Genomic DNA, 70,005 nt, shown 5'->3' with positions numbered 1-70,005 from the left:
CAAAACGGGAGGCGTGCAGCAGCTCCATGAGGCCTTCATCGCTGTTCTGCTTTAGTTTCACGGTAGTAAGCTTTCCAAGACTCCTAGGGACTTTGCTTAAGCAACCGTTTCGGTACCAGAACACTGCGGAGAGACAGTAAGCTCTGGTCCTGCGTGTATGCTGCGTGTCAACCTAGAAATTGGAGACTGATGGCATAAGGCTTCTTTTCCCATTATGAAAGCTCTGTTCATGCGGCCTCGAAGCTACCTGAAAAGCATTGTTGTTGCCGGGGTTTTCCTCTCTGCCGGCATGGTTCTGAGAAGAAAATGAGTTTTCTCCTAAGAAACCTTGGGTTTCCAGTTCCTTGTTGGAAGCTCACCCTGCTCTGCGCTATACCTAAAGTGAAAGTCAACGTGAGCCCAAGCTTCGAAGTAAGGCCCTGATTATCCTTGCAAAAGGAGAGGCGTGCAGCAGCTCTTGAGGCGTTCATCTTTGTTCTGCTTTAGTTTCAAGGTAGTAAGCTTTTCAACACTCCTAAGGGCCTTGCTTCAGCACCCGTTTCAGTACCAGAAGACTGCGTAGAACCAGGAAGCTCTGCTCCTGGGTGTATGCTGCGTGTCAACCTAGAAATTAGAGACTGATGGCACAACGCTTGTGTTCCCGTTTTGAAAGCTCCATTCATGCGGCCTCGAAGCTACCTGAAAAGCACTGTTGTTACCGTGCTTTTACTTACAGCTGGCATGGCACATAGAAGAAAATGAGTTTTCTCGAAAGAAACCTTGTGCTTCCAGTTCCTAGTTGGAGGCTCACCCTGCTCTACTCTATACCAAACGTGAAAGTCAATGTGAGCACTAGCCTCGAATTAAGGCCCTGATTATGCTGGCAAAACGGGAGGCGTGCAGCAGCTCCATGAGGCCTTCATCGCTGTTCTGCTTTAGTTTCACGGTAGTAAGCTTTCCAAGACTCCTAGGGACTTTGCTTAAGCAACCGTTTCGGTACCAGAACACTGCGTAGAGACAGTAAGCTCTGGTCCTGCGTGTATGCTGCGTGTCAACCTAGAAATTGGAGACTGATGGCATAAAGCTTCTTTTCCCATTATGAAAGCTCCGTTCATGCGGCCTCAAAGCTACCTGAAAAGCATTGTTGTTGCTGGGGTTTTCCTCACTGCCGGCATGGTTCTGAGAAGAAAATGAGTTTTCTCCTAAGAAACCTTGGGTTTCCAGTTCCTTGTTGGAAGCTCACCCTGCTCTGCTCTATACCTAAAGTGAAAGTCAACGTGAGCCCAAGCTTCGAAGTAAGGCCCTGATTATCCTTGCAAAACGAGAGGCGTGCAGCAGCTCCATGAGGCCTTCATCGTTGTTCTGCTTTAGTGTCAAGGTAGTAAGCTTTTCAACACTCCTAGGGGCCTTGCTTCAGCACCCGTTTCAGTACCAGAACACTGCGTAGAACCAGGAAGCTCTGCTCCTGCGTGTATGCTGCGTGTCAACCTAGAAATTAGAGACTGATGGCACAAGGCTAGTTTTCCCATTATGAAAGCTCCGTTGATGCGGCCCCGAAGCTACCTGCAAAGCACTGTTGTTACCGTGCTTTTACTTACAGCCGGCATGGCTCATAGAAGAAAATGAGTTTTCTCAAAAGAAACCTTGTGCTTCCAGTTCCTAGTTGGACGCTCACCCTGCTCTGCTCTATACCAAACGTGAAAGTCAATGTGAGCACTAGCCTCGAAGTAAGGCCCTGATTATCCTGGCAAAACGGGAGGCGTGCAGCAGCTCCATGAGGCCTTCATCGCTGTTCTGCTTTAGTTTCACGGTAGTAAGCTTTCCAAGACTCCTAGGGACTTTGCTTAAGCAACCGTTTCGGTACCAGAACACTGCGTAGAGACAGTAAGCTCTGGTCCTGCGTGTATGCTGCGTGTCAACCTAGAAATTGGAGACTGATGGCATAAGGCTTCTTTTCCCATTATGAAAGCTCCGTTCATGCGGCCTCGAAGCTACCTGAAAAGCATTGTTGTTGCCGGGGTTTTCCTCACTGCCGGCATGGTTCTGAGAAGAAAATGAGTTTTCTCCTAAGAAACCTTGGGTTTCCAGTTCCTTGTTGGAAGCTCACCCTGCTCTGCTCTATACCTAAAGTGAAAGTCAACGTGAGCCCAAGCTTCGAAGTAAGGCCCTGATTATCCTTGCAAAACGAGAGGCGTGCAGCAGCTCCATGAGGCCTTCATCGTTGTTCTGCTTTAGTGTCAAGGTAGTAAGCTTTTCAACACTCCTAGGGGCCTTGCTTCAGCACCCGTTTCAGTACCAGAACACTGCGTAGAACCAGGAAGCTCTGCTCCTGCGTGTATGCTGCGTGTCAACCTAGAAATTAGAGACTGATGGCACAAGGCTAGTTTTCCCATTATGAAAGCTCCGTTGATGCGGCCCCGAAGCTACCTGAAAAGCACTGTTGTTACCGTGCTTTTACTTACAGCCGGCATGGCTCTTAGAAGAAAATGAGTTTTCTCGAAAGAAACCTTGTGCTTCTAGTTCCTAGTTGGAAGCTCACCCTGCTCTACTCTATACCAAACGTGAAAGTCAATGTGAGCACTAGCCTCGAAGTAAGGCCCTGATTATCCTGGCAAAACGGGAGGCGTGCAGCAGCTCCATGAGGCCTTCATGGCTGTTCTGCTTTAGTTTCACGGTAGTAAGCTTTCCAAGACTCCTAGGGACTTTGCTTAAGCAACCGTTTCGGTACCAGAACACTGCGTAGAGACAGTAAGCTCTGGTCCTGCGTGTATGCTGCGTGTCAACCTAGAAATTGGAGACTGATGGCATAAGGCTTCTTTTCCCATTATGAAAGCTCCGTTCATGCGGCCTCGAAGCTACCTGAAAAGCATTGTTGTTGCCGGGGTTTTCCTCACTGCCGGCATGGTTCTGAGAAGAAAATGAGTTTTCTCCTAAGAAACCTTGGGTTTCCAGTTCCTTGTTGGAAGCTCACCCTGCTCTGCTCTATACCTAAAGTGAAAGTCAATGTGAGCCCAAGCTTCGAAGTAAGGCCCTGATTATCCTTGCAAAACGAGAGGCGTGCAGCAGCTCCATGAGGCCTTCATCGTTGTTCTGCTTTAGTGTCAAGGTAGTAAGCTTTTCAACACTCCTAGGGGCCTTGCTTCAGCACCCGTTTCAGTACCAGAACACTGCGTAGAACCAGGAAGCTCTGCTCCTGCGTGTATGCTGCGTGTCAACCTAGAAATTAGAGACTGATGGCACAAGGCTAGTTTTCCCATTATGAAAGCTCCGTTGATGCGGCCCCGAAGCTACCTGAAAAGCACTGTTGTTACCGTGCTTTTACTTACAGCCGGCATGGCTCATAGAAGAAAATGAGTTTTCTCGAAAGAAACCTTGTGCTTCCAGTTCCTAGTTGGACGCTCACCCTGCTCTGCTCTATACCAAACGTGAAAGTCAATGTGAGCACTAGCCTCGAAGTAAGGCCCTGATTATGCTGGCAAAACGGGAGGCGTGCAGCAGCTCCATGAGGCCTTCATCGCTGTTCTGCTTTAGTTTCACGGTAGTAAGCTTTCCAAGACTCCTAGGGACTTTGCTTAAGCAACCGTTTCGGTACCAGAACACTGCGTAGAGACAGTAAGCTCTGGTCCTGCGTGTATGCTGCGTGTCAACCTAGAAATTGGAGACTGATGGCATAAGGCTTCTTTTCCCATTATGAAAGCTCCGTTCATGCGGCCTCGAAGCTACCTGAAAAGCATTGTTGTTGCCGGGGTTTTCCTCACTGCCGGCATGGTTCTGAGAAGAAAATGAGTTTTCTCCTAAGAAACCTTGGGTTTCCAGTTCCTTGTTGGAAGCTCACCCTGCTCTGCTCTATACCTAAAGTGAAAGTCAACGTGAGCCCAAACTTCGAAGTAAGGCCCTGATTATCCTTGCAAAACGAGAGGCGTGCAGCAGCTCCATGAGGCCTTCATCGTTGTTCTGCTTTAGTGTCAAGGTAGTAAGCTTTTCAACACTCCTAGGGGCCTTGCTTCAGCACCCGTTTCAGTACCAGAACACTGCGTAGAACCAGGAAGCTCTGCTCCTGCGTGTATGCTGCGTGTCAACCTAGAAATTAGAGACTGATGGCACAAGGCTAGTTTTCCCATTATGAAAGCTCCGTTGATGCGGCCCCGAAGCTACCTGAAAAGCACTGTTGTTACCGTGCTTTTACTTACAGCCGGCATGGCTCATAGAAGAAAATGAGTTTTCTCGAAAGAAACCTTGTGCTTCCAGTTCCTAGTTGGACGCTCACCCTGCTCTGCTCTATACCAAACGTGAAAGTCAATGTGAGCACTAGCCTCGAAGTAAGGCCCTGATTATGCTGGCAAAACGGGAGGCGTGCAGCAGCTCCATGAGGCCTTCATCGCTGTTCTGCTTTAGTTTCACGGTAGTAAGCTTTCCAAGACTCCTAGGGACTTTGCTTAAGCAACCGTTTCGGTACCAGAACACTGCGTAGAGACAGTAAGCTCTGGTCCTGCGTGTATGCTGCGTGTCAACCTAGAAATTGGAGACTGATGGCATAAGACTTCTTTTCCCATTATGAAAGCTCCGTTCATGCGGCCTCGAAGCTACCTGAAAAGCATTGTTGTTGCCGGGGTTTTCCTCACTGCCGGCATGGTTCTGAGAAGAAAATGAGTTTTCTCCTAAGAAACCTTGGGTTTCCAGTTCCTTGTTGGAAGCTCACCCTGCTCTGCGCTATACCTAAAGTGAAAGTCAACGTGAGCCCAAGCTTCGAAGTAAGGCCCTGATTATCCTTGCAAAAGGAGAGGCGTGCAGCAGCTCTTGAGGCGTTCATCGTTGTTCTGCCCTAGTTTCAAGGTAGTAAGCTTTTCAACACTCCTAAGGGCCTTGCTTCAGCACCCGTTTCAGTACCAGAAGACTGCGTAGAACCAGGAAGCTCTGCTCCTGGGTGTATGCTGCGTGTCAACCTAGAAATTAGAGACTGATGGCACAACGCTTGTTTTCCCGTTTTGAAAGCTCCATTCATGCGGCCTCGAAGCTACTTGAAAAGCACTGTTGTTACCGTGCTTTTACTTACAGCTGGCATGGCTCATAGAAGAAAATGAGTTTTCTCGAAAGAAACCTTGTGCTTCCAGTTCCTAGTTGGACGCTCACCCTGCTCTGCTCTATACCAAACGTGAAAGTCAATGTGAGCACTAGCCTCGAAGTAAGGCCCTGATTATCCTGGCAAAACGGGAGGCGTGCAGCAGCTCCATGAGGCCTTCATCGCTGTTCTGCTTTAGTTTCACGGTAGTAAGCTTTCCAAGACTCCTAGGGACTTTGCTTAAGCAACCGTTTCGGTACCAGAACACTGCGTAGAGACAGTAAGCTCTGGTCCTGCGTGTATGCTGCGTGTCAACCTAGAAATTGGAGACTGATGGCATAAGGCTTCTTTTCCCATTATGAAAGCTCCGTTCATGCGGCCTCGAAGCTACCTGAAAAGCATTGTTGTTGCCGGGGTTTTCCTCACTGCCGGCATGGTTCTGAGAAGAAAATGAGTTTTCTCCTAAGAAACCTTGGGTTTCCAGTTCCTTGTTGGAAGCTCACCCTGCTCTGCTCTATACCTAAAGTGAAAGTCAACGTGAGCCCAAGCTTCGAAGTAAGGCCCTGATTATCCTTGCAAAACGAGAGGCGTGCAGCAGCTCCATGAGGCCTTCATCGTTGTTCTGCTTTAGTGTCAAGGTAGTAAGCTTTTCAACACTCCTAGGGGCCTTGCTTCAGCACCCGTTTCAGTACCAGAACACTGCGTAGAACCAGGAAGCTCTGCTCCTGCCTGTATGCTGCGTGTCAACCTAGAAATTAGAGACTGATGGCACAAGGCTAGTTTTCCCATTATGAAAGCTCCGTTGATGCGGCCCCGAAGCTACCTGAAAAGCACTGTTGTTACCGTGCTTTTACTTACAGCCGGCATGGCTCATAGAAGAAAATGAGTTTTCTCGAAAGAAACCTTGTGCTTCCAGTTCCTAGTTGGACGCTCACCCTGCTCTGCTCTATACCAAACGTGAAAGTCAATGTGAGCACTAGCCTCGAAGTAAGGCCCTGATTATGCTGGCAAAACGGGAGGCGTGCAGCAGCTCCATGAGGCCTTCATCGCTGTTCTGCTTTAGTTTCACGGTAGTAAGCTTTCCAAGACTCCTAGGGACTTTGCTTAAGCAACCGTTTCGGTACCAGAACACTGCGTAGAGACAGTAAGCTCTGGTCCTGCGTGTATGCTGCGTGTCAACCTAGAAATTGGAGACTGATGGCATAAGGCTTCTTTTCCCATTATGAAAGCTCCGTTCATGCGGCCTCGAAGCTACCTGAAAAGCATTGTTGTTGCCGGGGTTTTCCTCACTGCCGGCATGGTTCTGAGAAGAAAATGAGTTTTCTCCTAAGAAACCTTGGGTTTCCAGTTCCTTGTTGGAAGCTCACCCTGCTCTGCTCTATACCTAAAGTGAAAGTCAATGTGAGCCCAAGCTTCGAAGTAAGGCCCTGATTATCCTTGCAAAACGAGAGGCGTGCAGCAGCTCCATGAGGCCTTCATCGTTATTCTGCTTTAGTGTCAAGGTAGTAAGCTTTTCAACACTCCTAGGGGCCTTGCTTCAGCACCCGTTTCAGTACCAGAACACTGCGTAGAACCAGGAAGCTCTGCTCCTGCGTGTATGCTGCGTGTCAACCTAGAAATTAGAGACTGATGGCACAAGGCTAGTTTTCCCATTATGAAAGCTCCGTTGATGCGGCCCCGAAGCTACCTGCAAAGCACTGTTGTTACCGTGCTTTTACTTACAGCCGGCATGGCTCATAGAAGAAAATGAGTTTTCTCAAAAGAAACCTTGTGCTTCCAGTTCCTAGTTGGACGCTCACCCTGCTCTGCTCTATACCAAACGTGAAAGTCAATGTGAGCACTAGCCTCGAAGTAAGGCCCTGATTATCCTGGCAAAACGGGAGGCGTGCAGCAGCTCCATGAGGCCTTCATCGCTGTTCTGCTTTAGTTTCACGGTAGTAAGCTTTCCAAGACTCCTAGGGACTTTGCTTAAGCAACCGTTTCGGTACCAGAACACTGCGTAGAGACAGTAAGCTCTGGTCCTGCGTGTATGCTGCGTGTCAACCTAGAAATTGGAGACTGATGGCATAAGGCTTCTTTTCCCATTATGAAAGCTCCGTTCATGCGGCCTCGAAGCTACCTGAAAAGCATTGTTGTTGCCGGGGTTTTCCTCACTGCCGGCATGGTTCTGAGAAGAAAATGAGTTTTCTCCTAAGAAACCTTGGGTTTCCAGTTCCTTGTTGGAAGCTCACCCTGCTCTGCTCTATACCTAAAGTGAAAGTCAATGTGAGCCCAAGCTTCGAAGTAAGGCCCGGATTATCCTTGCAAAACGAGAGGCGTGCAGCAGCTCCATGAGGCCTTCATCGTTGTTCTGCTTTAGTGTCAAGGTAGTAAGCTTTTCAACACTCCTAGGGGCCTTGCTTCAGCACCCGTTTCAGTACCAGAACACTGCGTAGAACCAGGAAGCTCTGCTCCTGCGTGTATGCTGCGTGTCAACCTAGAAATTAGAGACTGATGGCACAAGGCTAGTTTTCCCATTATGAAAGCTCCGTTGATGCGGCCCCGAAGCTACCTGAAAAGCACTGTTGTTACCGTGCTTTTACTTACAGCTGGCATGGCTCATAGAAGAAAATGAGTTTTCTCGAAAGAAACCTTGTGCTTCCAGTTCCTAGTTGGACGCTCACCCTGCTCTGCTCTATACCAAACGTGAAAGTCAATGTGAGCACTAGCCTCGAAGTAAGGCCCTGATTATCCTGGCAAAACGGGAGGCGTGCAGCAGCTCCATGAGGCCTTCATCGCTGTTCTGCTTTAGTTTCACGGTAGTAAGCTTTCCAAGACTCCTAGGGACTTTGCTTAAGCAACCGTTTCGGTACCAGAACACTGCGTAGAGACAGTAAGCTCTGGTCCTGCGTGTATGCTGCGTGTCAACCTAGAAATTGGAGACTGATGGCATAAGGCTTCTTTTCCCATTATGAAAGCTCCGTTCATGCGGCCTCGAAGCTACCTGAAAAGCATTGTTGTTGCCGGGGTTTTCCTCACTGCCGGCATGGTTCTGAGAAGAAAATGAGTTTTCTCCTAAGAAACCTTGGGTTTCCAGTTCCTTGTTGGAAGCTCACCCTGCTCTGCTCTATACCTAAAGTGAAAGTCAACGTGAGCCCAAGCTTCGAAGTAAGGCCCTGATTATCCTTGCAAAACGAGAGGCGTGCAGCAGCTCCATGAGGCCTTCATCGTTGTTCTGCTTTAGTGTCAAGGTAGTAAGCTTTTCAACACTCCTAGGGGCCTTGCTTCAGCACCCGTTTCAGTACCAGAACACTGCGTAGAACCAGGAAGCTCTGCTCCTGTGTGTATGCTGCGTGTCAACCTAGAAATTAGAGACTGATGGCACAAGGCTAGTTTTCCCATTATGAAAGCTCCGTTGATGCGGCCCCGAAGCTACCTGAAAAGCACTGTTGTTACCGTGCTTTTACTTACAGCTGGCATGGCTCTTAGAAGAAAATGAGTTTTCTCGAAAGAAACCTTGTGCTTCCAGTTCCTAGTTGGAAGCTCACCCTGCTCTGCTCTATACCAAACGTGAAAGTCAATGTGAGCACTAGCCTCAAAGTAAGGCCCTGATTATGCTGGCAAAACGGGAGGCGTGCAGCAGCTCCATGAGGCCTTCATCGCTGTTCTGCTTTAGTTTCACGGTAGTAAGCTTTCCAAGACTCCTAGGGACTTTGCTTAAGCAACCGTTTCGGTACCAGAACACTGCGTAGAGACAGTAAGCTCTGGTCCTGCGTGTATGCTGCGTGTCAACCTAGAAATTGGAGACTGATGGCATAAGGCTTCTTTTCCCATTATGAAAGCTCCGTTCATGCGGCCTCGAAGCTACCTGAAAAGCATTGTTGTTGCCGGGGTTTTCCTCACTGCCGGCATGGTTCTGAGAAGAAAATGAGTTTTCTCCTAAGAAACCTTGGGTTTCCAGTTCCTTGTTGGAAGCTCACCCTGCTCTGCTCTATACCTAAAGTGAAAGTCAACGTGAGCCCAAGCTTCGAAGTAAGGCCCTGATTATCCTTGCAAAACGAGAGGCGTGCAGCAGCTCCATGAGGCCTTCATCGTTGTTCTGCTTTAGTGTCAAGGTAGTAAGCTTTTCAACACTCCTAGGGGCCTTGCTTCAGCACCCGTTTCAGTACCAGAACACTGCGTAGAACCAGGAAGCTCTGCTCCTGCGTGTATGCTGCGTGTCAACCTAGAAATTAGAGACTGATGGCACAAGGCTAGTTTTCCCATTATGAAAGCTCCGTTGATGCGGCCCCGAAGCTACCTGAAAAGCACTGTTGTTACCGTGCTTTTACTTACAGCCGGCATGGCTCATAGAAGAAAATGAGTTTTCTCGAAAGAAACCTTGTGCTTCCAGTTCCTAGTTGGAAGCTCACCCTGCTCTGCTCTATACCAAACGTGAAAGTCAATGTGAGCACTAGCCTCGAAGTAAGGCCCTGATTATGCTGGCAAAACGGGAGGCGTGCAGCAGCTCCATGAGGCCTTCATCGCTGTTCTGCTTTAGTTTCACGGTAGTAAGCTTTCCAAGACTCCTAGGGACTTTGCTTAAGCAACCGTTTCGGTACCAGAACACTGCGTAGAGACAGTAAGCTCTGGTCCTGCGTGTATGCTGCGTGTCAACCTAGAAATTGGAGACTGATGGAATAAGGGTTCTTTTCCCATTATGAAAGCTCCGTTCATGCGGCCTCGAAGCTACCTGAAAAGCATTGTTGTTGCCGGGGTTTTCCTCACTGCCGGCATGGTTCTGAGAAGAAAATGAGTTTTCTCCTAAGAAACCTTGGGTTTCCAGTTCCTTGTTGGAAGCTCACCCTGCTCTGCGCTATACCTAAAGTGAAAGTCAACGTGAGCCCAAGCTTCGAAGTAAGGCCCTGATTATCCTTGCAAAACGAGAGGCGTGCAGCAGCTCCATGAGGCCTTCATCGTTGTTCTGCTTTTGTGTCAAGGTAGTAAGCTTTTCAACACTCCTAGGGGCCTTGCTTCAGCACCCGTTTCAGTACCAGAAGACTGCGTAGAACCAGGAAGCTCTGCTCCTGCGTGTATGCTGCGTGTCAACCTAGAAATTAGAGACTGATGGCACAAGGCTAGTTTTCCCATTATGAAAGCTCCGTTGATGCGGCCCCGAAGCTACCTGAAAAGCACTGTTGTTACCGTGCTTTTACTTACAGCCGGCATGGCTCATAGAAGAAAATGAGTTTTCTCGAAAGAAACCTTGTGCTTCCAGTTCCTAGTTGGACGCTCACCCTGCTCTGCTCTATACCAAACGTGAAAGTCAATGTGAGCACTAGCCTCGAAGTAAGGCCCTGATTATGCTGGCAAAACGGGAGGCGTGCAGCAGCTCCATGAGGCCTTCATCGCTGTTCTGCTTTAGTTTCACGGTAGTAAGCTTTCCAAGACTCCTAGGGACTTTGCTTAAGCAACCGTTTCGGTACCAGAACACTGCGTAGAGACAGTAAGCTCTGGTCCTGCGTGTATGCTGCGTGTCAACCTAGAAATTGGAGACTGATGGCATAAGACTTCTTTTCCCATTATGAAAGCTCCGTTCATGCGGCCTCGAAGCTACCTGAAAAGCATTGTTGTTGCCGGGGTTTTCCTCACTGCCGGCATGGTTCTGAGAAGAAAATGAGTTTTCTCCTAAGAAACCTTGGGTTTCCAGTTCCTTGTTGGAAGCTCACCCTGCTCTGCGCTATACCTAAAGTGAAAGTCAACGTGAGCCCAAGCTTCGAAGTAAGGCCCTGATTATCCTTGCAAAACGAGAGGCGTGCAGCAGCTCCATGAGGCCTTCATCGTTGTTCTGCTTTAGTGTCAAGGTAGTAAGCTTTTCAACACTCCTAGGGGCCTTGCTTCAGCACCCGTTTCAGTACCAGAAGACTGCGTAGAACCAGGAAGCTCTGCTCCTGCGTGTATGCTGCGTGTCAACCTAGAAATTAGAGACTGATGGCACAAGGCTAGTTTTCCCATTATGAAAGCTCCGTTGATGCGGCCCCGAAGCTACCTGAAAAGCACTGTTGTTACCGTGCTTTTACTTACAGCCGGCATGGCTCATAGAAGAAAATGAGTTTTCTCGAAAGAAACCTTGTGCTTCCAGTTCCTAGTTGGACGCTCACCCTGCTCTGCTCTATACCAAACGTGAAAGTCAATGTGAGCACTAGCCTCGAAGTAAGGCCCTGATTATGCTGGCAAAACGGGAGGCGTGCAGCAGCTCCATGAGGCCTTCATCGCTGTTCTGCTTTAGTTTCACGGTAGTAAGCTTTCCAAGACTCCTAGGGACTTTGCTTAAGCAACCGTTTCGGTACCAGAACACTGCGTAGAGACAGTAAGCTCTGGTCCTGCGTGTATGCTGCGTGTCAACCTAGAAATTGGAGACTGATGGCATAAGACTTCTTTTCCCATTATGAAAGCTCCGTTCATGCGGCCTCGAAGCTACCTGAAAAGCATTGTTGTTGCCGGGGTTTTCCTCACTGCCGGCATGGTTCTGAGAAGAAAATGAGTTTTCTCCTAAGAAACCTTGGGTTTCCAGTTCCTTGTTGGAAGCTCACCCTGCTCTGCGCTATACCTAAAGTGAAAGTCAACGTGAGCCCAAGCTTCGAAGTAAGGCCCTGATTATCCTTGCAAAACGAGAGGCGTGCAGCAGCTCTTGAGGCGTTCATCGTTGTTCTGCCCTAGTTTCAAGGTAGTAAGCTTTTCAACACTCCTAAGGGCCTTGCTTCAGCACCCGTTTCAGTACCAGAAGACTGCGTAGAACCAGGAAGCTCTGCTCCTGCGTGTATGCTGCGTGTCAACCTAGAAATTAGAGACTGATGGCACAACGCTTGTTTTCCCGTTTTGAAAGCTCCATTCATGCGGCCTCGAAGCTACCTGAAAAGCACTGTTGTTACCGTGCTTTTACTTACAGCTGGCATGGCACATAGAAGAAAATGAGTTTTCTCGAAAGAAACCTTGTGCTTCCAGTTCCTAGTTGGAGGCTCACCCTGCTCTACTCTATACCAAACGTGAAAGTCAATGTGAGCACTAGCCTCGAAGTAAGGCCCTGATTATGCTGGCAAAACGGGAGGCGTGCAGCAGCTCCATGAGGCCTTCATCGCTGTTCTGCTTTAGTTTCACGGTAGTAAGCTTTCCAAGACTCCTAGGGACTTTGCTTAAGCAACCGTTTCGGTACCAGAACACTGCGTAGAGACAATAAGCTCTGGTCCTGCGTGTATGCTGCGTGCCAACCTAGAAATTGGAGACTGATGGCATAAAGCTTCTTTTCCCATTATGAAAGCTCCGTTCATGCGGCCTCGAAGCTACCTGAAAAGCATTGTTGTTGCCGGCGTTTTCCTCACTGCCGGCATGGTTCTGAGAAGAAAATGAGTTTTCTCCTAAGAAACCTTTGGTTTCCAGTTCCTTGTTGGAAGCTCACCCTGCTCTGCTCTATACCTAAAGTGAAAGTCAACGTGAGCCCAAGCTTCGAAGTAAGGCCCTGATTATCCTTGCAAAACGAGAGGCGTGCAGCAGCTCCATGAGGCCTTCATCGTTGTTCTGCTTTAGTGTCAAGGTAGTAAGCTTTTCAACACTCCTAGGGGCCTTGCTTCAGCACCCGTTTCAGTACCAGAACACTGCGTAGAACCAGGAAGCTCTGCTCCTGCGTGTATGCTGCGTGTCAACCTAGAAATTAGAGACTGATGGCACAAGGCTAGTTTTCCCATTATGAAAGCTCCGTTGATGCGGCCCCGAAGCTACCTGAAAAGCACTGTTGTTACCGTGCTTTTACTTACAGCCGGCATGGCTCATAGAAGAAAATGAGTTTTCTCGAAAGAAACCTTGTGCTTCCAGTTCCTAGTTGGACGCTCACCCTGCTCTGCTCTATACCAAACGTGAAAGTCAATGTGAGCACTAGCCTCGAAGTAAGGCCCTGATTATCCTGGCAAAACGGGAGGCGTGCAGCAGCTCCATGAGGCCTTCATCGCTGTTCTGCTTTAGTTTCACGGTAGTAAGCTTTCCAAGACTCCTAGGGACTTTGCTTAAGCAACCGTTTCGGTACCAGAACACTGCGTAGAGACAGTAAGCTCTGGTCCTGCGTGTATGCTGCGTGTCAACCTAGAAATTGGAGACTGATGGCATAAGGCTTCTTTTCCCATTATGAAAGCTCCGTTCATGCGGCCTCGAAGCTACCTGAAAAGCATTGTTGTTGTCGGGGTTTTCCTCACTGCCGGCATGGTTCTGAGAAGAAAATGAGTTTTCTCCTAAGAAACCTTGGGTTTCCAGTTCCTTGTTGGAAGCTCACCCTGCTCTGCTCTATACCTAAAGTGAAAGTCAACGTGAGCCCAAGCTTCGAAGTAAGGCCCTGATTATCCTTGCAAAACGAGAGGCGTGCAGCAGCTCCATGAGGCCTTCATCGTTGTTCTGCTTTTGTGTCAAGGTAGTAAGCTTTTCAACACTCCTAGGGGCCTTGCTTCAGCACCCGTTTCAGTACCAGAACACTGCGTAGAACCAGGAAGCTCTGCTCCTGCGTGTATGCTGCGTGTCAACCTAGAAATTAGAGACTGATGGCACAAGGCTAGTTTTCCCATTATGAAAGCTCCGTTGATGCGGCCCCGAAGCTACCTGAAAAGCACTGTTGTTACCGTGCTTTTACTTACAGCCGGCATGGCTCATAGAAGAAAATGAGTTTTCTCGAAAGAAACCTTGTGCTTCCAGTTCCTAGTTGGACGCTCACCCTGCTCTGCTCTATACCAAACGTGAAAGTCAATGTGAGCACTAGCCTCGAAGTAAGGCCCTGATTATGCTGGCAAAACGGGAGGCGTGCAGCAGCTCCATGAGGCCTTCATCGCTGTTCTGCTTTAGTTTCACGGTAGTAAGCTTTCCAAGACTCCTAGGGACTTTGCTTAAGCAACCGTTTCGGTACCAGAACACTGCGTAGAGACAGTAAGCTCTGGTCCTGCGTGTATGCTGCGTGTCAACCTAGAAATTGGAGACTGATGGCATAAGGCTTCTTTTCCCATTATGAAAGCTCCGTTCATGCGGCCTCGAAGCTACCTGAAAAGCATTGTTGTTGCCGGGGTTTTCCTCACTGCCGGCATGGTTCTGAGAAGAAAATGAGTTTTCTCCTAAGAAACCTTGGGTTTCCAGTTCCTTGTTGGAAGCTCACCCTGCTCTGCTCTATACCTAAAGTGAAAGTCAACGTGAGCCCAAGCTTCGAAGTAAGGCCCTGATTATCCTTGCAAAACGAGAGGCGTGCAGCAGCTCCATGAGGCCTTCATCGTTGTTCTGCTTTAGTGTCAAGGTAGTAAGCTTTTCAACACTCCTAGGGGCCTTGCTTCAGCACCCGTTTCAGTACCAGAACACTGCGTAGAACCAGGAAGCTCTGCTCCTGCGTGTATGCTGCGTGTCAACCTAGAAATTAGAGACTGATGGCACAAGGCTAGTTTTCCCATTATGAAAGCTCCGTTGATGCGGCCCCGAAGCTACCTGAAAAGCACTGTTGTTACCGTGCTTTTACTTACAGCCGGCATGGCTCATAGAAGAAAATGAGTTTTCTCGAAAGAAACCTTGTGCTTCTAGTTCCTAGTTGGAAGCTCACCCTGCTCTACTCTATACCAAACGTGAAAGTCAATGTGAGCACTAGCCTCGAAGTAAGGCCCTGATTATGCTGGCAAAACGGGAGGCGTGCAGCAGCTCCATGAGGCCTTCATCGCTGTTCTGCTTTAGTTTCACGGTAGTAAGCTTTCCAAGACTCCTAGGGACTTTGCCTAAGCAACCGTTTCGGTACCAGAACACTGCGTAGAGACAGTAAGCTCTGGTCCTGCGTGTATGCTGCGTGTCAACCTAGAAATTGGAGACTGATGGCATAAGACTTCTTTTCCCATTATGAAAGCTCCGTTCATGCGGCCTCGAAGCTACCTGAAAAGCATTGTTGTTGCCGGGGTTTTCCTCACTGCCGGCATGGTTCTGAGAAGAAAATGAGTTTTCTCCTAAGAAACCTTGGGTTTCCAGTTCCTTGTTGGAAGCTCACCCTGCTCTGCGCTATACCTAAAGTTAAAGTCAACGTGAGCCCAAGCTTCGAAGTAAGGCCCTGATTATCCTTGCAAAACGAGAGGCGTGCAGCAGCTCCATGAGGCCTTCATCGTTGTTCTGCTTTAGTGTCAAGGTAGTAAGCTTTTCAACACTCCTAGGGGCCTTGCTTCAGCACCCGTTTCAGTACCAGAAGACTGCGTAGAACCAGGAAGCTCTGCTCCTGCGTGTATGCTGCGTGTCAACCTAGAAATTAGAGACTGATGGCACAAGGCTAGTTTTCCCATTATGAAAGCTCCGTTGATGCGGCCCCGAAGCTACCTGAAAAGCACTGTTGTTACCGTGCTTTTACTTACAGCCGGCATGGCTCATAGAAGAAAATGAGTTTTCTCGAAAGAAACCTTGTGCTTCCAGTTCCTAGTTGGACGCTCACCCTGCTCTGCTCTATACCAAACGTGAAAGTCAATGTGAGCACTAGCCTCGAAGTAAGGCCCTGATTATGCTGGCAAAACGGGAGGCGTGCAGCAGCTCCATGAGGCCTTCATCGCTGTTCTGCTTTAGTTTCACGGTAGTAAGCTTTCCAAGACTCCTAGGGACTTTGCTTAAGCAACCGTTTCGGTACCAGAACACTGCGTAGAGACAGTAAGCTCTGGTCCTGCGTGTATGCTGCGTGTCAACCTAGAAATTGGAGACTGATGGCATAAGACTTCTTTTCCCATTATGAAAGCTCCGTTCATGCGGCCTCGAAGCTACCTGAAAAGCATTGTTGTTGCCGGGGTTTTCCTCACTGCCGGCATGGTTCTGAGAAGAAAATGAGTTTTCTCCTAAGAAACCTTGGGTTTCCAGTTCCTTGTTGGAAGCTCACCCTGCTCTGCGCTATACCTAAAGTGAAAGTCAACGTGAGCCCAAGCTTCGAAGTAAGGCCCTGATTATCCTTGCAAAACGAGAGGCGTGCAGCAGCTCTTGAGGCGTTCATCGTTGTTCTGCCCTAGTTTCAAGGTAGTAAGCTTTTCAACACTCCTAAGGGCCTTGCTTCAGCACCCGTTTCAGTACCAGAAGACTGCGTAGAACCAGGAAGCTCTGCTCCTGCGTGTATGCTGCGTGTCAACCTAGAAATTAGAGACTGATGGCACAACGCTTGTTTTCCCGTTTTGAAAGCTCCATTCATGCGGCCTCGAAGCTACCTGAAAAGCACTGTTGTTACCGTGCTTTTACTTACAGCTGGCATGGCACATAGAAGAAAATGAGTTTTCTCGAAAGAAACCTTGTGCTTCCAGTTCCTAGTTGGAGGCTCACCCTGCTCTACTCTATACCAAACGTGAAAGTCAATGTGAGCACTAGCCTCGAAGTAAGGCCCTGATTATGCTGGCAAAACGGGAGGCGTGCAGCAGCTCCATGAGGCCTTCATCGCTGTTCTGCTTTAGTTTCACGGTAGTAAGCTTTCCAAGACTCCTAGGGACTTTGCTTAAGCAACCGTTTCGGTACCAGAACACTGCGTAGAGACAATAAGCTCTGGTCCTGCGTGTATGCTGCGTGCCAACCTAGAAATTGGAGACTGATGGCATAAAGCTTCTTTTCCCATTATGAAAGCTCCGTTCATGCGGCCTCGAAGCTACCTGAAAAGCATTGTTGTTGCCGGCGTTTTCCTCACTGCCGGCATGGTTCTGAGAAGAAAATGAGTTTTCTCCTAAGAAACCTTTGGTTTCCAGTTCCTTGTTGGAAGCTCACCCTGCTCTGCTCTATACCTAAAGTGAAAGTCAACGTGAGCCCAAGCTTCGAAGTAAGGCCCTGATTATCCTTGCAAAACGAGAGGCGTGCAGCAGCTCCATGAGGCCTTCATCGTTGTTCTGCTTTAGTGTCAAGGTAGTAAGCTTTTCAACACTCCTAGGGGCCTTGCTTCAGCACCCGTTTCAGTACCAGAACACTGCGTAGAACCAGGAAGCTCTGCTCCTGCGTGTATGCTGCGTGTCAACCTAGAAATTAGAGACTGATGGCACAAGGCTAGTTTTCCCATTATGAAAGCTCCGTTGATGCGGCCCCGAAGCTACCTGAAAAGCACTGTTGTTACCGTGCTTTTACTTACAGCCGGCATGGCTCATAGAAGAAAATGAGTTTTCTCGAAAGAAACCTTGTGCTTCCAGTTCCTAGTTGGACGCTCACCCTGCTCTGCTCTATACCAAACGTGAAAGTCAATGTGAGCACTAGCCTCGAAGTAAGGCCCTGATTATCCTGGCAAAACGGGAGGCGTGCAGCAGCTCCATGAGGCCTTCATCGCTGTTCTGCTTTAGTTTCACGGTAGTAAGCTTTCCAAGACTCCTAGGGACTTTGCTTAAGCAACCGTTTCGGTACCAGAACACTGCGTAGAGACAGTAAGCTCTGGTCCTGCGTGTATGCTGCGTGTCAACCTAGAAATTGGAGACTGATGGCATAAGGCTTCTTTTCCCATTATGAAAGCTCCGTTCATGCGGCCTCGAAGCTACCTGAAAAGCATTGTTGTTGTCGGGGTTTTCCTCACTGCCGGCATGGTTCTGAGAAGAAAATGAGTTTTCTCCTAAGAAACCTTGGGTTTCCAGTTCCTTCTTGGAAGCTCACCCTGCTCTGCTCTATACCTAAAGTGAAAGTCAACGTGAGCCCAAGCTTCGAAGTAAGGCCCTGATTATCCTTGCAAAACGAGAGGCGTGCAGCAGCTCCATGAGGCCTTCATCGTTGTTCTGCTTTTGTGTCAAGGTAGTAAGCTTTTCAACACTCCTAGGGGCCTTGCTTCAGCACCCGTTTCAGTACCAGAACACTGCGTAGAATCAGGAAGCTCTGCTCCTGCGTGTATGCTGCGTGTCAACCTAGAAATTAGAGACTGATGGCACAAGGCTAGTTTTCCCATTATGAAAGCTCCGTTGATGCGGCCCCGAAGCTACCTGAAAAGCACTGTTGTTACCGTGCTTTTACTTACAGCCGGCATGGCTCATAGAAGAAAATGAGTTTTCTCGAAAGAAACCTTGTGCTTCCAGTTCCTAGTTGGACGCTCACCCTGCTCTGCTCTATACCAAACGTGAAAGTCAATGTGAGCACTAGCCTCGAAGTAAGGCCCTGATTATGCTGGCAAAACGGGAGGCGTGCAGCAGCTCCATGAGGCCTTCATCGCTGTTCTGCTTTAGTTTCACGGTAGTAAGCTTTCCAAGACTCCTAGGGACTTTGCTTAAGCAACCGTTTCGGTACCAGAACACTGCGTAGAGACAGTAAGCTCTGGTCCTGCGTGTATGCTGCGTGTCAACCTAGAAATTGGAGACTGATGGCATAAGGCTTCTTTTCCCATTATGAAAGCTCCGTTCATGCGGCCTCGAAGCTACCTGAAAAGCATTGTTGTTGCCGGGGTTTTCCTCACTGCCGGCATGGTTCTGAGAAGAAAATGAGTTTTCTCCTAAGAAACCTTGGGTTTCCAGTTCCTTGTTGGAAGCTCACCCTGCTCTGCTCTATACCTAAAGTGAAAGTCAACGTGAGCCCAAGCTTCGAAGTAAGGCCCTGATTATCCTTGCAAAACGAGAGGCGTGCAGCAGCTCCATGAGGCCTTCATCGTTGTTCTGCTTTAGTGTCAAGGTAGTAAGCTTTTCAACACTCCTAGGGGCCTTGCTTCAGCACCCGTTTCAGTACCAGAACACTGCGTAGAACCAGGAAGCTCTGCTCCTGCGTGTATGCTGCGTGTCAACCTAGAAATTAGAGACTGATGGCACAAGGCTAGTTTTCCCATTATGAAAGCTCCGTTGATGCGGCCCCGAAGCTACCTGAAAAGCACTGTTGTTACCGTGCTTTTACTTACAGCCGGCATGGCTCATAGAAGAAAATGAGTTTTCTCGAAAGAAACCTTGTGCTTCTAGTTCCTAGTTGGAAGCTCACCCTGCTCTACTCTATACCAAACGTGAAAGTCAATGTGAGCACTAGCCTCGAAGTAAGGCCCTGATTATCCTGGCAAAACGGGAGGCGTGCAGCAGCTCCATGAGGCCTTCATCGCTGTTCTGCTTTAGTTTCACGGTAGTAAGCTTTCCAAGACTCCTAGGGACTTTGCTTAAGCAACCGTTTCGGTACCAGAACACTGCGTAGAGACAGTAAGCTCTGGTCCTGCGTGTATGCTGCGTGTCAACCTAGAAATTGGAGACTGATGGCATAAGGCTTCTTTTCCCATTATGAAAGCTCCGTTCATGCGGCCTCGAAGCTACCTGAAAAGCATTGTTGTTGCCGGGGTTTTCCTCACTGCCGGCATGGTTCTGAGAAGAAAATGAGTTTTCTCCTAAGAAACCTTGGGTTTCCAGTTCCTTGTTGGAAGCTCACACTGCTCTGCTCTATACCTAAAGTGAAAGTCAACGTGAGCCCAAGCTTCAAAGTAAGGCCCTGATTATCCTTGCAAAACGAGAGGCGTGCAGCAGCTCCATGAGGCCTTCATCGTTGTTCTGCTTTAGTGTCAAGGTAGTAAGCTTTTCAACACTCCTAGGGGCCTTGCTTCAGCACCCGTTTCAGTACCAGAACACTGCGTAGAACCAGGAAGCTCTGCTCCTGCGTGTATGCTGCGTGTCAACCTAGAAATTAGAGACTGATGGCACAAGGCTAGTTTTCCCATTATGAAAGCTCCGTTGATGCGGCCCCGAAGCTACCTGAAAAGCACTGTTGTTACCGTGCTTTTACTTACAGCCGGCATGGCTCATAGAAGAAAATGAGTTTTCTCGAAAGAAACCTTGTGCTTCCAGTTCCTAGTTGGACGCTCACCCTGCTCTGCTCTATACCAAACGTGAAAGTCAATGTGAGCACTAGCCTCGAAGTAAGGCCCTGATTATCCTGGCCAAACGGGAGGCGTGCAGCAGCTCCATGAGGCCTTCATCGCTGTTCTGCTTTAGTTTCACGGTAGTAAGCTTTCCAAGACTCCTAGGGACTTTGCTTAAGCAACCGTTTCGGTACCAGAACACTGCGTAGAGACAGTAAGCTCTGGTCCTGCGTGTATGCTGCGTGTCAACCTAGAAATTGGAGACTGATGGCATAAGGCTTCTTTTCCCATTATGAAAGCTCCGTTCATGCGGCCTCGAAGCTACCTGAAAAGCATTGTTGTTGCCGGGGTTTTCCTCACTGCCGGCATGGTTCTGAGAAGAAAATGAGTTTTCTCCTAAGAAACCTTGGGTTTCCAGTTCCTTGTTGGAAGCTCACCCTGCTCTGCTCTATACCTAAAGTGAAAGTCAACGTGAGCCCAAGCTTCGAAGTAAGGCCCTGATTATCCTTGCAAAACGAGAGGCGTGCAGCAGCTCCATGAGGCCTTCATCGTTGTTCTGCTTTAGTGTCAAGGTAGTAAGCTTTTCAACACTCCTAGGGGCCTTGCTTCAGCACCCGTTTCAGTACCAGAACACTGCGTAGAACCAGGAAGCTCTGCTCCTGCGTGTATGCTGCGTGTCAACCTAGAAATTAGAGACTGATGGCACAAGGCTAGTTTTCCCATTATGAAAGCTCCGTTGATGCGGCCCCGAAGCTACCTGAAAAGCACTGTTGTTACCGTGCTTTTACTTACAGCCGGCATGGTTCACAGAAGAAAATGAGTTTTCTCGAAAGAAACCTTGTGCTTCCAGTTCCTAGTTGGAAGCTCACCCTGCTCTGCTCTATACCAAACGTGAAAGTCAATGTGAGCACTAGCCTCGAAGTAAGGCCCAGATTATCCTGGCAAAACGGGAGGCGTGCAGCAGCTCCATGAGGCCTTCATCGCTGTTCTGCTTTAGTTTCACGGTAGTAAGCTTTCCAAGACTCCTAGGGACTTTGCCTAAGCAACCGTTTCGGTACCAGAACACTGCGTAGAGACAGTAAGCTCTGGTCCTGCGTGTATGCTGCGTGTCAACCTAGAAATTGGAGACTGATGGCATAAGGCTTCTTTTCCCATTATGAAAGCTCCGTTCATGCGGCCTCGAAGCTACCTGAAAAGCATTGTTGTTGCCGGGGTTTTCCTCACTGCTGGCATGGTTCTGAGAAGAAAATGAGTTTTCTCCTAAGAAACCTTGGGTTTCCAGTTCCTTGTTGGAAGCTCACCCTGCTCTGCTCTATACCTAAAGTGAAAGTCAACGTGAGCCCAAGCTTCGAAGTAAGGCCCTGATTATCCTTGCAAAACGAGAGGCGTGCAGCAGCTCCATGAGGCCTTCATCGTTGTTCTGCTTTAGTGTCAAGGTAGTAAGCTTTTCAACACTCCTAGGGGCCTTGCTTCAGCACCCGTTTCAGTACCAGAACACTGCGTAGAACCAGGAAGCTCTGCTCCTGCGTGTATGCTGCGTGTCAACCTAGAAATTAGAGACTGATGGCACAAGGCTAGTTTTCCCATTATGAAAGCTCTGTTGATGCGGCCCCGAAGCTACCTGAAAAGCACTGTTGTTACCGTGCTTTTACTTACAGCTGGCATGGCTCTTAGAAGAAAATGAGTTTTCTCGAAAGAAACCTTGTGCTTCCAGTTCCTAGTTGGAAGCTCACCCTGCTCTGCTCTATACCAAACGTGAAAGTCAATGTGAGCACTAGCCTCGAAGTAAGGCCCTGATTATGCTGGCAAAACGGGAGGCGTGCAGCAGCTCCATGAGGCCTTCATCGCTGTTCTGCTTTAGTTTCACGGTAGTAAGCTTTCCAAGACTCCTAGGCACTTTGCTTAAGCAACCGTTTCGGTACCAGAACACTGCGTAGAGACAGTAAGCTCTGGTCCTGCGTGTATGCTGCGTGTCAACCTAGAAATTGGAGACTGATGGCATAAGGCTTCTTTTCCCATTATGAAAGCTCCGTTCATGCGGCCTCGAAGCTACCTGAAAAGCATTGTTGTTGCCGGGGTTTTCCTCACTGCCGGCATGGTTCTGAGAAGAAAATGAGTTTTCTCCTAAGAAACCTTGGGTTTCCAGTTCCTTGTTGGAAGCTCACCCTGCTCTGCTCTATACCTAAAGTGAAAGTCAACGTGAGCCCAAGCTTCGAAGTAAGGCCCTGATTATCCTTGCAAAACGAGAGGCGTGCAGCAGCTCCATGAGGCCTTCATCGTTGTTCTGCTTTAGTGTCAAGGTAGTAAGCTTTTCAACACTCCTAGGGGCCTTGCTTCAGCACCCGTTTCAGTACCAGAACACTGCGTAGAACCAGGAAGCTCTGCTCCTGCGTGTATGCTGCGTGTCAACCTAGAAATTAGAGACTGATGGCACAAGGCTAGTTTTCCCATTATGAAAGCTCCGTTGATGCGGCCCCGAAGCTACCTGAAAAGCACTGTTGTTACCGTGCTTTTACTTACAGCCGGCATGGCTCATAGAAGAAAATGAGTTTTCTCGAAAGAAACCTTGTGCTTCCAGTTCCTAGTTGGACGCTCACCCTGCTCTGCTCTATACCAAACGTGAAAGTCAATGTGAGCACTAGCCTCGAAGTAAGGCCCTGATTATGCTGGCAAAACGGGAGGCGTGCAGCAGCTCCATGAGGCCTTCATCGCTGTTCTGCTTTAGTTTCACGGTAGTAAGCTTTCCAAGACTCCTAGGGACTTTGCTTAAGCAACCGTTTCGGTACCAGAACACTGCGTAGAGACAGTAAGCTCTGGTCCTGCGTGTATGCTGCGTGTCAACCTAGAAATTGGAGACTGATGGCATAAGACTTCTTTTCCCATTATGAAAGCTCCGTTCATGCGGCCTCGAAGCTACCTGAAAAGCATTGTTGTTGCCGGGGTTTTCCTCTCTGCCGGCATGGTTCTGAGAAGAAAATGAGTTTTCTCCTAAGAAACCTTGTGTTTCCAGTTCCTTGTTGGAAGCTCACCCTGCTCTGCGCTATACCTAAAGTGAAAGTCAACGTGAGCCCAAGCTTCGAAGTAAGGCCCTGATTATCCTTGCAAAACGAGAGGCGTGCAGCAGCTCTTGAGGCGTTCATCGTTGTTCTGCTTTAGTGTCAAGGTAGTAAGCTTTTCAACACTCCTAGGGGCCTGGCTTCAGCACCCGTTTCAGTACCAGAAGACTGCGTAGAACCAGGAAGCTCTGCTCCTGCGTGTATGCTGCGTGTCAACCTAGAAATTAGAGACTGATGGCACAACGCTTGTTTTCCCGTTTTGAAAGCTCCATTCATGCGGCCTCGAAGCTACCTGAAAAGCACTGTTGTTACCGTGCTTTTACTTACAGCTGGCATGGCACATAGAAGAAAATGAGTTTTCTCGAAAGAAACCATGTGCTTCCAGTTCCTAGTTGGAAGCTCACCCTGCTCTACTCTATACCAAATGTGAAAGTCAACGTGAGCACTAGCCTCGAAGTAAGGCCCTGATTATGCTGGCAAAACGGGAGGCGTGCAGCAGCTCCATGAGGCCTTCATCGCTGTTCTGCTTTAGTTTCACGGTAGTAAGCTTTCCAAGACTCCTAGGTACTTTGCTTAAGCAACCGTTTCGGTACCAGAACACTGCATAGAGACAGTAAGCTCTGGTCCTGCGTGTATGCTGCGTGTCAACCTAGAAATTAGAGACTGATGGCACAAGGCTAGTTTTCCCATTATGAAACTCCGTTGATGCGGCCCCGAAGCTACCTGAAAAGCACTGTTGTTACCGTGCTTTTACTTACAGCCGGCATGGCTCATAGAAGAAAATGAGTTTTCTCCTAAGAAACCTTGTGCTTCCAGTTCCTAGTTGGAAGCTCACCCTGCTCTACTCTATACCAAACGTGAAAGTCAATGTGAGCACTAGCCTCGAAGTAAGGCCCTGATTATCCTGGCATAATGGGAGGCGTGCAGCAGCTCCATGAGGCCTTCATCGCTGTTCTGCTTTAGTTTCACGGTAGTAAGCTTTCCAAGACTCCTAGGGACTTTGCTTAAGCAACCGTTTCGGTACCAGAACCCTGCGTAGAGACAGTAAGCTCTGGTCCTGCGTGTATGCTGCGTGTCAACCTAGAAATTGGAGACTGATGGCATAAGACTTCTTTTCCCATTATGAAAGCTCCGTTCATGCGGCCTCGAAGCTACCTGAAAAGCATTGTTGTTGCCGGGGTTTTCCTCACTGCCGGCATGGTTCTGAGAAGAAAATGAGTTTTCTCCTAAGAAACCTTGGGTTTCCAGTTCCATGTTGGAAGCTCACCCTGCTCTGCTCTATACCTAAAGTGAAAGTCAACGTGAGCCCAAGCTTCGAAGTAAGGCCCTGATTATCCTTGCAAAACGAGAGGCGTGCAGCAGCTCCATGAGGCCTTCATCGTTGTTCTGCTTTTGTGTCAAGGTAGTAAGCTTTTCAACACTCCTAGGGGCCTTGCTTCAGCACCCGTTTCAGTACCAGAACACTGCGTAGAACCAGGAAGCTCTGCTCCTGCGTGTATGCTGCGTGTCAACCTAGAAATTAGAGACTGATGGCACAAGGCTAGTTTTCCCATTATGAAAGCTCCGTTGATGCAGCCCCGAAGCTACCTGAAAAGCACTGTTGTTACCGTGCTTTTACTTACAGCCGGCATGGCTCATAGAAGAAAATGAGTTTTCTCGAAAGAAACCTTGTGCTTCCAGTTCCTAGTTGGACGCTCACCCTGCTCTGCTCTATACCAAACGTGAAAGTCAATGTGAGCACTAGCCTCGAAGTAAGGCCCTGATTATGCTGGCAAAACGGGAGGCGTGCAGCAGCTCCATGAGGCCTTCATCGCTGTTCTGCTTTAGTTTCACGGTAGTAAGCTTTCCAAGACTCCTAGGGACTTTGCTTAAGCAACCGTTTCGGTACCAGAACACTGCGTAGAGACAGTAAGCTCTGGTCCTGCGTGTATGCTGCGTGTCAACCTAGAAATTGGAGACTGATGGCATAAGACTTCTTTTCCCATTATGAAAGCTCCGTTCATGCGGCCTCGAAGCTACCTGAAAAGCATTGTTGTTGCCGGGGTTTTCCTCACTGCCGGCATGGTTCTGAGAAGAAAATGAGTTTTCTCCTAAGAAACCTTGGGTTTCCAGTTCCTTGTTGGAAGCTCACCCTGCTCTGCGCTATACCTAAAGTGAAAGACAACGTGAGCCCAAGCTTCGAAGTAAGGCCCTGATTATCCTTGCAAAACGAGAGGCGTGCAGCAGCTCTTGAGGCGTTCATCGTTGTTCTGCTTTAGTTTCAAGGTAGTAAGCTTTTCAACACTCCTAGGGGCCTTGCTTCAGCACCCGTTTCAGTACCAGAACACTGCGTAGAACCAGGAAGCTCTGCTCCTGCGTGTATGCTGCGTGTCAACCTAGAAATTAGAGACTGATGGCACAAGGCTAGTTTCCCATTATGAAAGCTCCGTTGATGCGGCCCCGAAGCTACCTGAAAAGCACTGTTGTTACCGTGCTTTTACTTACAGCCGGCATGGCTCATAGAAGAAAATGAGTTTTCTCGAAAGAAACCTTGTGCTTCCAGTTCCTAGTTGGACGCTCACCCTGCTCTGCTCTATACCAAACGTGAAAGTCAATGTGAGCACTAGCCTCGAAGTAAGGCCCTGATTATGCTGGCAAAACGGGAGGCGTGCAGCAGCTCCATGAGGCCTTCATCGCTGTTCTGCTTTAGTTTCACGGTAGTAAGCTTTCCAAGACTCCTAGGGACTTTGCTTAAGCAACCGTTTCGGTACCAGAACACTGCGTAGAGACAGTAAGCTCTGGTCCTGCGTGTATGCTGCGTGTCAACCTAGAAATTGGAGACTGATGGCATAAGACTTCTTTTCCCATTATGAAAGCTCCGTTCATGCGGCCTCGAAGCTACCTGAAAAGCATTGTTGTTGCTGGGGTTTTCCTCACTGCCGGCATGGTTCTGAGAAGAAAATGAGTTTTCTCCTAAGAAACCTTGGGTTTCCAGTTCCTTGTTGGAAGCTCACCCTGCTCTGCGCTATACCTAAAGTGAAAGACAACGTGAGCCCAAGCTTCGAAGTAAGGCCCTGATTATCCTTGCAAAACGAGAGGCGTGCAGCAGCTCTTGAGGCGTTCATCGTTGTTCTGCTTTAGTTTCAAGGTAGTAAGCTTTTCAACACTCCTAGGGGCCTTGCTTCAGCACCCGTTTCAGTACCAGAACACTGCGTAGAACCAGGAAGCTCTGCTCCTGCGTGTATGCTGCGTGTCAACCTAGAAATTAGAGACTGATGGCACAAGGCTAGTTTCCCATTATGAAAGCTCCGTTGATGCGGCCCCGAAGCTACCTGAAAAGCACTGTTGTTACCGTGCTTTTACTTACAGCCGGCATGGCTCATAGAAGAAAATGAGTTTTCTCGAAAGAAACCTTGTGCTTCCAGTTCCTAGTTGGACGCTCACCCTGCTCTGCTCTATACCAAACGTGAAAGTCAATGTGAGCACTAGCCTCGAAGTAAGGCCCTGATTATGCTGGCAAAACGGGAGGCGTGCAGCAGCTCCATGAGGCCTTCATCGCTGTTCTGCTTTAGTTTCACGGTAGTAAGCTTTCCAAGACTCCTAGGGACTTTGCTTAAGCAACCGTTTCGGTACCAGAACACTGCGTAGAGACAGTAAGCTCTGGTCCTGCGTGTATGCTGCGTGTCAACCTAGAAATTGGAGACTGATGGCATAAGACTTCTTTTCCCATTATGAAAGCTCCGTTCATGCGGCCTCGAAGCTACCTGAAAAGCATTGTTGTTGCCGGGGTTTTCCTCACTGCCGGCATGGTTCTGAGAAGAAAATGAGTTTTCTCCTAAGAAACCTTGGGTTTCCAGTTCCTTGTTGGAAGCTCACCCTGCTCTGCGCTATACCTAAAGTGAAAGACAACGTGAGCCCAAGCTTCGAAGTAAGGCCCTGATTATCCTTGCAAAACGAGAGGCGTGCAGCAGCTCTTGAGGCGTTCATCGTTGTTCTGCTTTAGTTTCAAGGTAGTAAGCTTTTCAACACTCCTAGGGGCCTTGCTTCAGCACCCGTTTCAGTACCAGAACACTGCGTAGAACCAGGAAGCTCTGCTCCTGCGTGTATGCTGCGTGTCAACCTAGAAATTAGAGACTGATGGCACAAGGCTAGTTTTCCCATTATGAAAGCTCCGTTGATGCGGCCCCGAAGCTACCTGAAAAGCACTGTTGTTACCGTGCTTTTACTTACAGCCGGCATGGCTCATAGAAGAAAATGAGTTTTCTCGAAAGAAACCTTGTGCTTCCAGTTCCTAGTTGGAAGCTCACCCTGCTCTGCTCTATACCAAACGTGAAAGTCAATGTGAGCAGTAGCCTCGAAGTAAGGCCCTGATTATGCTGGCAAAACGGGAGGCGTGCAGCAGCTCCATGAGGTCTTCATCGCTGTTCTGCTTTAGTTTCACGGTAGTAAGCTTTCCAAGACTCCTAGGGACTTTGCTTAAGCAACCGTTTCGGTACCAGAACACTGCGTAGAGACAGTAAGCTCTGGTCCTGCGTGTATGCTGCGTGTCAACCTAGAAATTGGAGACTGATGGCATAAGGCTTCTTTTCCCATTATGAAAGCTCCGTTCATGTGGCCTCGAAGCTACCTGAAAAGCATTGTTGTTGCCGGGGTTTTCCTCACTGCCGACATGGTTCTGAGAAGAAAATGAGTTTTCTCCTAAGAAACCTTGGGTTTCCAGTTCCTTGTTGGAAGCTCACCCTGCTCTGCTCTATACCTAAAGTGAAAGTCCACGTGAGCCCAAGCTTCGAAGTAAGGCCCTGATTATCCTTGCAAAACGAGAGGCGTGCAGCAGCTCCATGAGGCCTTCATCGTTGTTCTGCTTTAGTGTCAAGGTAGTAAGCTTTTCAACACTCCTAGGGGCCTTGCTTCAGCACCCGTTTCAGTACCAGAACACTGCGTAGAACCAGGAAGCTCTGCTCCTGCGTGTATGCTGCGTGTCAACCTAGAAATTAGAGACTGATGGCACAAGGCTAGTTTTCCCATTATGAAAGCTCCGTTGATGCGGCCCCGAAGCTACCTGAAAAGCACTGTTGTTACCGTGCTTTTACTTACAGCCGGCATGGCTCATAGAAGAAAATGAGTTTTCTCGAAAGAAACCTTGTGCTTCCAGTTCCTAGTTGGAAGCTCACCCTGTTCTGCTCTATACCAAACGTGAAAGTCAATGTGAGCACTAGCCTCGAAGTAAGGCCCTGATTATGCTGGCAAAACGGGAGGCGTGCAGCAGCTCCATGAGGCCTTCATCGCTGTTCTGCTTTAGTTTCACGGTAGTAAGCTTTCCAAGACTCCTAGGGACTTTGCTTAAGCAACCGTTTCGGTACCAGAACACTGCGTAGAGACAGTAAGCTCTGGTCCTGCGTGTATGCTGCGTGTCAACCTAGAAATTGGAGACTGATGGCATAAGGCTTCTTTTCCCATTATGAAAGCTCCGTTCATGCGGCCTCGAAGCTACCTGAAAAGCATTGTTGTTGCCGGGGTTTTCCTCACTGCCGGCATGGTTCTGAGAAGAAAATGAGTTTTCTCCTACGAAACCTTGGGTTTCCAGTTCCTTGTTGGAAGCTCACCCTGCTCTGCTCTATACCTAAAGTGAAAGTCAACGTGAGCCCAAGCTTCGAAGTAAGGCCCTGATTATCCTTGCAAAACGAGAGGCGTGCAGCAGCTCCATGAGGCCTTCATCGTTGTTCTGCTTTAGTGTCAAGGTAGTAAGCTTTTCAACACTCCTAGGGGCCTTGCTTCATCACCCGTTTCAGTACCAGAACACTGCGTAGAACCAGGAAGCTCTGCTCCTGCGTGTATGCTGCGTGTCAACCTAGAAATTAGAGACTGATGGCACAAGGCTAGTTTTCCCATTATGAAAGCTCCGTTGATGCGGCCCCGAAGCTACCTGAAAAGCACTGTTGTTACCGTGCTTTTACTTACAGCCGGCATGGCTCATAGAAGAAAATGAGTTTTCTCGAAAGAAACCTTGTGCTTCCAGTTCCTAGTTGGAAGCTCACCCTGCTCTGCTCTATACCAAACGTGAAAGTCAATGTGAGCACTAGCCTCGAAGTAAGGCCCTGATTATGCTGGCAAAACGGGAGGCGTGCAGCAGCTCCATGAGGCCTTCATCGCTGTTCTGCTTTAGTTTCACGGTAGTAAGCTTTCCAAGACTCCTAGGGACTTTGCTTAAGCAACCGTTTCGGTACCAGAACACTGCGTAGAGACAGTAAGCTCTGGTCCTGCGTGTATGCTGCGTGTCAACCTAGAAATTGGAGACTGATGGCATAAGGCTTCTTTTCCCATTATTAAAGCTCCGTTCATGTGGCCTCGAAGCTACCTGAAAAGCATTGTTGTTGCCGGGGTTTTCCTCACTGCCAGCATGGTTCTGAGAAGAAAATGAGTTTTCTCCTAAGAAACCTTGGGTTTCCAGTTCCTTGTTGGAAGCTCACCCTGCTCTGCTCTATACCTAAAGTGAAAGTCAACGTGAGCCCAAGCTTCGAAGTAAGGCCCTGATTATCCTTGCAAAACGAGAGGCGTGCAGCAGCTCCATGAGGCCTTCATCGTTGTTCTGCTTTAGTGTCAAGGTAGTAAGCTTTTCAACACTCCTAGGGGCCTTGCTTCAGCACCCGTTTCAGTACCAGAACACTGCGTAGAACCAGGAAGCTCTGCTCCTGCGTGTATGCTGCGTGTCAACCTAGAAATTAGAGACTGATGGCACAAGGCTAGTTTTCCCATTATGAAAGCTCCGTTGATGCGGCCCCGAAGCTACCTGAAAAGCACTGTTGTTACCGTGCTTTTACTTACAGCTGGCATGGCTCTTAGAAGAAAATGAGTTTTCTCGAAAGAAACCTTGTGCTTCCAGTTCCTAGTTGGAAGCTCACCCTGCTCTGCTCTATACCAAACGTGAAAGTCAATGTGAGCACTAGCCTCGAAGTAAGGCCCTGATTATGCTGGCAAAACGGGAGGCGTGCAGCAGCTCCATGAGGCCTTCATCGCTGTTCTGCTTTAGTTTCACGGTAGTAAGCTTTCCAAGACTCCTAGGGACTTTGCTTAAGCAACCGTTTCGGTACCAGAACACTGCGTAGAGACAGTAAGCTCTGGTCCTGCGTGTATGCTGCGTGTCAACCTAGAAATTGGAGACTGATGGCATAAGGCTTCTTTTCCCATTATGAAAGCTCCGTTCATGCGGCCTCGAAGCTACCTGAAAAGCATTGTTGTTGCTGGGGTTTTCCTCACTGCCGGCATGGTTCTGAGAAGAAAATGAGTTTTCTCCTAAGAAACCTTGGGTTTCCAGTTCCTTGTTGGAAGCTCACCCTGCTCTGCGCTATACCTAAAGTGAAAGACAACGTGAGCCCAAGCTTCGAAGTAAGGCCCTGATTATCCTTGCAAAACGAGAGGCGTGCAGCAGCTCTTGAGGCGTTCATCGTTGTTCTGCTTTAGTTTCAAGGTAGTAAGCTTTTCAACACTCCTAGGGGCCTTGCTTCAGCACCCGTTTCAGTACCAGAACACTGCGTAGAACCAGGAAGCTCTGCTCCTGCGTGTATGCTGCGTGTCAACCTAGAAATTAGAGACTGATGGCACAAGGCTAGTTTCCCATTATGAAAGCTCCGTTGATGCGGCCCCGAAGCTACCTGAAAAGCACTGTTGTTACCGTGCTTTTACTTACAGCCGGCATGGCTCATAGAAGAAAATGAGTTTTCTCGAAAGAAACCTTGTGCTTCCAGTTCCTAGTTGGACGCTCACCCTGCTCTGCTCTATACCAAACGTGAAAGTCAATGTGAGCACTAGCCTCGAAGTAAGGCCCTGATTATGCTGGCAAAACGGGAGGCGTGCAGCAGCTCCATGAGGCCTTCATCGCTGTTCTGCTTTAGTTTCACGGTAGTAAGCTTTCCAAGACTCCTAGGGACTTTGCTTAAGCAACCGTTTCGGTACCAGAACACTGCGTAGAGACAGTAAGCTCTGGTCCTGCGTGTATGCTGCGTGTCAACCTAGAAATTGGAGACTGATGGCATAAGACTTCTTTTCCCATTATGAAAGCTCCGTTCATGCGGCCTCGAAGCTACCTGAAAAGCATTGTTGTTGCCGGGGTTTTCCTCACTGCCGGCATGGTTCTGAGAAGAAAATGAGTTTTCTCCTAAGAAACCTTGGGTTTCCAGTTCCTTGTTGGAAGCTCACCCTGCTCTGCGCTATACCTAAAGTGAAAGACAACGTGAGCCCAAGCTTCGAAGTAAGGCCCTGATTATCCTTGCAAAACGAGAGGCGTGCAGCAGCTCTTGAGGCGTTCATCGTTGTTCTGCTTTAGTTTCAAGGTAGTAAGCTTTTCAACACTCCTAGGGGCCTTGCTTCAGCACCCGTTTCAGTACCAGAACACTGCGTAGAACCAGGAAGCTCTGCTCCTGCGTGTATGCTGCGTGTCAACCTAGAAATTAGAGACTGATGGCACAAGGCTAGTTTTCCCATTATGAAAGCTCCGTTGATGCGGCCCCGAAGCTACCTGAAAAGCACTGTTGTTACCGTGCTTTTACTTACAGCCGGCATGGCTCATAGAAGAAAATGAGTTTTCTCGAAAGAAACCTTGTGCTTCCAGTTCCTAGTTGGAAGCTCACCCTGCTCTGCTCTATACCAAACGTGAAAGTCAATGTGAGCAGTAGCCTCGAAGTAAGGCCCTGATTATGCTGGCAAAACGGGAGGCGTGCAGCAGCTCCATGAGGTCTTCATCGCTGTTCTGCTTTAGTTTCACGGTAGTAAGCTTTCCAAGACTCCTAGGGACTTTGCTTAAGCAACCGTTTCGGTACCAGAACACTGCGTAGAGACAGTAAGCTCTGGTCCTGCGTGTATGCTGCGTGTCAACCTAGAAATTGGAGACTGATGGCATAAGGCTTCTTTTCCCATTATGAAAGCTCCGTTCATGTGGCCTCGAAGCTACCTGAAAAGCATTGTTGTTGCCGGGGTTTTCCTCACTGCCGACATGGTTCTGAGAAGAAAATGAGTTTTCTCCTAAGAAACCTTGGGTTTCCAGTTCCTTGTTGGAAGCTCACCCTGCTCTGCTCTATACCTAAAGTGAAAGTCCACGTGAGCCCAAGCTTCGAAGTAAGGCCCTGATTATCCTTGCAAAACGAGAGGCGTGCAGCAGCTCCATGAGGCCTTCATCGTTGTTCTGCTTTAGTGTCAAGGTAGTAAGCTTTTCAACACTCCTAGGGGCCTTGCTTCAGCACCCGTTTCAGTACCAGAACACTGCGTAGAACCAGGAAGCTCTGCTCCTGCGTGTATGCTGCGTGTCAACCTAGAAATTAGAGACTGATGGCACAAGGCTAGTTTTCCCATTATGAAAGCTCCGTTGATGCGGCCCCGAAGCTACCTGAAAAGCACTGTTGTTACCGTGCTTTTACTTACAGCCGGCATGGCTCATAGAAGAAAATGAGTTTTCTCGAAAGAAACCTTGTGCTTCCAGTTCCTAGTTGGAAGCTCACCCTGTTCTGCTCTATACCAAACGTGAAAGTCAATGTGAGCACTAGCCTCGAAGTAAGGCCCTGATTATGCTGGCAAAACGGGAGGCGTGCAGCAGCTCCATGAGGCCTTCATCGCTGTTCTGCTTTAGTTTCACGGTAGTAAGCTTTCCAAGACTCCTAGGGACTTTGCTTAAGCAACCGTTTCGGTACCAGAACACTGCGTAGAGACAGTAAGCTCTGGTCCTGCGTGTATGCTGCGTGTCAACCTAGAAATTGGAGACTGATGGCATAAGGCTTCTTTTCCCATTATGAAAGCTCCGTTCATGCGGCCTCGAAGCTACCTGAAAAGCATTGTTGTTGCCGGGGTTTTCCTCACTGCCGGCATGGTTCTGAGAAGAAAATGAGTTTTCTCCTACGAAACCTTGGGTTTCCAGTTCCTTGTTGGAAGCTCACCCTGCTCTGCTCTATACCTAAAGTGAAAGTCCACGTGAGCCCAAGCTTCGAAGTAAGGCCCTGATTATCCTTGCAAAACGAGAGGCGTGCAGCAGCTCCATGAGGCCTTCATCGTTGTTCTGCTTTAGTGTCAAGGTAGTAAGCTTTTCAACACTCCTAGGGGCCTTGCTTCATCACCCGTTTCAGTACCAGAACACTGCGTAGAACCAGGAAGCTCTGCTCCTGCGTGTATGCTGCGTGTCAACCTAGAAATTAGAGACTGATGGCACAAGGCTAGTTTTCCCATTATGAAAGCTCCGTTGATGCGGCCCCGAAGCTACCTGAAAAGCACTGTTGTTACCGTGCTTTTACTTACAGCCGGCATGGCTCATAGAAGAAAATGAGTTTTCTCGAAAGAAACCTTGTGCTTCCAGTTCCTAGTTGGAAGCTCACCCTGCTCTGCTCTATACCAAACGTGAAAGTCAATGTGAGCACTAGCCTCGAAGTAAGGCCCTGATTATGCTGGCAAAACGGGAGGCGTGCAGCAGCTCCATGAGGCCTTCATCGCTGTTCTGCTTTAGTTTCACGGTAGTAAGCTTTCCAAGACTCCTAGGGACTTTGCTTAAGCAACCGTTTCGGTACCAGAACACTGCGTAGAGACAGTAAGCTCTGGTCCTGCGTGTATGCTGCGTGTCAACCTAGAAATTGGAGACTGATGGCATAAGGCTTCTTTTCCCATTATTAAAGCTCCGTTCATGTGGCCTCGAAGCTACCTGAAAAGCATTGTTGTTGCCGGGGTTTTCCTCACTGCCAGCATGGTTCTGAGAAGAAAATGAGTTTTCTCCTAAGAAACCTTGGGTTTCCAGTTCCTTGTTGGAAGCTCACCCTGCTCTGCTCTATACCTAAAGTGAAAGTCAACGTGAGCCCAAGCTTCGAAGTAAGGCCCTGATTATCCTTGCAAAACGAGAGGCGTGCAGCAGCTCCATGAGGCCTTCATCGTTGTTCTGCTTTAGTGTCAAGGTAGTAAGCTTTTCAACACTCCTAGGGGCCTTGCTTCAGCACCCGTTTCAGTACCAGAACACTGCGTAGAACCAGGAAGCTCTGCTCCTGCGTGTATGCTGCGTGTCAACCTAGAAATTAGAGACTGATGGCACAAGGCTAGTTTTCCCATTATGAAAGCTCCGTTGATGCGGCCCCGAAGCTACCTGAAAAGCACTGTTGTTACCGTGCTTTTACTTACAGCTGGCATGGCTCTTAGAAGAAAATGAGTTTTCTCGAAAGAAACCTTGTGCTTCCAGTTCCTAGTTGGAAGCTCACCCTGCTCTGCTCTATACCAAACGTGAAAGTCAATGTGAGCACTAGCCTCGAAGTAAGGCCCTGATTATGCTGGCAAAACGGGAGGCGTGCAGCAGCTCCATGAGGCCTTCATCGCTGTTCTGCTTTAGTTTCACGGTAGTAAGCTTTCCAAGACTCCTAGGGACTTTGCTTAAGCAACCGTTTCGGTACCAGAACACTGCGTAGAGACAGTAAGCTCTGGTCCTGCGTGTATGCTGCGTGTCAACCTAGAAATTGGAGACTGATGGCATAAGGCTTCTTTTCCCATTATGAAAGCTCCGTTCATGCGGCCTCGAAGCTACCTGAAAAGCATTGTTGTTGCCGGGGTTTTCCTCACTGCCGGCATGGTTCTGAGAAGAAAATGAGTTTTCTCCTAAGAAACCTTGGGTTTCCAGTTCCTTGTTGGAAGCTCACCCTGCTCTGCTCTATACCTAAAGTGAAAGTCAACGTGAGCCCAAGCTTCGAAGTAAGGCCCTGATTATCCTTGCAAAACGAGAGGCGTGCAGCAGCTCCATGAGGCCTTCATCGTTCTTCTGCCCTAGTTTCAAGGTAGTAAGCTTTTCAACACTCCTAGGGGCCTTGCTTCAGCACCCGTTTCAGTACCAGAACACTGCGTAGAACCAGGAAGCTCTGCTCCTGCGTGTATGCTGCGTGTCAACCTAGAAATTAGAGAGTGATGGCACAAGGCTAGTTTTCCCATTATGAAAGCTCCGTTGATGCGGCCCCGAAGCTACCTGAAAAGCACTGTTGTTACCGTGCTTTTACTTACAGCCGGCATGGCTCATAGAAGAAAATGAGTTTTCTCGAAAGAAACCTTGTGCTTCCAGTTCCTAGTTGGAAGCTCACCCTGCTCTGCTCTATACCAAACGTGAAAGTCAATGTGAGCACTAGACTCGAAGTAAGGCCCTGATTATGCTGGCAAAACGGGAGGCGTGCAGCAGCTCCATGAGGCCTTCATCGCTGTTCTGCTTTAGTTTCACGGTAGTAAGCTTTCCAAGACTCCTAGGGACTTTGCTTAAGCAACCGTTTCGGTACCAGAACACTGCGTAGAGACAGTAAGCTCTGGTCCTGCGTGTATGCTGCGTGTCAACCTAGAAATTGGAGACTGATGGCATAAGACTTCTTTTCCCATTATGAAAGCTCCGTTCATGCGGCCTCGAAGCTACCTGAAAAGCATTGTTGTTGCCGGGGTTTTCCTCACTGCCGGCATGGTTCTGAGAAGAAAATGAGTTTTCTCCTAAGAAACCTTGGGTTTCCAGTTCCTTGTTGGAAGCTCACCCTGCTCTGCGCTATACCTAAAGTGAAAGTCAACGTGAGCCAAAGCTTCGAAGTAAGGCCCTGATTATCCTTGCAAAACGAGAGGCGTGCAGCAGCTCTTGAGGCGTTCATCGTTGTTGTGCTTTAATGTCAAGGTAGTAAGCTTTTCAACACTCCTAGGGGCCTTGCTTCATCACCCGTTTCAGTACCAGAACACTGCGTAGAACCAGGAAGCTCTGTTCCTGCGTGTATGCTGCGTGTCAACCTAGAAATTAGAGACTGATGGCACAAGGCTAGTTTTCCCATTATGAAAGCTCCGTTGATGCGGCCCCGAAGCTACCTGAAAAGCACTGTTGTTACCGTGCTTTTACTTACAGCCGGCATGGCTCATAGAAGAAAATGAGTTTTCTCGAAAGAAACCTTGTGCTTCCAGTTCCTAGTTGGAAGCTCACCCTGCTCTGCTCTATACCAAACGTGAAAGTCAATGTGAGCACTAGCCTCGAAGTAAGGCCCTGATTATGCTGGCAAAACGGGAGGCGTGCAGCAGCTCCATGAGGCCTTCATCGCTGTTCTGCTTTAGTTTCACGGTAGTAAGCTTTCCAAGACTCCTAGGGACTTTGCTTAAGCAACCGTTTCGGTACCAGAACACTGCGTAGAGACAGTAAGCTCTGGTCCTGCGTGTATGCTGCGTGTCAACCTAGAAATTGGAGACTGATGGCATAAGGCTTCTTTTCCCATTATTAAAACTCCGTTCATGTGGCCTCGAAGCTACCTGAAAAGCATTGTTGTTGCCGGGGTTTTCCTCACTGCCAGCATGGTTCTGAGAAGAAAATGAGTTTTCTCCTAAGAAACCTTGGGTTTCCAGTTCCTTGTTGGAAGCTCACCCTGCTCTGCTCTATACCTAAAGTGAAAGTCAACGTGAGCCCAAGCTTCGAAGTAAGGCCCTGATTATCCTTGCAAAACGAGAGGCGTGCAGCAGCTCCATGAGGCCTTCATCGTTGTTCTGCTTTAGTGTCAAGGTAGTAAGCTTTTCAACACTCCTAGGGGCCTTGCTTCAGCACCCGTTTCAGTACCAGAACACTGCGTAGAACCAGGAAGCTCTGCTCCTGCGTGTATGCTGCGTGTCAACCTAGAAATTAGAGACTGATGGCACAAGGCTAGTTTTCCCATTATGAAAGCTCCGTTGATGCGGCCCCGAAGCTACCTGAAAAGCACTGTTGTTACCGTGCTTTTACTTACAGCTGGCATGGCTCTTAGAAGAAAATGAGTTTTCTCGAAAGAAACCTTGTGCTTCCAGTTCCTAGTTGGAAGCTCACCCTGCTCTGCTCTATACCAAACGTGAAAGTCAATGTGAGCACTAGCCTCGAAGTAAGGCCCTGATTATGCTGGCAAAACGGGAGGCGTGCAGCAGCTCCATGAGGCCTTCATCGCTGTTCTGCTTTAGTTTCACGGTAGTAAGCTTTCCAAGACTCCTAGGGACTTTGCTTAAGCAACCGTTTCGGTACCAGAACACTGCGTAGAGACAGTAAGCTCTGGTCCTGCGTGTATGCTGCGTGTCAACCTAGAAATTGGAGACTGATGGCATAAGGCTTCTTTTCCCATTATGAAAGCTCCGTTCATGCGGCCTCGAAGCTACCTGAAAAGCATTGTTGTTGCCGGGGTTTTCCTCACTGCCGGCATGGTTCTGAGAAGAAAATGAGTTTTCTCCTAAGAAACCTTGGGTTTCCAGTTCCTTGTTGGAAGCTCACCCTGCTCTGCTCTATACCTAAAGTGAAAGTCAACGTGAGCCCAAGCTTCGAAGTAAGGCCCTGATTATCCTTGCAAAACGAGAGGCGTGCAGCAGCTCCATGAGGCCTTCATCGTTCTTCTGCCCTAGTTTCAAGGTAGTAAGCTTTTCAACACTCCTAGGGGCCTTGCTTCAGCACCCGTTTCAGTACCAGAACACTGCGTAGAACCAGGAAGCTCTGCTCCTGCGTGTATGCTGCGTGTCAACCTAGAAATTAGAGACTGATGGCACAAGGCTAGTCTTCCCATTATGAAAGCTCCGTTGATGCGGCCCCGAAGCTACCTGAAAAGCACTGTTGTTACCGTGCTTTTACTTACAGCCGGCATGGCTCATAGAAGAAAATGAGTTTTCTCGAAAGAAACCTTGTGCTTCCAGTTCCTAGTTGGAAGCTCACCCTGCTCTGCTCTATACCAAACGTGAAAGTCAATGTGAGCACTAGACTCGAAGTAAGGCCCTGATTATGCTGGCAAAACGGGAGGCGTGCAGCAGCTCCATGAGGCCTTCATCGCTGTTCTGCTTTAGTTTCACGGTAGTAAGCTTTCCAAGACTCCTAGGGACTTTGCTTAAGCAACCGTTTCGGTACCAGAACACTGCGTAGAGACAGTAAGCTCTGGTCCTGCGTGTATGCTGCGTGTCAACCTAGAAATTGGAGACTGATGGCATAAGGCTTCTTTTCCCATTATGAAAGCTCCGTTCATGCGGCCTCGAAGCTACCTGAAAAGCATTGTTGTTGCCGGGGTTTTCCTCACTGCCAGCATGGTTCTGAGAAGAAAATGAGTTTTCTCCTAAGAAACCTTGGGTTTCCAGTTCCTTGTTGGAAGCTCACCCTGCTCTGCTCTATACCTAAAGTGAAAGTCCACGTGAGCCCAAGCTTCGAAGTAAGGCCCTGATTATCCTTGCAAAACGAGAGGCGTGCAGCAGCTCCATGAGGCCTTCATCGTTGTTCTGCTTTAGTGTCAAGGTAGTAAGCTTTTCAACACTCCTAGGGGCCTTGCTTCAGCACCCGTTTCAGTACCAGAACACTGCGTAGAACCAGGAAGCTCTGCTCCTGCGTGTATGCTGCGTGTCAACCTAGAAATTAGAGACTGATGGCACAAGGCTAGTTTTCCCATTATGAAAGCTCCGTTGATGCGGCCCCGAAGCTACCTGAAAAGCACTGTTGTTACCGTGCTTTTACTTACAGCCGGCATGGCTCATAGAAGAAAATGAGTTTTCTCGAAAGAAACCTTGTGCTTCCAGTTCCTAGTTGGAAGCTCACCCTGCTCTGCTCTATACCAAACGTGAAAGTCAATGTGAGCACTAGCCTCGAAGTAAGGCCCTGATTATGCTGGCAAAACGGGAGGCGTGCAGCAGCTCCATGAGGCCTTCATCGCTGTTCTGCTTTAGTTTCACGGTAGTAAGCTTTCCAAGACTCCTAGGGACTTTGCTTAAGCAACCGTTTCGGTACCAGAACACTGCGTAGAGACAGTAAGCTCTGGTCCTGCGTGTATGCTGCGTGTCAACCTAGAAATTGGAGACTGATGGCATAAGGCTTCTTTTCCCATTATGAAAGCTCCGTTCATGCGGCCTCGAAGCTACCTGAAAAGCATTGTTGTTGCCGGGGTTTTCCTCACTGCCGGCATGGTTCTGAGAAGAAAATGAGTTTTCTCCTAAGAAACCTTGGGTTTCCAGTTCCTTGTTGGAAGCTCACCCTGCTCTGCTCTATACCTAAAGTGAAAGTCAACGTGAGCCCAAGCTTCGAAGTAAGGCCCTGATTATCCTTGCAAAACGAGAGGCGTGCAGCAGCTCCATGAGGCCTTCATCGTTGTTCTGCTTTAGTGTCAAGGTAGTAAGCTTTTCAACACTCCTAGGGGCCTTGCTTCAGCACCCGTTTCAGTACCAGAACACTGCGTAGAACCAGGAAGCTCTGCTCCTGCGTGTATGCTGCGTGTCAACCTAGAAATTAGAGACTGATGGCACAAGGCTAGTTTTCCCATTATGAAAGCTCCGTTGATGCGGCCCCGAAGCTACCTGAAAAGCACTGTTGTTACCGTGCTTTTACTTACAGTCGGCATGGCTCATAGAAGAAAATGAGTTTTCTCGAAAGAAACCTTGTGCTTCCAGTTCCTAGTTGGAAGCTCACCCTGCTCTGCTCTATACCAAACGTGAAAGTCAATGTGAGCACTAGCCTCGAAGTAAGGCCCAGATTATCCTGGCAAAACGGGAGGCGTGCAGCAGCTCCATGAGGCCTTCATCGCTGTTCTGCTTTAGTTTCACGGTAGTAAGCTTTCCAAGACTCCTAGGGACTTTGCTTAAGCAACCGTTTCGGTACCAGAACCCTGCGTAGAGACAGTAAGCTCTGGTCCTGCGTGTATGCTGCGTGTCAACCTAGAAATTGGAGACTGATGGCATAAGACTTCTTTTCCCATTATGAAAGCTCCGTTCATGCGGCCTCGAAGCTACCTGAAAAGCATTGTTGTTGCCGGGGTTTTCCTCACTGCCGGCATGGTTCTGAGAAGAAAATGAGTTTTCTCCTAAGAAACCTTGGGTTTCCAGTTCCTTGTTGGAAGCTCACCCTGCTCTGCTCTATACCTAAAGTGAAAGTCCACGTGAGCCCAAGCTTCGAAGTAAGGCCCTGATTATCCTTGCAAAACGAGAGGCGTGCAGCAGCTCCATGAGGCCTTCATCGTTGTTCTGCTTTAGTGTCAAGGTAGTAAGCTTTTCAACACTCCTAGGGGCCTTGCTTCAGCACCCGTTTCAGTACCAGAACACTGCGTAGAACCAGGAAGCTCTGCTCCTGCGTGTATGCTGCGTGTCAACCTAGAAATTAGAGACTGATGGCACAAGGCTAGTTTTCCCATTATGAAAGCTCCGTTGATGCGGCCCCGAAGCTACCTGAAAAGCACTGTTGTTACCGTGCTTTTACTTACAGCCGGCATGGCTCATAGAAGAAAATGAGTTTTCTCGAAAGAAACCTTGTGCTTCCAGTTCCTAGTTGGAAGCTCACCCTGCTCTGCTCTATACCAAACGTGAAAGTCAATGTGAGCACTAGCCTCGAAGTAAGGCCCTGATTATGCTGGCAAAACGGGAGGCGTGCAGCAGCTCCATGAGGCCTTCATCGCTGTTCTGCTTTAGTTTCACGGTAGTAAGCTTTCCAAGACTCCTAGGGACTTTGCTTAAGCAACCGTTTCGGTACCAGAACACTGCGTAGAGACAGTAAGCTCTGGTCCTGCGTGTATGCTGCGTGTCAACCTAGAAATTGGAGACTGATGGCATAAGGCTTCTTTTCCCATTATGAAAGCTCCGTTCATGCGGCCTCGAAGCTACCTGAAAAGCATTGTTGTTGCCGGGGTTTTCCTCACTGCCGGCATGGTTCTGAGAAGAAAATGAGTTTTCTCCTAAGAAACCTTGGGTTTCCAGTTCCTTGTTGGAAGCTCACCCTGCTCTGCTCTATACCTAAAGTGAAAGTCAACGTGAGCCCAAGCTTCGAAGTAAGGCCCTGATTATCCTTGCAAAACGAGAGGCGTGCAGCAGCTCCATGAGGCCTTCATCGTTGTTCTGCTTTAGTGTCAAGGTAGTAAGCTTTTCAACACTCCTAGGGGCCTTGCTTCAGCACCCGTTTCAGTACCAGAACACTGCGTAGAACCAGGAAGCTCTGCTCCTGCGTGTATGCTGCGTGTCAACCTAGAAATTAGAGACTGATGGCACAAGGCTAGTTTTCCCATTATGAAAGCTCCGTTGATGCGGCCCCGAAGCTACCTGAAAAGCACTGTTGTTACCGTGCTTTTACTTACAGCCGGCATGGCTCATAGAAGAAAATGAGTTTTCTCGAAAGAAACCTTGTGCTTCCAGTTCCTAGTTGGAAGCTCACCCTGCTCTGCTCTATACCAAACGTGAAAGTCAATGTGAGCACTAGCCTCGAAGTAAGGCCCAGATTATCCTGGCAAAACGGGAGGCGTGCAGCAGCTCCATGAGGCCTTCATCGCTGTTCTGCTTTAGTTTCACGGTAGTAAGCTTTCCAAGACTCCTAGGGACTTTGCTTAAGCAACCGTTTCGGTACCAGAACCCTGCGTAGAGACAGTAAGCTCTGGTCCTGCGTGTATGCTGCGTGTCAACCTAGAAATTGGAGACTGATGGCATAAGACTTCTTTTCCCATTATGAAAGCTCCGTTCATGCGGCCTCGAAGCTACCTGAAAAGCATTGTTGTTGCCGGGGTTTTCCTCACTGCCGGCATGGTTCTGAGAAGAAAATGAGTTTTCTCCTAAGAAACCTTGGGTTTCCAGTTCCTTGTTGGAAGCTCACCCTGCTCTGCTCTATACCTAAAGTGAAAGTCCACGTGAGCCCAAGCTTCGAAGTAAGGCCCTGATTATCCTTGCAAAACGAGAGGCGTGCAGCAGCTCCATGAGGCCTTCATCGTTGTTCTGCTTTAGTGTCAAGGTAGTAAGCTTTTCAACACTCCTAGGGGCCTTGCTTCAGCACCCGTTTCAGTACCAGAACACTGCGTAGAACCAGGAAGCTCTGCTCCTGCGTGTATGCTGCGTGTCAACCTAGAAATTAGAGACTGATGGCACAAGGCTAGTTTTCCCATTATGAAAGCTCCGTTGATGCGGCCCCGAAGCTACCTGAAAAGCACTGTTGTTACCGTGCTTTTACTTACAGCCGGCATGGCTCATAGAAGAAAATGAGTTTTCTCGAAAGAAACCTTGTGCTTCCAGTTCCTAGTTGGAAGCTCACCCTGCTCTGCTCTATACCAAACGTGAAAGTCAATGTGAGCACTAGCCTCGAAGTAAGGCCCTGATTATGCTGGCAAAACGGGAGGCGTGCAGCAGCTCCATGAGGCCTTCATCGCTGTTCTGCTTTAGTTTCACGGTAGTAAGCTTTCCAAGACTCCTAGGGACTTTGCTTAAGCAACCGTTTCGGTACCAGAACACTGCGTAGAGACAGTAAGCTCTGGTCCTGCGTGTATGCTGCGTGTCAACCTAGAAATTGGAGACTGATGGCATAAGGCTTCTTTTCCCATTATGAAAGCTCCGTTCATGCGGCCTCGAAGCTACCTGAAAAGCATTGTTGTTGCCGGGGTTTTCCTCACTGCCGGCATGGTTCTGAGAAGAAAATGAGTTTTCTCCTAAGAAACCTTGGGTTTCCAGTTCCTTGTTGGAAGCTCACCCTGCTCTGCTCTATACCTAAAGTGAAAGTCAACGTGAGCCCAAGCTTCGAAGTAAGGCCCTGATTATCCTTGCAAAACGAGAGGCGTGCAGCAGCTCCATGAGGCCTTCATCGTTGTTCTGCTTTAGTGTCAAGGTAGTAAGCTTTTCAACACTCCTAGGGGCCTTGCTTCAGCACCCGTTTCAGTACCAGAACACTGCGTAGAACCAGGAAGCTCTGCTCCTGCGTGTATGCTGCGTGTCAACCTAGAAATTAGAGACTGATGGCACAAGGCTAGTTTTCCCATTATGAAAGCTCCGTTGATGCGGCCCCGAAGCTACCTGAAAAGCACTGTTGTTACCGTGCTTTTACTTACAGCCGGCATGGCTCATAGAAGAAAATGAGTTTTCTCGAAAGAAACCTTGTGCTTCCAGTTCCTAGTTGGAAGCTCACCCTGCTCTGCTCTATACCAAACGTGAAAGTCAATGTGAGCACTAGCCTCGAAGTAAGGCCCTGATTATGCTGGCAAAACGGGAGGCGTGCAGCAGCTCCATGAGGCCTTCATCGCTGTTCTGCTTTAGTTTCACGGTAGTAAGCTTTCCAAGACTCCTAGGGACTTTGCTTAAGCAACCGTTTCGGTACCAGAACCCTGCGTAGAGACAGTAAGCTCTGGTCCTGCGTGTATGCTGCGTGTCAACCTAGAAATTGGAGACTGATGGCATAAGACTTCTTTTCCCATTATGAAAGCTCCGTTCATGCGGCCTCGAAGCTACCTGAAAAGCATTGTTGTTGCCGGGGTTTTCCTCACTGCCGGCATGGTTCTGAGAAGAAAATGAGTTTTCTCCTAAGAAACCTTGGGTTTCCAGTTCCTTGTTGGAAGCTCACCCTGCTCTGCTCTATACCTAAAGTGAAAGTCCACGTGAGCCCAAGCTTCGAAGTAAGGCCCTGATTATCCTTGCAAAACGAGAGGCGTGCAGCAGCTCCATGAGGCCTTCATCGTTGTTCTGCTTTAGTGTCAAGGTAGTAAGCTTTTCAACACTCCTAGGGGCCTTGCTTCAGCACCCGTTTCAGTACCAGAACACTGCGTAGAACCAGGAAGCTCTGCTCCTGCGTGTATGCTGCGTGTCAACCTAGAAATTAGAGACTGATGGCACAAGGCTAGTTTTCCCATTATGAAAGCTCCGTTGATGCGGCCCCGAAGCTACCTGAAAAGCACTGTTGTTACCGTGCTTTTACTTACAGCCGGCATGGCTCATAGAAGAAAATGAGTTTTCTCGAAAGAAACCTTGTGCTTCCAGTTCCTAGTTGGAAGCTCACCCTGCTCTGCTCTATACCAAACGTGAAAGTCAATGTGAGCACTAGCCTCGAAGTAAGGCCCTGATTATGCTGGCAAAACGGGAGGCGTGCAGCAGCTCCATGAGGCCTTCATCGCTGTTCTGCTTTAGTTTCACGGTAGTAAGCTTTCCAAGACTCCTAGGGACTTTGCTTAAGCAACCGTTTCGGTACCAGAACACTGCGTAGAGACAGTAAGCTCTGCTCCTGCGTGTATGCTGCGTGTCAACCTAGAAATTGGAGACTGATGGCATAAGGCTTCTTTTCCCATTATGAAAGCTCCGTTCATGCGGCCTCGAAGCTACCTGAAAAGCATTGTTGTTGCCGGGGTTTTCCTCACTGCCGGCATGGTTCTGAGAAGAAAATGAGTTTTCTCCTAAGAAACCTTGGGTTTCCAGTTCCTTGTTGGAAGCTCACCCTGCTCTGCTCTATACCTAAAGTGAAAGTCAACGTGAGCCCAAGCTTCGAAGTAAGGCCCTGATTATCCTTGCAAAACGAGAGGCGTGCAGCAGCTCCATGAGGCCTTCATCGTTGTTCTGCTTTAGTGTCAAGGTAGTAAGCTTTTCAACACTCCTAGGGGCCTTGCTTCAGCACCCGTTTCAGTACCAGAACACTGCGTAGAACCAGGAAGCTCTGCTCCTGCGTGTATGCTGCGTGTCAACCTAGAAATTAGAGACTGATGGCACAAGGCTAGTTTTCCCATTATGAAAGCTCCGTTGATGCGGCCCCGAAGCTACCTGAAAAGCACTGTTGTTACCGTGCTTTTACTTACAGCCGGCATGGCTCATAGAAGAAAATGAGTTTTCTCGAAAGAAACCTTGTGCTTCCAGTTCCTAGTTGGAAGCTCACCCTGCTCTGCTCTATACCAAACGTGAAAGTCAATGTGAGCACTAGCCTCGAAGTAAGGCCCTGATTATGCTGGCAAAACGGGAGGCGTGCAGCAGCTCCATGAGGCCTTCATCGCTGTTCTGCTTTAGTTTCACGGTAGTAAGCTTTCCAAGACTCCTAGGGACTTTGCTTAAGCAACCGTTTCGGTACCAGAACACTGCGTAGAGACAGTAAGCTCTGGTCCTGCGTGTATGCTGCGTGTCAACCTAGAAATTGGAGACTGATGGCATAAGACTTCTTTTCCCATTATGAAAGCTCCGTTCATGCGGCCTCGAAGCTACCTGAAAAGCATTGTTGTTGCCGGGGTTTTCCTCACTGCCGGCATGGTTCTGAGAAGAAAATGAGTTTTCTCCTAAGAAACCTTGGGTTTCCAGTTCCTTGTTGGAAGCTCACCCTGCTCTGCTCTATACCTAAAGTGAAAGTCCACGTGAGCCCAAGCTTCGAAGTAAGGCCCTGATTATCCTTGCAAAACGAGAGGCGTGCAGCAGCTCCATGAGGCCTTCATCGTTGTTCTGCTTTAGTGTCAAGGTAGTAAGCTTTTCAACACTCCTAGGGGCCTTGCTTCAGCACCCGTTTCAGTACCAGAACACTGCGTAGAACCAGGAAGCTCTGCTCCTGCGTGTATGCTGCGTGTCAACCTAGAAATTAGAGACTGATGGCACAAGGCTAGTTTTCCCATTATGAAAGCTCCGTTGATGCGGCCCCGAAGCTACCTGAAAAGCACTGTTGTTACCGTGCTTTTACTTACAGCCGGCATGGCTCATAGAAGAAAATGAGTTTTCTCGAAAGAAACCTTGTGCTTCCAGTTCCTAGTTGGAAGCTCACCCTGCTCTGCTCTATACCAAACGTGAAAGTCAATGTGAGCACTAGCCTCGAAGTAAGGCCCTGATTATGCTGGCAAAACGGGAGGCGTGCAGCAGCTCCATGAGGCCTTCATCGCTGTTCTGCTTTAGTTTCACGGTAGTAAGCTTTCCAAGACTCCTAGGGACTTTGCTTAAGCAACCGTTTCGGTACCAGAACACTGCGTAGAGACAGTAAGCTCTGGTCCTGCGTGTATGCTGCGTGTCAACCTAGAAATTGGAGACTGATGGCATAAGGCTTCTTTTCCCATTATGAAAGCTCCGTTCATGCGGCCTCGAAGCTACCTGAAAAGCATTGTTGTTGCCGGGGTTTTCCTCACTGCCGGCATGGTTCTGAGAAGAAAATGAGTTTTCTCCTAAGAAACCTTGGGTTTCCAGTTCCTTGTTGGAAGCTCACCCTGCTCTGCTCTATACCTAAAGTGAAAGTCAACGTGAGCCCAAGCTTCGAAGTAAGGCCCTGATTATCCTTGCAAAACGAGAGGCGTGCAGCAGCTCCATGAGGCCTTCATCGTTGTTCTGCTTTAGTGTCAAGGTAGTAAGCTTTTCAACACTCCTAGGGGCCTTGCTTCAGCACCCGTTTCAGTACCAGAACACTGCGTAGAACCAGGAAGCTCTGCTCCTGCGTGTATGCTGCGTGTCAACCTAGAAATTAGAGACTGATGGCACAAGGCTAGTTTTCCCATTATGAAAGCTCCGTTGATGCGGCCCCGAAGCTACCTGAAAAGCACTGTTGTTACCGTGCTTTTACTTACAGCCGGCATGGCTCATAGAAGAAAATGAGTTTTCTCGAAAGAAACCTTGTGCTTCCAGTTCCTAGTTGGAAGCTCACCCTGCTCTGCTCTATACCAAACGTGAAAGTCAATGTGAGCACTAGCCTCGAAGTAAGGCCCTGATTATGCTGGCAAAACGGGAGGCGTGCAGCAGCTCCATGAGGCCTTCATCGCTGTTCTGCTTTAGTTTCACGGTAGTAAGCTTTCCAAGACTCCTAGGGACTTTGCTTAAGCAACCGTTTCGGTACCAGAACACTGCGTAGAGACAGTAAGCTCTGGTCCTGCGTGTATGCTGCGTGTCAACCTAGAAATTGGAGACTGATGGCATAAGACTTCTTTTCCCATTATGAAAGCTCCGTTCATGCGGCCTCGAAGCTACCTGAAAAGCATTGTTGTTGCCGGGGTTTTCCTCACTGCCGGCATGGTTCTGAGAAGAAAATGAGTTTTCTCCTAAGAAACCTTGGGTTTCCAGTTCCTTGTTGGAAGCTCACCCTGCTCTGCTCTATACCTAAAGTGAAAGTCCACGTGAGCCCAAGCTTCGAAGTAAGGCCCTGATTATCCTTGCAAAACGAGAGGCGTGCAGCAGCTCCATGAGGCCTTCATCGTTGTTCTGCTTTAGTGTCAAGGTAGTAAGCTTTTCAACACTCCTAGGGGCCTTGCTTCAGCACCCGTTTCAGTACCAGAACACTGCGTAGAACCAGGAAGCTCTGCTCCTGCGTGTATGCTGCGTGTCAACCTAGAAATTAGAGACTGATGGCACAAGGCTAGTTTTCCCATTATGAAAGCTCCGTTGATGCGGCCCCGAAGCTACCTGAAAAGCACTGTTGTTACCGTGCTTTTACTTACAGCCGGCATGGCTCATAGAAGAAAATGAGTTTTCTCGAAAGAAACCTTGTGCTTCCAGTTCCTAGTTGGAAGCTCACCCTGCTCTGCTCTATACCAAACGTGAAAGTCAATGTGAGCACTAGCCTCGAAGTAAGGCCCTGATTATGCTGGCAAAACGGGAGGCGTGCAGCAGCTCCATGAGGCCTTCATCGCTGTTCTGCTTTAGTTTCACGGTAGTAAGCTTTCCAAGACTCCTAGGGACTTTGCTTAAGCAACCGTTTCGGTACCAGAACACTGCGTAGAGACAGTAAGCTCTGGTCCTGCGTGTATGCTGCGTGTCAACCTAGAAATTGGAGACTGATGGCATAAGGCTTCTTTTCCCATTATGAAAGCTCCGTTCATGCGGCCTCGAAGCTACCTGAAAAGCATTGTTGTTGCCGGGGTTTTCCTCACTGCCGGCATGGTTCTGAGAAGAAAATGAGTTTTCTCCTAAGAAACCTTGGGTTTCCAGTTCCTTGTTGGAAGCTCACCCTGCTCTGCTCTATACCTAAAGTGAAAGTCAACGTGAGCCCAAGCTTCGAAGTAAGGCCCTGATTATCCTTGCAAAACGAGAGGCGTGCAGCAGCTCCATGAGGCCTTCATCGTTGTTCTGCTTTAGTGTCAAGGTAGTAAGCTTTTCAACACTCCTAGGGGCCTTGCTTCAGCACCCGTTTCAGTACCAGAACACTGCGTAGAACCAGGAAGCTCTGCTCCTGCGTGTATGCTGCGTGTCAACCTAGAAATTAGAGACTGATGGCACAAGGCTAGTTTTCCCATTATGAAAGCTCCGTTGATGCGGCCCCGAAGCTACCTGAAAAGCACTGTTGTTACCGTGCTTTTACTTACAGCCGGCATGGCTCATAGAAGAAAATGAGTTTTCTCGAAAGAAACCTTGTGCTTCCAGTTCCTAGTTGGAAGCTCACCCTGCTCTGCTCTATACCAAACGTGAAAGTCAATGTGAGCACTAGCCTCGAAGTAAGGCCCTGATTATGCTGGCAAAAAGGGAGGCGTGCAGCAGCTCCATGAGGGCTTCATCGCTGTTCTGCTTTAGTTTCACGGTAGTAAGCTTTCCAAGACTCCTAGGGACTTTGCTTAAGCAACCGTTTCGGTACCAGAACCCTGCGTAGAGACAGTAAGCTCTGGTCCTGCGTGTATGCTGCGTGTCAACCTAGAAATTGGAGACTGATGGCATAAGACTTCTTTTCCCATTATGAAAGCTCCGTTCATGCGGCCTCGAAGCTACCTGAAAAGCATTGTTGTTGCCGGGGTTTTCCTCACTGCCGGCATGGTTCTGAGAAGAAAATGAGTTTTCTCCTAAGAAACCTTGGGTTTCCAGTTCCTTGTTGGAAGCTCACCCTGCTCTGCTCTATACCTAAAGTGAAAGTCCACGTGAGCCCAAGCTTCGAAGTAAGGCCCTGATTATCCTTGCAAAACGAGAGGCGTGCAGCAGCTCCATGAGGCCTTCATCGTTGTTCTGCTTTAGTGTCAAGGTAGTAAGCTTTTCAACACTCCTAGGGGCCTTGCTTCAGCACCCGTTTCAGTACCAGAACACTGCGTAGAACCAGGAAGCTCTGCTCCTGCGTGTATGCTGCGTGTCAACCTAGAAATTAGAGACTGATGGCACAAGGCTAGTTTTCCCATTATGAAAGCTCCGTTGATGCGGCCCCGAAGCTACCTGAAAAGCACTGTTGTTACCGTGCTTTTACTTACAGCCGGCATGGCTCATAGAAGAAAATGAGTTTTCTCGAAAGAAACCTTGTGCTTCCAGTTCCTAGTTGGAAGCTCACCCTGCTCTGCTCTATACCAAACGTGAAAGTCAATGTGAGCACTAGCCTCGAAGTAAGGCCCTGATTATGCTGGCAAAACGGGAGGCGTGCAGCAGCTCCATGAGGCCTTCATCGCTGTTCTGCTTTAGTTTCACGGTAGTAAGCTTTCCAAGACTCCTAGGGACTTTGCTTAAGCAACCGTTTCGGTACCAGAACACTGCGTAGAGACAGTAAGCTCTGGTCCTGCGTGTATGCTGCGTGTCAACCTAGAAATTGGAGACTGATGGCATAAGGCTTCTTTTCCCATTATGAAAGCTCCGTTCATGCGGCCTCGAAGCTACCTGAAAAGCATTGTTGTTGCCGGGGTTTTCCTCACTGCCGGCATGGTTCTGAGAAGAAAATGAGTTTTCTCCTAAGAAACCTTGGGTTTCCAGTTCCTTGTTGGAAGCTCACCCTGCTCTGCTCTATACCTAAAGTGAAAGTCAACGTGAGCCCAAGCTTCGAAGTAAGGCCCTGATTATCCTTGCAAAACGAGAGGCGTGCAGCAGCTCCATGAGGCCTTCATCGTTGTTCTGCTTTAGTGTCAAGGTAGTAAGCTTTTCAACACTCCTAGGGGCCTTGCTTCAGCACCCGTTTCAGTACCAGAACACTGCGTAGAACCAGGAAGCTCTGCTCCTGCGTGTATGCTGCGTGTCAACCTAGAAATTAGAGACTGATGGCACAAGGCTAGTTTTCCCATTATGAAAGCTCCGTTGATGCGGCCCCGAAGCTACCTGAAAAGCACTGTTGTTACCGTGCTTTTACTTACAGCCGGCATGGCTCATAGAAGAAAATGAGTTTTCTCGAAAGAAACCTTGTGCTTCCAGTTCCTAGTTGGAAGCTCACCCTGCTCTGCTCTATACCAAACGTGAAAGTCAATGTGAGCACTAGCCTCGAAGTAAGGCCCTGATTATGCTGGCAAAACGGGAGGCGTGCAGCAGCTCCATGAGGCCTTCATCGCTGTTCTGCTTTAGTTTCACGGTAGTAAGCTTTCCAAGACTCCTAGGGACTTTGCTTAAGCAACCGTTTCGGTACCAGAACCCTGCGTAGAGACAGTAAGCTCTGGTCCTGCGTGTATGCTGCGTGTCAACCTAGAAATTGGAGCCTGATGGCATAAGACTTCTTTTCCCATTATGAAAGCTCCGTTCATGCGGCCTCGAAGCTACCTGAAAAGCATTGTTGTTGCCGGGGTTTTCCTCTCTGCCGGCATGGTTCTGAGAAGAAAATGAGTTTTCTCCTAAGAAACCTTGGGTTTCCAGTTCCTTGTTGGAAGCTCACCCTGCTCTGCTCTATACCTAAAGTGAAAGTCAACGTGAGCCCAAGCTTCGAAGTAAGGCCCTGATTATCCTTGCAAAACGAGAGGCGTGCAGCAGCTCCATGAGGCCTTCATCGTTGTTCTGCTTTAGTGTCAAGGTAGTAAGCTTTTCAACACTCCTAGGGGCCTTGCTTCAGCACCCGTTTCAGTACCAGAACACTGCGTAGAACCAGGAAGCTCTGCTCCTGCGTGTATGCTGCGTGTCAACCTAGAAATTAGAGACTGATGGCACAAGGCTAGTTTTCCCATTATGAAAGCTCCGTTGATGCGGCCCCGAAGCTACCTGAAAAGCACTGTTGTTACCGTGCTTTTACTTACAGCCGGCATGGCTCATAGAAGAAAATGAGTTTTCTCGAAAGAAACCTTGTGCTTCCAGTTCCTAGTTGGAAGCTCACCCTGCTCTGCTCTATACCAAACGTGAAAGTCAATGTGAGCACTAGCCTCGAAGTAAGGCCCTGATTATGCTGGCAAAACGGGAGGCGTGCAGCAGCTCCATGAGGCCTTCATCGCTGTTCTGCTTTAGTTTCACGGTAGTAAGCTTTCCAAGACTCCTAGGGACTTTGCTTAAGCAACCGTTTCGGTACCAGAACCCTGCGTAGAGACAGTAAGCTCTGGTCCTGCGTGTATGCTGCGTGTCAACCTAGAAATTGGAGCCTGATGGCATAAGACTTCTTTTCCCATTATGAAAGCTCCGTTCATGCGGCCTCGAAGCTACCTGAAAAGCATTGTTGTTGCCGGGGTTTTCCTCTCTGCCGGCATGGTTCTGAGAAGAAAATGAGTTTTCTCCTAAGAAACCTTGGGTTTCCAGTTCCTTGTTGGAAGCTCACCCTGCTCTGCGCTATACCTAAAGTGAAAGTCAACGTGAGCCCAAGCTTCGAAGTAAGGCCCTGATTATCCTTGCAAAACGAGAGGCGTGCAGCAGCTCTTGAGGCGTTCATCTTTGTTCTGCTTTAGTTTCAAGGTAGTAAGCTTTTCAACACTCCTAGGGGCCTTGCTTCAGCACCCGTTTCATTACCAGAACACTGCGTAGAACCAGGAAGCTCTGCTCCTGCGTGTATGCTGCGTGTCAACCTAGAAATTAGAGACTGATGGCACAAGGCTAGTTTTCCCATTATGAAAGCTCCGTTGATGCGGCCCCGAAGCTACCTGAAAAGCACTGTTGTTACCGTGCTTTTACTTACAGCCGGCATGGCTCATAGAAGAAAATGAGTTTTCTCGAAAGAAACCTTGTGCTTCCAGTTCCTAGTTGGAAGCTCACCCTGCTCTGCTCTATACCAAACGTGAAAGTCAATGTGAGCACTAGCCTCGAAGTAAGGCCCTGATTATGCTGGCAAAACGGGAGGCGTGCAGCAGCTCCATGAGGCCTTCATCGCTGTTCTGCTTTAGTTTCACGGTAGTAAGCTTTCCAAGACTCCTAGGGACTTTGCTTAAGCAACCGTTTCGGTACCAGAACACTGCGTAGAGACAGTAAGCTCTGGTCCTGCGTGTATGCTGCGTGTCAACCTAGAAATTGGAGACTGATGGCATAAGGCTTCTTTTCCCATTATGAAAGCTCCGTTCATGCGGCCTCGAAGCTACCTGAAAAGCATTGTTGTTGCCGGGGTTTTCCTCACTGCCGGCATGGTTCTGAGAAGAAAATGAGTTTTCTCCTAAGAAACCTTGGGTTTCCAGTTCCTTGTTGGAAGCTCACCCTGCTCTGCTCTATACCTAAAGTGAAAGTCAACGTGAGCCCAAGCTTCGAAGTAAGGCCCTGATTATCCTTGCAAAACGAGAGGCGTGCAGCAGCTCCATGAGGCCTTCATCGTTGTTCTGCTTTAGTGTCAAGGTAGTAAGCTTTTCAACACTCCTAGGGGCCTTGCTTCAGCACCCGTTTTAGTACCAGAACACTGCGTAGAACCAGGAAGCTCTGCTCCTGCGTGTATGCTGCGTGTCAACCTAGAAATTAGAGAGTGATGGCACAAGGCTAGATTTCCCATTATGAAAGCTCCGTTGATGCGGCCCCGAAGCTACCTGTAAAGCACTGTTGTTACCGTGCTTTTACTTACAGCCGGCATGGCTCATAGAAGAAAATGAGTTTTCTCGAAAGAAACCTTGTGCTTCCAGTTCCTAGTTGGAAGCTCACCCTGCTCTGCTCTATACCAAACGTGAAAGTCAATGTGAGCACTAGCCTCGAAGTAAGGCCCTGATTATGCTGGCAAAACGGGAGGCGTGCAGCAGCTCCATGAGGCCTTCATCGCTGTTCTGCTTTAGTTTCACGGTAGTAAGCTTTCCAAGACTCCTAGGCACTTTGCTTAAGCAACCGTTTCGGTACCAGAACCCTGCGTAGAGACAGTAAGCTCTGGTCCTGCGTGTATGCTGCGTGTCAACCTAGAAATTGGAGACTGATGGCATAAGACTTCTTTTCCCATTATGAAAGCTCCGTTCATGCGGCCTCGAAGCTACCTGAAAAGCATTGTTGTTGCCGGGGTTTTCCTCACTGCCGGCATGGTTCTGAGAAGAAAATGAGTTTTCTCCTAAGAAACCTTGGGTTTCCAGTTCCTTGTTGGAAGCTCACCCTGCTCTGCTCTATACCTAAAGTGAAAGTCCACGTGAGCCCAAGCTTCGAAGTAAGGCCCTGATTATCCTTGCAAAACGAGAGGCGTGCAGCAGCTCCATGAGGCCTTCATCGTTGTTCTGCTTTAGTGTCAAGGTAGTAAGCTTTTCAACACTCCTAGGGGCCTTGCTTCAGCACCCGTTTCAGTACCAGAACACTGCGTAGAACCAGGAAGCTCTGCTCCTGCGTGTATGCTGCGTGTCAACCTAGAAATTAGAGACTGATGGCACAAGGCTAGTTTTCCCATTATGAAAGCTCCGTTGATGCGGCCCCGAAGCTACCTGAAAAGCACTGTTGTTACCGTGCTTTTACTTACAGCCGGCATGGCTCATAGAAGAAAATGAGTTTTCTCGAAAGAAACCTTGTGCTTCCAGTTCCTAGTTGGAAGCTCACCCTGCTCTGCTCTATACCAAACGTGAAAGTCAATGTGAGCACTAGCCTCGAAGTAAGGCCCTGATTATGCTGGCAAAACGGGAGGCGTGCAGCAGCTCCATGAGGCCTTCATCGCTGTTCTGCTTTAGTTTCACGGTAGTAAGCTTTCCAAGACTCCTAGGGACTTTGCTTAAGCAACCGTTTCGGTACCAGAACACTGCGTAGAGACAGTAAGCTCTGGTCCTGCGTGTATGCTGCGTGTCAACCTAGAAATTGGAGACTGATGGCATAAGGCTTCTTTTCCCATTATGAAAGCTCCGTTCATGCGGCCTCGAAGCTACCTGAAAAGCATTGTTGTTGCCGGGGTTTTCCTCACTGCCGGCATGGTTCTGAGAAGAAAATGAGTTTTCTCCTAAGAAACCTTGGGTTTCCAGTTCCTTGTTGGAAGCTCACCCTGCTCTGCTCTATACCTAAAGTGAAAGTCAACGTGAGCCCAAGCTTCGAAGTAAGGCCCTGATTATCCTTGCAAAACGAGAGGCGTGCAGCAGCTCCATGAGGCCTTCATCGTTGTTCTGCTTTAGTGTCAAGGTAGTAAGCTTTTCAACACTCCTAGGGGCCTTGCTTCAGCACCCGTTTCAGTACCAGAACACTGCGTAGAACCAGGAAGCTCTGCTCCTGCGTGTATGCTGCGTGTCAACCTAGAAATTAGAGACTGATGGCACAAGGCTAGTTTTCCCATTATGAAAGCTCCGTTGATGCGGCCCCGAAGCTACCTGAAAAGCACTGTTGTTACCGTGCTTTTACTTACAGCCGGCATGGCTCATAGAAGAAAATGAGTTTTCTCGAAAGAAACCTTGTGCTTCCAGTTCCTAGTTGGAAGCTCACCCTGCTCTGCTCTATACCAAACGTGAAAGTCAATGTGAGCACTAGCCTCGAAGTAAGGCCCTGATTATGCTGGCAAAACGGGAGGCGTGCAGCAGCTCCATGAGGCCTTCATCGCTGTTCTGCTTTAGTTTCACGGTAGTAAGCTTTCCAAGACTCCTAGGGACTTTGCTTAAGCAACCGTTTCGGTACCAGAACCCTGCGTAGAGACAGTAAGCTCTGGTCCTGCGTGTATGCTGCGTGTCAACCTAGAAATTGGAGACTGATGGCATAAGACTTCTTTTCCCATTATGAAAGCTCCGTTCATGCGGCCTCGAAGCTACCTGAAAAGCATTGTTGTTGCCGGGGTTTTCCTCACTGCCGGCATGGTTCTGAGAAGAAAATGAGTTTTCTCCTAAGAAACCTTGGGTTTCCAGTTCCTTGTTGGAAGCTCACCCTGCTCTGCTCTATACCTAAAGTGAAAGTCAACGTGAGCCCAAGCTTCGAAGTAAGGCCCTGATTATCCTTGCAAAACGAGAGGCGTGCAGAAGCTCCATGAGTCCTTCATCGTTGTTCTGCTTTAGTGTCAAGGTAGTAAGCTTTTCAACACTCCTAGGGGCCTTGCTTCAGCACCCGTTTCAGTACCAGAACACTGCGTAGAACCAGGAAGCTCTGCTCCTGCGTGTATGCTGCGTGTCAACCTAGAAATTAGAGACTGATGGCACAAGGCTAGTTTTCCCATTATGAAAGCTCCGTTGATGCGGCCCCGAAGCTACCTGAAAAGCACTGTTGTTACCGTGCTTTTACTTACAGCCGGCATGGCTCATAGAAGAAAATGAGTTTTCTCGAAAGAAACCTTGTGCTTCCAGTTCCTAGTTGGAAGCTCACCCTGCTCTGCTCTATACCAAACGTGAAAGTCAATGTGAGCACTAGCCTCGAAGTAAGGCCCTGATTATGCTGGCAAAACGGGAGGCGTGCAGCAGCTCCATGAGGCCTTCATCGCTGTTCTGCTTTAGTTTCACGGTAGTAAGCTTTCCAAGACTCCTAGGGACTTTGCTTAAGCAACCGTTTCGGTACCAGAACACTGCATAGAGACAGTAAGCTCTGGTCCTGCGTGTATGCTGCGTGTCAACCTAGAAATTGGAGACTGATGGCATAAGGCTTCTTTTCCCATTATGAAAGCTCCGTTCATGCGGCCTCGAAGCTACCTGAAAAGCATTGTTGTTGCCGGGGTTTTCCTCACTGCCGGCATGGTTCTGAGAAGAAAATGAGTTTTCTCCTAAGAAACCTTGGGTTTCCAGTTCCTTGTTGGAAGCTCACCCTGCTCTGCTCTATACCTAAAGTGAAAGTCAACGTGAGCCCAAGCTTCGAAGTAAGGCCCTGATTATCCTTGCAAAACGAGAGGCGTGCAGCAGCTCCATGAGGCCTTCATCGTTGTTCTGCTTTAGTGTCAAGGTAGTAAGCTTTTCAACACTCCTAGGGGCCTTGCTTCAGCACCCGTTTCAGTACCAGAACACTGCGTAGAACCAGGAAGCTCTGCTCCTGCGTGTATGCTGCGTGTCAACCTAGAAATTAGAGACTGATGGCACAAGGCTAGTTTTCCCATTATGAAAGCTCCGTTGATGCGGCCCCGAAGCTACCTGAAAAACACTGTTGTTACCGTGCTTTTACTTACAGCCGGCATGGTTCACAGAAGAAAATGAGTTTTCTCGAAAGAAACCTTGTGCTTCCAGTTCCTAGTTGGAAGCTCACCCTGCTCTACTCTATACCAAACGTGAAAGTCAATGTGAGCACTAGCCTCAAAGTAAGGCCCTGATTATGCTGGCAAAACGGGAGGCGTGCAGCAGCTCCATGAGGCCTTCATCGCTGTTCTGCTTTAGTTTCACGGTAGTAAGCTTTCCAAGACTCCTAGGGACTTTGCTTAAGCAACCGTTTCGGTACCAGAACACTGCGTAGAGACAATAAGCTCTGGTCCTGCGTGTATGCTGCGTGTCAACCTAGAAATTGGAGACTGATGGCATAAGGCTTCTTTTCCCATTATGAAAGCTCCGTTCATGCGGCCTCGAAGCTACCTGAAAAGCATTGTTGTTGCCGGGGTTTTCCTCACTGCCGGCATGGTTCTGAGAAGAAAATGAGTTTTCTCCTAAGAAACCTTGGGTTTCCAGTTCCTTGTTGGAAGCTCACCCTGCTCTGCTCTATACCTAAAGTGAAAGTCAACGTGAGCCCAAGCTTCGAAGTAAGGCCCTGATTATCCTTGCAAAACGAGAGGCGTGCAGCAGCTCCATGAGGCCTTCATCGTTGTTCTGCTTTAGTGTCAAGGTAGTAAGCTTTTCAACACTCCTAGGGGCCTTGCTTCAGCACCCGTTTCAGTACCAGAACACTGCGTAGAACCAGGAAGCTCTGCTCCTGCGTGTATGCTGCGTGTCAACCTAGAAATTAGAGACTGATGGCACAAGGCTAGTTTTCCCATTATGAAAGCTCCGTTGATGCGGCCCCGAAGCTACCTGAAAAACACTGTTGTTACCGTGCTTTTACTTACAGCCGGCATGGTTCACAGAAGAAAATGAGTTTTCTCGAAAGAAACCTTGTGCTTCCAGTTCCTAGTTGGAAGCTCACCCTGCTCTACTCTATACCAAACGTGAAAGTCAATGTGAGCACTAGCCTCGAAGTAAGGCCCTGATTATGCTGGCAAAACGGGAGGCGTGCAGCAGCTCCATGAGGCCTTCATCGCTGTTCTGCTTTAGTTTCACGGTAGTAAGCTTTCCAACACTCCTAGGGACTTTGCTTAAGCAACCGTTTCGGTACCAGAACACTGCGTAGAGACAGTAAGCTCTGGTCCTGCGTGTATGCTGTGTGTCAACCTAGAAATTGGAGACTGATGGCATAAGGCTTCTTTTCCCATTATGAAAGCTCCGTTCATGCGGCCTCGAAGCTACCTGAAAAGCATTGTTGTTGCCGGGGTTTTCCTCACTGCCGGCATGGTTCTGAGAAGAAAATGAGTTTTCTCCTAAGAAACCTTGGGTTTCCAGTTCCTTGTTGGAAGCTCACCCTGCTCTGCTCTATACCTAAAGTGAAAGTCAACGTGAGCCCAAGCTTCGAAGTAAGGCCCTGATTATCCTTGCAAAACGAGAGGCGTGCAGCAGCTCCATGAGGCCTTCATCGTTGTTCTGCTTTAGTGTCAAGGTAGTAAGCTTTTCAACACTCCTAGGGGCCTTGCTTCAGCACCCGTTTCAGTACCAGAACACTGCGTAGAACCAGGAAGCTCTGCTCCTGCGTGTATGCTGCGTGTCAACCTAGAAATTGGAGACTGATGGCATAAGGCTTCTTTTCCCATTATGAAAGCTCCGTTCATGCGGCCTCGAAGCTACCTGAAAAGCATTGTTGTTGCCGGGGTTTTCTTCACTGCCGGCATGGTTCTGAGAAGACAATGAGTTTTCTCCTAAGAAACCTTGGGTTTCCAGTTCCTTGTTGGAAGCTCACCCTGCTCTGCGCTATACCTAAAGTGACAGTCAACGTGAGCCCAAGCTTCGAAGTAGGCCCTGATTATCCTTGCAAAATGAGAGGCGTGCAGCAGCTCCATGAGGCCTTCATCGTTGTTCTGCTTTAGTTTCAAGGTAGTAAGCTTTTCAACACTCCTAGGGGCCTTGCTTCAGCACCCGATTTAGTACCAGAACACTGCGTAGAACCAGGAAGCTCTGCTCCTGCGTGTATGCTGCGTGTCAACCTAGAAATTAGAGAGTGATGGCACAAGGCTAGATTTCCCATTATGAAAGCTCCGTTGATGCGGCCCCGAAGCTACCTGTAAAGCACTGTTGTTACCGTGCTTTTACTTACAGCCGGCATGGCTCATAGAAGAAAATGAGTTTTCTCGAAAGAAACCTTGTGCTTCCAGTTCCTAGTTGGAAGCTCACCCTGCTCTGCTCTATACCAAACGTGAAAGTCAATGTGAGCACTAGCCTCGAAGTAAGGCCCTGATTATGCTGGCAAAACGGGAGGCGTGCAGCAGCTCCATGAGGCCTTCATCGCTGTTCTGCTTTAGTTTCACGGTAGTAAGCTTTCCAAGACTCCTAGGGACTTTGCTTAAGCAACCGTTTCGGTACCAGAACACTGCGTAGAGACAGTAAGCTCTGGTCCTGCGTGTATGCTGCGTGTCAACCTAGAAATTGGAGACTGATGGCATAAGGCTTCTTTTCCCATTATGAAAGCTCCGTTCATGCGGCCTCGAAGCTACCTGAAAAGCATTGTTGTTGCCGGGGTTTTCCTCACTGCCGGCATGGTTCTGAGAAGAAAATGAGTTTTCTCCTAAGAAACCTTGGGTTTCCAGTTCCTTGTTGGAAGCTCACCCTGCTCTGCTCTATACCTAAAGTGAAAGTCAACGTGAGCCCAAGCTTCGAAGTAAGGCCCTGATTATCCTTGCAAAACGAGAGGCGTGCAGCAGCTCCATGAGGCCTTCATCGTTGTTCTGCTTTAGTGTCAAGGTAGTAAGCTTTTCAACACTCCTAGGGGCCTTGCTTCAGCACCCGTTTCAGTACCAGAACACTGCGTAGAACCAGGAAGCTCTGCTCCTGCGTGTATGCTGCGTGTCAACCTAGAAATTAGAGACTGATGGCACAAGGCTAGTTTTCCCATTATGAAAGCTCCGTTGATGCGGCCCCGAAGCTACCTGAAAAACACTGTTGTTACCGTGCTTTTACTTACAGCCGGCATGGTTCACAGAAGAAAATGAGTTTTCTCGAAAGAAACCTTGTGCTTCCAGTTCCTAGTTGGAAGCTCACCCTGCTCTACTCTATACCAAACGTGAAAGTCAATGTGAGCACTAGCCTCGAAGTAAGGCCCTGATTATGCTGGCAAAACGGGAGGCGTGCAGCAGCTCCATGAGTCCTTCATCGCTGTTCTGCTTTAGTTTCACGGTAGTAAGCTTTCCAACACTCCTAGGGACTTTGCTTAAGCAACCGTTTCGGTACCAGAACACTGCATAGAGACAGTAAGCTCTGGTCCTGCGTGTATGCTGCGTGTCAACCTAGAAATTGGAGACTGATGGCATAAGGCTTCTTTTCCCATTATGAAAGCTCCGTTCATGCGGCCTCGAAGCTACCTGAAAAGCATTGTTGTTGCCGGGGTTTTCCTCACTGCCGGCATGGTTCTGAGAAGAAAATGAGTTTTCTCCTAAGAAACCTTGGGTTTCCAGTTCCTTGTTGGAAGCTCACCCTGCTCTGCTCTATACCTAAAGTGAAAGTCAACGTGAGCCCAAGCTTCGAAGTAAGGCCCTGATTATCCTTGCAAAACGAGAGGCGTGCAGCAGCTCTTGAGGCGTTCATCGTTGTTCTGCCCTAGTTTCAAGGTAGTAAGCTTTTCAACACTCCTAGGGGCCTTGCTTCAGCACCCGTTTCAGTACCAGAATACTGCGTAGAACCAGGAAGCTCTGCTCCTGCGTGTATGCTGCGTGTCAACCTAGAAATTAGAGACTGATGGCACAAGGCTACTTTTCCCATTATGAAAGCTCCGTTGATGCGGCCCCGAAGCTACCTGAAAAGCACTGTTGTTACCGTGCTTTTACTTACAGCCGGCATGGCTCATAGAAGAAAATGAGTTTTCTCGAAAGAAACCTTGTGCTTCCAGTTCCTAGTTGGACGCTCACCCTGCTCTGCTCTATACCAAACGTGAAAGTGAATGTGAGCACTAGCCTCGAAGTAAGGCCCTGATTATCCTGGCAAAACGGGAGGCGTGCAGCAGCTCCATGAGGCCTTCATCGCTGTTCTGCTTTAGTTTCACGGTAGTAAGCTTTCCAAGACTCCTAGGGACTTTGCTTAAGCAACCGTTTCGGTACCAGAACACTGCGTAGAGACAGTAAGCTCTGGTCATGCGTGTATGCTGCGTGTCAACCTAGAAATTGGAGACTGATGGCATAAAGCTTCTTTTCCCATTATGAAAGCTCCGTTCATGCGGCCTCGAAGCTGCCTGAAAAGCATTGTTGTTGCCGGTGTTTTCCTCACTGCCGGCATGGTTCTGAGAAGAAAATGAGTTTTCTCCTAAGAAACCTTGGGTTTCCAGTTCCTTGTTGCAAGCTCACCCTGCTCTGCGCTATACCTAAAGTGAAAGTCAACGTGAGCCCAAGCTTCGAAGTAAGGCCCTGATTATCCTTGCAAAACGAGAGGCGTGCAGCAGCTATTGAGGCGTTCATCATTGTTCTGCTTTAGTTTCAAGGTAGTAAGCTTTTCAACACTCCTAGGGGCCTTGCTTCAGCACCCGTTTCAGTACCAGAACACTGCGTAGAACCAGGAAGCTCTGCTCCTGCGTGTATGCTGCATGTCAACCTAGAAATTAGAGACTGATGGCACAACGCTTGTTTTCCCGTTTTGAAAGCTCCATTCATGCGGCCTCGAAGCTACCTGAAAAGCACTGTTGTTACCGTGCTTTTACTTACAGCCGGCATGGCACATAGAAGAAAATGACTTTTCTCAAAAGAAATCTTGTGCTTCTAGTTCCTAGTTGGAAGCTCACCCTGCTCTACTCTATACCAAACGTGAAAGTCAATGTGAGCACTAGCCTCGAAGTAAGGCCCTGATTATCCTGGCAAAACGGGAGGCGTGCAGCAGCTCCATGAGGCCTTCATCGCTGTTCTGCTTTAGTTTCACGGTAGTAAGCTTTCCAAGACTCCTAGGGACATTGCTTAAGCAACCGTTTCGGTACCAGAACACTGCGTAGAACCAGGAAGCTCTGCTCCTGCGTGTATGCTGCGTGTCAACCTAGAAATTAGAGACTGATGGCACAACGCTTGTTTTCCCCTTTTGAAAGCTCCGTTCATGCGGCCTCGAAGCTACCTGAAAAGCATTGTTGTTGCCGGGGTTTTCCTCACTGCCGGCATGGTTCTGAGAAGAAAATGAGTTTTCTCCTAAGAAACCTTGGGTTTCCAGTTCCTTGTTGGAAGCTCACCCTGCTCTGCGCTATACCTAAAGTGAAAGTCAACGTGAGCCCAAGCTTCGAAGTAAGGCCCTGATTATCCTTGCAAAACGAGAGGCGTGCAGCAGCTCTTGAGGCTTTCATCGTTGTTCTGCCCTAGTTTCAAGGTAGTAAGCTTTTCAACACTCCTAGGGGCCTTGCTTCAGCACCCGTTTCAGTACCAGAACACTGCGTAGAACCAGGAAGCTCTGCTCCTGCGTGTATGCTGCGTGTCAACCTAGAAATTAGAGACTGATGGCACAAGGCTAGTTTTCCCATTATGAAAGCTCCGTTGATGCGGCCCCGAAGCTACCTGAAAAGCACTGTTGTTACCGTGCTTTTACTTACAGCCGGCATGGCTCATAGAAGAAAATGAGTTTTCTCGAAAGAAACCTTGTGCTTCCAGTTCCTAGTTGGAAGCTCACCCTGCTCTGCTCTATACCAAACGTGAAAGTCAATGTGAGCACTAGCCTCGAAGTAAGGCCCTGATTATGCTGGCAAAACGGGAGGCGTGCAGCAGCTCCATGAGGCCTTCATCGCTGTTCTGCTTTAGTTTCACGGTAGTAAGCTTTCCAAGACTCCTAGGGACTTTGCTTAAGCAACCGTTTCGGTACCAGAACACTGCGTAGAGACAGTAAGCTCTGGTCCTGCGTGTATGCTGCGTGTCAACCTAGAAATTGGAGACTGATGGCATAAGGCTTCTTTTCCCATTATGAAAGCTCCGTTCATGCGGCCTCGAAGCTACCTGAAAAGCATTGTTGTTGCCGGGGTTTTCCTCACTGCCGGCATGGTTCTGAGAAGAAAATGAGTTTTCTCCTAAGAAACCTTGGGTTTCCAGTTCCTTGTTGGAAGCTCACCCTGCTCTGCTCTATACCTAAAGTGAAAGTCAACGTGAGCCCAAGCTTCGAAGTAAGGCCCTGATTATCCTTGCAAAACGAGAGGCGTGCAGCAGCTCCATGAGGCCTTCATCGTTGTTCTGCTTTAGTGTCAAGGTAGTAAGCTTTTCAACACTCCTAGGGGCCTTGCTTCAGCACCCGTTTCAGTACCAGAACACTGCGTAGAACCAGGAAGCTCTGCTCCTGCGTGTATGCTGCGTGTCAACCTAGAAATTAGAGACTGATGGCACAAGGCTAGTTTTCCCATTATGAAAGCTCCGTTGATGCGGCCCCGAAGCTACCTGAAAAACACTGTTGTTACCGTGCTTTTACTTACAGCCGGCATGGTTCACAGAAGAAAATGAGTTTTCTCGAAAGAAACCTTGTGCTTCCAGTTCCTAGTTGGAAGCTCACCCTGCTCTACTCTATACCAAACGTGAAAGTCAATGTGAGCACTAGCCTCAAAGTAAGGCCCTGATTATGCTGGCAAAACGGGAGGCGTGCAGCAGCTCCATGAGGCCTTCATCGCTGTTCTGCTTTAGTTTCACGGTAGTAAGCTTTCCAAGACTCCTAGGGACTTTGCTTAAGCAACCGTTTCGGTACCAGAACACTGCGTAGAGACAATAAGCTCTGGTCCTGCGTGTATGCTGCGTGTCAACCTAGAAATTGGAGACTGATGGCATAAGGCTTCTTTTCCCATTATGAAAGCTCCGTTCATGCGGCCTCGAAGCTACCTGAAAAGCATTGTTGTTGCCGGGGTTTTCCTCACTGCCGGCATGGTTCTGAGAAGAAAATGAGTTTTCTCCTAAGAAACCTTGGGTTTCCAGTTCCTTGTTGGAAGCTCACCCTGCTCTGCTCTATACCTAAAGTGAAAGTCAACGTGAGCCCAAGCTTCGAAGTAAGGCCCTGATTATCCTTGCAAAACGAGAGGCGTGCAGCAGCTCCATGAGGCCTTCATCGTTGTTCTGCTTTAGTGTCAAGGTAGTAAGCTTTTCAACACTCCTAGGGGCCTTGCTTCAGCACCCGTTTCAGTACCAGAACACTGCGTAGAACCAGGAAGCTCTGCTCCTGCGTGTATGCTGCGTGTCAACCTAGAAATTAGAGACTGATGGCACAAGGCTAGTTTTCCCATTATGAAAGCTCCGTTGATGCGGCCCCGAAGCTACCTGAAAAACACTGTTGTTACCGTGCTTTTACTTACAGCCGGCATGGTTCACAGAAGAAAATGAGTTTTCTCGAAAGAAACCTTGTGCTTCCAGTTCCTAGTTGGAAGCTCACCCTGCTCTACTCTATACCAAACGTGAAAGTCAATGTGAGCACTAGCCTCGAAGTAAGGCCCTGATTATGCTGGCAAAACGGGAGGCGTGCAGCAGCTCCATGAGGCCTTCATCGCTGTTCTGCTTTAGTTTCACGGTAGTAAGCTTTCCAACACTCCTAGGGACTTTGCTTAAGCAACCGTTTCGGTACCAGAACACTGCGTAGAGACAGTAAGCTCTGGTCCTGCGTGTATGCTGTGTGTCAACCTAGAAATTGGAGACTGATGGCATAAGGCTTCTTTTCCCATTATGAAAGCTCCGTTCATGCGGCCTCGAAGCTACCTGAAAAGCATTGTTGTTGCCGGGGTTTTCCTCACTGCCGGCATGGTTCTGAGAAGAAAATGAGTTTTCTCCTAAGAAACCTTGGGTTTCCAGTTCCTTGTTGGAAGCTCACCCTGCTCTGCTCTATACCTAAAGTGAAAGTCAACGTGAGCCCAAGCTTCGAAGTAAGGCCCTGATTATCCTTGCAAAACGAGAGGCGTGCAGCAGCTCCATGAGGCCTTCATCGTTGTTCTGCTTTAGTGTCAAGGTAGTAAGCTTTTCAACACTCCTAGGGGCCTTGCTTCAGCACCCGTTTCAGTACCAGAACACTGCGTAGAACCAGGAAGCTCTGCTCCTGCGTGTATGCTGCGTGTCAACCTAGAAATTGGAGACTGATGGCATAAGGCTTCTTTTCCCATTATGAAAGCTCCGTTCATGCGGCCTCGAAGCTACCTGAAAAGCATTGTTGTTGCCGGGGTTTTCTTCACTGCCGGCATGGTTCTGAGAAGACAATGAGTTTTCTCCTAAGAAACCTTGGGTTTCCAGTTCCTTGTTGGAAGCTCACCCTGCTCTGCGCTATACCTAAAGTGACAGTCAACGTGAGCCCAAGCTTCGAAGTAGGCCCTGATTATCCTTGCAAAATGAGAGGCGTGCAGCAGCTCCATGAGGCCTTCATCGTTGTTCTGCTTTAGTTTCAAGGTAGTAAGCTTTTCAACACTCCTAGGGGCCTTGCTTCAGCACCCGATTTAGTACCAGAACACTGCGTAGAACCAGGAAGCTCTGCTCCTGCGTGTATGCTGCGTGTCAACCTAGAAATTAGAGAGTGATGGCACAAGGCTAGATTTCCCATTATGAAAGCTCCGTTGATGCGGCCCCGAAGCTACCTGTAAAGCACTGTTGTTACCGTGCTTTTACTTACAGCCGGCATGGCTCATAGAAGAAAATGAGTTTTCTCGAAAGAAACCTTGTGCTTCCAGTTCCTAGTTGGAAGCTCACCCTGCTCTGCTCTATACCAAACGTGAAAGTCAATGTGAGCACTAGCCTCGAAGTAAGGCCCTGATTATGCTGGCAAAACGGGAGGCGTGCAGCAGCTCCATGAGGCCTTCATCGCTGTTCTGCTTTAGTTTCACGGTAGTAAGCTTTCCAAGACTCCTAGGGACTTTGCTTAAGCAACCGTTTCGGTACCAGAACACTGCGTAGAGACAGTAAGCTCTGGTCCTGCGTGTATGCTGCGTGTCAACCTAGAAATTGGAGACTGATGGCATAAGGCTTCTTTTCCCATTATGAAAGCTCCGTTCATGCGGCCTCGAAGCTACCTGAAAAGCATTGTTGTTGCCGGGGTTTTCCTCACTGCCGGCATGGTTCTGAGAAGAAAATGAGTTTTCTCCTAAGAAACCTTGGGTTTCCAGTTCCTTGTTGGAAGCTCACCCTGCTCTGCTCTATACCTAAAGTGAAAGTCAACGTGAGCCCAAGCTTCGAAGTAAGGCCCTGATTATCCTTGCAAAACGAGAGGCGTGCAGCAGCTCCATGAGGCCTTCATCGTTGTTCTGCTTTAGTGTCAAGGTAGTAAGCTTTTCAACACTCCTAGGGGCCTTGCTTCAGCACCCGTTTCAGTACCAGAACACTGCGTAGAACCAGGAAGCTCTGCTCCTGCGTGTATGCTGCGTGTCAACCTAGAAATTAGAGACTGATGGCACAAGGCTAGTTTTCCCATTATGAAAGCTCCGTTGATGCGGCCCCGAAGCTACCTGAAAAACACTGTTGTTACCGTGCTTTTACTTACAGCCGGCATGGTTCACAGAAGAAAATGAGTTTTCTCGAAAGAAACCTTGTGCTTCCAGTTCCTAGTTGGAAGCTCACCCTGCTCTACTCTATACCAAACGTGAAAGTCAATGTGAGCACTAGCCTCGAAGTAAGGCCCTGATTATGCTGGCAAAACGGGAGGCGTGCAGCAGCTCCATGAGTCCTTCATCGCTGTTCTGCTTTAGTTTCACGGTAGTAAGCTTTCCAACACTCCTAGGGACTTTGCTTAAGCAACCGTTTCGGTACCAGAACACTGCATAGAGACAGTAAGCTCTGGTCCTGCGTGTATGCTGCGTGTCAACCTAGAAATTGGAGACTGATGGCATAAGGCTTCTTTTCCCATTATGAAAGCTCCGTTCATGCGGCCTCGAAGCTACCTGAAAAGCATTGTTGTTGCCGGGGTTTTCCTCACTGCCGGCATGGTTCTGAGAAGAAAATGAGTTTTCTCCTAAGAAACCTTGGGTTTCCAGTTCCTTGTTGGAAGCTCACCCTGCTCTGCTCTATACCTAAAGTGAAAGTCAACGTGAGCCCAAGCTTCGAAGTAAGGCCCTGATTATCCTTGCAAAACGAGAGGCGTGCAGCAGCTCTTGAGGCGTTCATCGTTGTTCTGCCCTAGTTTCAAGGTAGTAAGCTTTTCAACACTCCTAGGGGCCTTGCTTCAGCACCCGTTTCAGTACCAGAATACTGCGTAGAACCAGGAAGCTCTGCTCCTGCGTGTATGCTGCGTGTCAACCTAGAAATTAGAGACTGATGGCACAAGGCTACTTTTCCCATTATGAAAGCTCCGTTGATGCGGCCCCGAAGCTACCTGAAAAGCACTGTTGTTACCGTGCTTTTACTTACAGCCGGCATGGCTCATAGAAGAAAATGAGTTTTCTCGAAAGAAACCTTGTGCTTCCAGTTCCTAGTTGGACGCTCACCCTGCTCTGCTCTATACCAAACGTGAAAGTGAATGTGAGCACTAGCCTCGAAGTAAGGCCCTGATTATCCTGGCAAAACGGGAGGCGTGCAGCAGCTCCATGAGGCCTTCATCGCTGTTCTGCTTTAGTTTCACGGTAGTAAGCTTTCCAAGACTCCTAGGGACTTTGCTTAAGCAACCGTTTCGGTACCAGAACACTGCGTAGAGACAGTAAGCTCTGGTCATGCGTGTATGCTGCGTGTCAACCTAGAAATTGGAGACTGATGGCATAAAGCTTCTTTTCCCATTATGAAAGCTCCGTTCATGCGGCCTCGAAGCTGCCTGAAAAGCATTGTTGTTGCCGGTGTTTTCCTCACTGCCGGCATGGTTCTGAGAAGAAAATGAGTTTTCTCCTAAGAAACCTTGGGTTTCCAGTTCCTTGTTGCAAGCTCACCCTGCTCTGCGCTATACCTAAAGTGAAAGTCAACGTGAGCCCAAGCTTCGAAGTAAGGCCCTGATTATCCTTGCAAAACGATAGGCGTTCAGCAGCTATTGAGGCGTTCATCATTGTTCTGCTTTAGTTTCAAGGTAGTAAGCTTTTCAACACTCCTAGGGGCCTTGCTTCAGCACCCGTTTCAGTACCAGAACACTGCGTAGAACCAGGAAGCTCTGCTCCTGCGTGTATGCTGCGTGTCAACCTAGAAATTAGAGACTGATGGCACAAGGCTAGTTTTCCCATTATGAAAGCTCCGTTGATGCGGCCCCGAAGCTACCTGAAAAACACTGTTGTTACCGTGCTTTTACTTACAGCCGGCATGGTTCACAGAAGAAAATGAGTTTTCTCGAAAGAAACCTTGTGCTTCCAGTTCCTAGTTGGAAGCTCACCCTGCTCTACTCTATACCAAACGTGAAAGTCAATGTGAGCACTAGCCTCGAAGTAAGGCCCTGATTATGCTGGCAAAACGGGAGGCGTGCAGCAGCTCCATGAGTCCTTCATCGCTGTTCTGCTTTAGTTTCACGGTAGTAAGCTTTCCAACACTCCTAGGGACTTTGCTTAAGCAACCGTTTCGGTACCAGAACACTGCATAGAGACAGTAAGCTCTGGTCCTGCGTGTATGCTGCGTGTCAACCTAGAAATTGGAGACTGATGGCATAAGGCTTCTTTTCCCATTATGAAAGCTCCGTTCATGCGGCCTCGAAGCTACCTGAAAAGCATTGTTGTTGCCGGGGTTTTCCTCACTGCCGGCATGGTTCTGAGAAGAAAATGAGTTTTCTCCTAAGAAACCTTGGGTTTCCAGTTCCTTGTTGGAAGCTCACCCTGCTCTGCTCTATACCTAAAGTGAAAGTCAACGTGAGCCCAAGCTTCGAAGTAAGGCCCTGATTATCCTTGCAAAACGAGAGGCGTGCAGCAGCTCTTGAGGCGTTCATCGTTGTTCTGCCCTAGTTTCAAGGTAGTAAGCTTTTCAACACTCCTAGGGGCCTTGCTTCAGCACCCGTTTCAGTACCAGAATACTGCGTAGAACCAGGAAGCTCTGCTCCTGCGTGTATGCTGCGTGTCAACCTAGAAATTAGAGACTGATGGCACAAGGCTACTTTTCCCATTATGAAAGCTCCGTTGATGCGGCCCCGAAGCTACCTGAAAAGCACTGTTGTTACCGTGCTTTTACTTACAGCCGGCATGGCTCATAGAAGAAAATGAGTTTTCTCGAAAGAAACCTTGTGCTTCCAGTTCCTAGTTGGACGCTCACCCTGCTCTGCTCTATACCAAACGTGAAAGTGAATGTGAGCACTAGCCTCGAAGTAAGGCCCTGATTATCCTGGCAAAACGGGAGGCGTGCAGCAGCTCCATGAGGCCTTCATCGCTGTTCTGCTTTAGTTTCACGGTAGTAAGCTTTCCAAGACTCCTAGGGACTTTGCTTAAGCAACCGTTTCGGTACCAGAACACTGCGTAGAGACAGTAAGCTCTGGTCATGCGTGTATGCTGCGTGTCAACCTAGAAATTGGAGACTGATGGCATAAAGCTTCTTTTCCCATTATGAAAGCTCCGTTCATGCGGCCTCGAAGCTGCCTGAAAAGCATTGTTGTTGCCGGTGTTTTCCTCACTGCCGGCATGGTTCTGAGAAGAAAATGAGTTTTCTCCTAAGAAACCTTGGGTTTCCAGTTCCTTGTTGCAAGCTCACCCTGCTCTGCGCTATACCTAAAGTGAAAGTCAACGTGAGCCCAAGCTTCGAAGTAAGGCCCTGATTATCCTTGCAAAACGAGAGGCGTGCAGCAGCTATTGAGGCGTTCATCATTGTTCTGCTTTAGTTTCAAGGTAGTAAGCTTTTCAACACTCCTAGGGGCCTTGCTTCAGCACCCGTTTCAGTACCAGAACACTGCGTAGAACCAGGAAGCTCTGCTCCTGCGTGTATGCTGCATGTCAACCTAGAAATTAGAGACTGATGGCACAACGCTTGTTTTCCCGTTTTGAAAGCTCCATTCATGCGGCCTCGAAGCTACCTGAAAAGCACTGTTGTTACCGTGCTTTTACTTACAGCCGGCATGGCACATAGAAGAAAATGACTTTTCTCAAAAGAAATCTTGTGCTTCTAGTTCCTAGTTGGAAGCTCACCCTGCTCTACTCTATACCAAACGTGAAAGTCAATGTGAGCACTAGCCTCGAAGTAAGGCCCTGATTATCCTGGCAAAACGGGAGGCGTGCAGCAGCTCCATGAGGCCTTCATCGCTGTTCTGCTTTAGTTTCACGGTAGTAAGCTTTCCAAGACTCCTAGGGACATTGCTTAAGCAACCGTTTCGGTACCAGAACACTGCGTAGAACCAGGAAGCTCTGCTCCTGCGTGTATGCTGCGTGTCAACCTAGAAATTAGAGACTGATGGCACAACGCTTGTTTTCCCCTTTTGAAAGCTCCGTTCATGCGGCCTCGAAGCTACCTGAAAAGCATTGTTGTTGCCGGGGTTTTCCTCACTGCCGGCATGGTTCTGAGAAGAAAATGAGTTTTCTCCTAAGAAACCTTGGGTTTCCAGTTCCTTGTTGGAAGCTCACCCTGCTCTGCGCTATACCTAAAGTGAAAGTCAACGTGAGCCCAAGCTTCGAAGTAAGGCCCTGATTATCCTTGCAAAACGAGAGGCGTGCAGCAGCTCTTGAGGCTTTCATCGTTGTTCTGCCCTAGTTTCAAGGTAGTAAGCTTTTCAACACTCCTAGGGGCCTTGCTTCAGCACCCGTTTCGGTACCAGAACACTGCGTAGAACCAGGAAGCTCTGCTCCTGCGTGTATGCTGCGTGTCAACCTAGAAATTGGAGACTGATGGCATAAGGCTTCTTTTCCCATTATGAAAGCTCCGTTCATGCGGCCTCGAAGCTACCTGAAAAGCATTGTTGTTGCCGGGGTTTTCTTCACTGCCGGCATGGTTCTGAGAAGACAATGAGTTTTCTCCTAAGAAACCTTGGGTTTCCAGTTCCTTGTTGGAAGCTCACCCTGCTCTGCGCTATACCTAAAGTGCCAGTCAACGTGAGCCCAAGCTTCGAAGTAGGCCCTGATTATCCTTGCAGAATGAGAGGCGTGCAGCAGCTCCATGAGGCCTTCATCGTTGTTCTGCTTTAGTTTCAAGGTAGTAAGCTTTTCAACACTCCTAGGGGCCTTGCTTCAGCACCCGTTTTAGTACCAGAACACTGCGTAGAACCAGGAAGCTCTGCTCCTGCGTGTATGCTGCGTGTCAACCTAGAAATTAGAGAGTGATGGCACAAGGCTAGTTTTCCCATTATGAAAGCTCCGTTGATGCGGCCTCGAAGCTACCCGAAAAGCACTGTTGTTACCGTGCTTTTACTTACAGCCGGCATGGTTCACAGAAGAAAATGAGTTTTCTCGAAAGATACCTTGTGCTTCCAGTTCCTAGTTGGAAGCTCACCCTGCTCTGCTCTATACCAAACGTGAAAGTCAATGTGAGCACTAGCCTCGAAGTAAGGCCCTGATTATGCTGGCAAAACGGGAGGCGTGCAGCAGCTCCATGAGGCCTTCATCGCTGTTCT

This window comes from Eubalaena glacialis, chromosome 11 (assembly GCF_028564815.1).
Source record: "Eubalaena glacialis isolate mEubGla1 chromosome 11, mEubGla1.1.hap2.+ XY, whole genome shotgun sequence".
In the NCBI taxonomy this organism is placed as follows: Eukaryota; Metazoa; Chordata; class Mammalia; order Artiodactyla; family Balaenidae; genus Eubalaena; species Eubalaena glacialis.
This window is presented reverse-complemented; position numbering follows the sequence as displayed.